Below are 69239 nucleotides of genomic sequence, written 5' to 3' on the forward strand. Positions count from 1 at the left end.
GACCGCCGTTTCTCTCTTAGAAGTGATCTGGGGCGTCCGAGTCCCCTCGCAGCCTGCAGGGACCGAGACGGAGGCGCGAGCGTGGCGGCGACCATGTTAGCGGGCGCAAGCGCCGCCATGTCTCCGTGCGGAGGAGGCGGGAGGAAGCGGCGGGGGCGGGAGGAAGCGGCGGGGGCGGGGCCGGCTCCCACGTCCCGCGCGCGCCTCAGCTTCGGCCGGCGCGGGCGCGCGCTCGCTGGCTGGCTGGCTGGACGCTCGCTCGCTCGCCGCTCTCGCGCCGCTGGTGTCGGGTCCGGCAGTCCGGCAGTCGGTCGGTCCGCCCGCCTGGTGGGGCGAGGCGGGGCAGGGAGGCCGGGGCCGGGCCGGGGTGCCCGGAGATGGTGATCTGCTGCGCGGCGGTGAACTGCTCCAACCGGCAGGGCAAGGGCGAGAAGCGGGCCGTGAGCTTCCACAGGTAACCCCGGGCCGCCCGCGCCGCCGACAGCCCGAGAAACTGATGCCCCGGCGGGCGGGGGGCCGCCCAAGGTCACGCCCCGGACCCGGCTCCTGCGGCCCCAGCCCGGACTTGCAGCCACACCTCCCGGCTGGGCTCCGGGGAGGCCGCGAACTGGGAGGAGGAGGAGGAGGTGGAGGAGCAGGAGGAAGGGCACGGGGGAGGGGGAGGGAGGGGAAAGGAGGGAGAGGAAAGCTCCCCTCCTCCCCGTGCCTACCCCCCTTCCTGTCCCCATTCGGGTCCTGGTGCTCGGCGCCGGTCTGGTTCTCACTCCTAGCCCCATCTCCTTCCTGGTCCCCAGCTTGGCCCCGTCCCCATTCCGCCGGGTCCTCACCCCCAGCCCTGACCGCAGCCTGGCCCGAGTCCCGGCCCCAGCCTCGTTCTCACCCCTCTCTCTGCCCAGCCCGAGTCCCGTCCTCGTTCCGGTCCGGGCCCCCTCCCCTCGTTCTGTCCCCAGCCCACCTTCTGCCCCTAACCCCAGTTCCGTCCCCATCCCGACTCCCTCCCTAGTCCTTGGAGGCTTTCCTCGGGCCAGTTCCAGCAGGGGCTCCCGGAGGCTTCCCGGGCACAACTTGGGCCGGGAGCCCCTCCAGGACAAAGAATTCCCCGGCTGTGGAAGCCGGCCCTTAGGCTCCCTCCTGGGTGGCGGCGAAAGGCAGATGAGAACTTCTCCGATCCCACCAAGTCATGGTGTGCTCCCCCACCCCCACCCCCGGCAGCTCAGTGCCAGGAGCCCCCTCCCGCCTTCCAGTCCTTCCAAAAACGCAACTTTGCAGGCAGATGCATTTTCCCGAGTTGGCTTCTCAGATTTCCGAGATGGGCACGCTTCTCCCCCTCCCCATTTCCCCCCTCTCAATCAGCCTGTTCCTTTGTGTTCTCTGTGCTCCTTTCCCTGGGCGCTTTTGATTCCTCAAAGATCACATCTAGGTTTCTGTGATGAGGAAAGCGCAGGGTGTTTAACTAGCACTTCCTGAATTCGCACCCCCTCCTCCCTGAGACGGTTTTAATGGAGTGGGTTAAAAGGAAACTTTAGGGTGATGTGAGAGGTAGTCAGCCAGTGCATCTCATTAGGAAGGTGAGTAAATCAACTTCTGAAGTGCCCGAAATACATAAGGACAAGCGATAAAGCCTGCAACGAAGCTGCCATTTTGACAGCAGCCTGTGGTAAGTGATGCTGCCAGTCCGGAGTTTTCCTTAGGGGATGAACCACTGAAAGTCAGAAGGTTGCGGCATCCTTTTAACGGGGATTTCATGAGGTTTAGCTCGACCTGATCGAACGTCACCATTTCTTTTCGTTTCAGATGTTCATGTTAAGGTAGCTGGTGAACAGCTTCTTTCTGGTCTTCCCCTTCATATCCTGAGCTCTCATTTGCTTGCTTTGGTCTTATACTGCAGGGAAGCTCCCTAAAGGCACGATCCGTTCTTGCCACCTAGGATTGGAGGGGTTAGCACTTCAAAAAGATCCAGCCCAACCACCTGATTTTAGGGATAAGGAAACTGAGGGACTGGAGAGATGTGGTTTTCCCCAAGGTCACACGGATAGGGAAAAGCAGAGCCATGTCTGTGAGTCCAACCCCCAAAGCATTTCCTGTGATACCAGGCCGACACACGATAACCACATGTATGTGTGTACACACGTATGTGCATGTCATGTATGTTATATTTAGCTGTTGATTTGTGTTGTGCAGCGGCGTTTCTGTTAAATGTTAAGCTCCCAAGCTGTGCTAGGCCAGGGACTCGTTAAGCCTTCCACAGTATCCAGTGGAAACTAACATAGCCGAACATGTTTCTTTCTCAAGGTCTTATGGCCTGGTAGTAGAACTCGTTACACTAGAACTTATCAGACGCTTTTCAAAGGCTGTATTTCTTGGAAAGGGTTTTAGAAAATGTATCCTCCGGTTCATCTTTGATTTTGTGGTTCCTGTTGGAATGTTTTGGGAGGGATGCGGAACTTCCCCAACAAATTTTGCAGGTCAGTCATAGCAGTTTAGGAGGTCAGGACCCTAGGAATAGAATGTGAAAAATTCATAACTGTATCAGACCCATTGAAGTACAGGACTGAAAAAGGCCTCAGAAATCCACCCTGGAACTCGGCTGGATCTTTATTTGGCACATGGGAAAATGAGCCCCCAGTGAGCATTTTACTTTGTTGACAGGGAATTATTTATTTCTTACTTTGGTATTTGATCTCCACAATATGGTTAATCCCTCCGATGATGAAAGGCGTCACACACTCTCCACCTCTAAGCATCCTGTTTGTTTTCCATCCGTCTTTCCATAAATCCTCTGTAGGGGATCTTCCCAATTCAGTTCTTTATGTGTCTGTTATATGCTTACGAGTCAAACAAAAAGTTAGGTGCTAGGAAATCCAAGACCAAAAAAAATACCTTTCTTATCTTCATAGAGTTTAAATTTAACTTGAATGTGATTCAGTCAACTAGGGGCAATTAGGTGGCTCAGTGGATTGAGAGCTGGGCCTGGAGTCTTATCTCTGAGTCATCCCTGAGTTTATATCTGGCCTCAGACATTTCTTAGCTGTATAACCCTGGAAGTCATTTAACCTTGTTTGCCTCAGTTTCCCCATCTGCAAAATGAGTTGGAGAAGGAAATATCAAGCCCCCCATGTCTTTGCCAAGAAAACCCAAATGGGGTCACAAAGAATCAACATGATCAATAACGATAAATCAGTCGACAAGCATTTATTGAGTACCTTCTGTGTACTAAACACAATTAGAGATGTTGGGCTACCGTGCCAGAGATGCTCTTATTGTTTTCCTGATTTATGGGTACTAACACAGTTAGTTGGGCTGCCTGTTGTCCTTCACTTATTCCAGGACTGGCCCAGTTCCTTTCCTAACCAAACCCAGCATTGATAGAGTTTCTGCTACTTAACATGACTCATGAAACAGATAAAATATTTCTTGTTATTCTAAAATATCATCCGAATGAACTTTCACCTTCAGTGATAAATGCTTTAGATGGGTTGAATGGCATTTTCCTATTCTGGCTGATGTCCCTCACCACCCTCGTCATGACACCTGACACATAGTAAGCACTTTTTAAATGATTAATGACTTTATGTTGGACCCTCATTTAACCAAGGTGTCACTTTTAAACCCTAGTAGCTTTTAAGCTTCTTGAGAACATTGTGGTAACTTTAGGATGTAATTCAGTGCCTTTGCCCTCTTCAGTATATTTATAGCCTGAGCATGTGGACCTTTCTTCTCTCCCTGTGGAAGGCGATCTCTCGTGCTTTTCCATCCTCAGTATTTCTGGTCCACATTTTTTCCATGATAGAATCTGCCTAATAGATTAGGGGTCTTCCTCAAGATCTTTGCAATTTCTTGGGTACCATCACCCTGTTCATTCTGTCTGTGGTGGCCCCGTCTCTCTCTAGATGGCTGCTACTCACCTGGACTGTTTCAATAATTGCTCCTTGGTCTCCCCACCTCAGGTGTCCCCACTGCAGACTATCCTCCACTCAGTGATTGTCCCCACGATCCACATAACCCTCCCTGCCCTTCCAATTCAGTAAACTTCAGTGGCTTCCGGTTAGCTCTAAGAGTAAATATAACGCCCTTATTTGTTTTTTAAGTCCCTTCCAAACTTTTCCCATCATCCCATTTCTTTTTTCCACAAAGTCTGTTCTGTGTCCAAGATGCTCCTATCTCCCAACTTGACGCATTTTCATGGGCTGCCCCCCATGCCTGAAGTGCCCTCTGTCCTTACCTCTACTTCTGGCTTCCCTGAAGTCATTCCACTAAAGTCTCACCTCTTAGGAGAACCCTTTCCTAAACTTCCTAACTACTTCCCTCTGGGATTATTACCTCCCTTGAAATAGTCACATTATTCAGATTTGCGTTGAATTTTCCCATAGGGCTGGAACCACTTACCTTATTTTTTATATTTTATATTTTATTGATTAGTTTAAATTCAGCTAGGTGTGACCACTTCACTGGATTCATTTTCACATTGCTTCCCTATTCACGGTGATCAGCCAAAGCGGCACCTCCGCTTTGTCCCGTCCACATCTTGTTTGTATCGAGTCGTTTGCGTGTTGTCTCTCTTGTTACGCTATGAACCCCCCTGGAGGATAGGGTCTGCTTTTTGCCTTTCTTAGTATCCCCCATGCTTAGCACAGTGCCTGGCTCAGAGTGAGTATTTAATAAAAAAAAAAAAAAAAAAAAACACCCATTGATTTAACTTGATGACATGAACAGCTCACCTCCTTTTCAGATCACTCATCTCTTGGATCATATTCTCAACACCACTTTTTGTGGTATGATTTAGCTCATTATCAGAAATTTGCTTTCGCCTGCTTCGTACTCATGATATTTCTTCATTACCCTTTATATTAAAGATGTTCTGATTCTTTGGAAATTCTGGTACTCCAAGATTTATGAGTCTCCAGAATGCATTTAGGTTAAAGATGTGGCATTTGGGAATTAAATCACTGAGCAAATGCCATCCAGTCTAATGTCCTTCTCTCATTCCTATCTGACCTCAATTTGTCTGTCTCGTGTCCCAGCTTTATGTATCACTGGCCAACTCAAAGAACTGTATGTATGTCGTAGCATGGACGATGGGGAGCTCTCATCATCTTAGTTGTTTTCCAGTAGAGACTATTAGGCTGATTTTAGTCATTGGGAGTCATATTTGAAGGATTCTATAAGTTTGAGGTGAAAATGTAGTTAGAACACGATTATCTGCAAAAGAGACACCCTGGAAAGGCCTCTTGATCTAACCCTTTTGCAGGCTCTCTCCCCTTTAGGATGCGACCCACAATTCAGAGGAGCCGTAGTCTCCGTTTCATGCCTCGCTTCAGGGTACAAGTCAAACAGCAGCAAACAATATTAACTGAACTGTTGAGATGCCTGATAGAATGTCTAAAGTGATACTGCCTCACGAGTCCAGAGCTGGAGCTGCAGCTTGTCATTTTGTTAGGATCAGGCAGCCTGGAGTCTGGAAGGAAATGCTATTTGTTTAACTTAGTAAGACTTTAGAGGGGGTGAAAAACCGTCCTTTCATTTGTAATCATTGAAATGTTTTGTCTCTTCGGTGAATGGAAGAAGTCGTCACTCATTTCTTTAATTGTCTTACAGGTTCCCACTTAAGGATTCGAAACGCCTGATCCAGTGGTTGAAAGCGGTTCAGAGGGAGAACTGGACTCCCACCAAGTATTCCTTCCTCTGCAGTGAGCATTTCACCAAAGATAGCTTCTCTAAGAGGCTGGAGGACCAGCACCGACTTCTCAAGCCTACAGCTGTGCCGTCCATCTTTCACTTGGCAGAGAAGAAAAAAAGTCCCCGCGGTCATGTCCGGGGTCGGAGGAAGGAGGCCGGCCAACCTCCCGGGGATGTAAGGGAGCCCCGGGAGGAAGCCGGCTGTGAAGCCCCTGAATGTTCGGCCCTGCCCGTGGACGAAGAGCCCCCCGTAGAAGAAGAGGTTGGAGAGATGGAAGCGTCGGCGCCCCAGTCTGAGCAAGGGATGGAGAGGCCCAGCCCCCTGGAGGGGTCTCCCCGGAGGCCTCCTGCTGACAGTTTGGCCCCAGAGCCCAGTGTCCCCAGAATGCCAGAACGCCCCGCTCTGGGGGGCCGTAGCGAAACAGACGCCCCAGCTGCGGCTGGGAATTCAGACAAGAGCGGCTTCTCCGTCGATGACTTCACCCCTCCGGGCTCAGGGGCGTGCAAATTCATCGGCTCTCTGCACTCGTACAGCTTCTCCTCCCGGCACTCAAGAGAGAGGCCCTCGCTCCCCAGGGAGCAGCTGGACAGGAAGAGGCTCAAGAGGGACGTGGAGCCGGGCTGCAGCCGCAGCAGCGGGGCCCCCGGCACCTGCTTGGCCGGGAGCACGCCGAGCTCCTCGCTGACCGCCACGCCTCAGAAGCCGTCCCAGAGCTCGTCGGCCCCCCCGCCGGACGTCACTCCGAAGCCCGCCACGGAAGCCGTGCTGGGACAGAAGGGCGACACGGACGCCAACCCCATGTCCATCAACGAGGTCATCATGTCGGCCTCGGGGGCGTGCAAGCTCATCGACTCGCTGCACTCGTACTGCTTCTCCTCCCGGCCGAGCAAGAGCCAGGTGTGCTGCCTGCGGGAGCAGGTGGAGAAGAAGAACGGCGAGCTGAAGCTGCTGAGGCAGAGGGTGAGCCGCTCGGACAACCAGGTGAAGAAGCTGCGGGAGAAGCTGGAGGAGGTCAAGAGATTCACTTTCCCCTACTTGAACGGCCTTTTAGCCCCGGACTGTGGTCAGTATCCCTCCGTCCCGCGGGCCTTTGCCGTCGGGCTCTGTCTTTTACGCTCTTTCTCCAAGGGCTTGCCTTTCTGAGGAGGCTTTTTCCGGTATCCCTAGATGGTAGTCCCAAGGCTTTTGCTCTGCCAGAATAAGAGTGGTTGTATCTAAAAGGCATTTCCAAACTTCATTTCTAGGTCACCATTTCAAAAATATGCTCATTACGACCCGCACAAGCCATGCAAATGAATCAAAAATTCATTTCAATAATTCATTTAAGCTAAAATTCTACCCAAAGATCTTCTACTCTGCTAATGGGGACTTGCTTGACCAAAAAAGGGGGAATTGCTGCTGATTAGTGAGCTGGGATTCTGTCGAATCAGATGCAGCATTGGCTTCCAGCAGGAGAACCTTTTGGGGGGAAAACAGATTGTCTCTGACCTTAAGATGGATTCATTTGTGGGTGCTCGACACAGAAATGTTACAGGAAGTGGGGCAAGCGTTTCCATTTTTCACGTAGCGGTCGCTCGGAGGGAGCTTTCGCCTCCTTTTAGAAGTAGTTTTGTGACATGAGGACAGTCAGCTATGAGACAGTAACTCTGTTTTGTTCTTGGGCAGAGAAGAAGGGGAGTGTTTGTATGCCGGGGAAGAGGTCCAGTTGGGTTTCAGATGCTCTTTTCATTGACTGCCCAGTAAATCATTGTGTTCTTTGTTGAATTAAACAGAATCGCGTCCCGTCACTTGTATGCTAAGGCTTCCCAATGTTTTCCATTTCTGATCCCACAAGTTATCTGTGTTCACTAGAGCAAAGCTTCTTAAAACTGTGGGATCGACCACAGATGGAGTCTCCTAACTAAATGTGGGGGTCATGAAATTATGGTTTGTTATCGGTAAATGTTTGATCTCTACGTCTCTTTTACATACCTGGGGTCACGGAAAAATTTCTTGGGTGAAAAGGGGTCATGAGTGGAAAAACTTTAAGAAACTCTGCACTAGAGAATCATGCTGGGAGCAGGTGATGGGAAGGTGATGGGTAATGTAATCATTAGTAATAAGAGCCTAAACTAAAACACGGTCAAGTTCAGCCTGGAGATAGGAAAGTCTCCCTAGCTTTGGATGTGATTGAACCCTGACAGGGATCTCGGGAGTCCAGGCCGGCCCACCCCGAGCCCATTTCAGCGTTTGTTCTTTCAGCTGTGGACTATGTTGTTTGCCCCACATGTAGACAAACTAGAACTCTTGCCCTGTGGAACCCGACATTTAGGAGTGTGGGCTTAAGAAGGAAAAAGTAAAAAGCACAGGAAATTCTGATGGACCACCTTATATGACAAAGCCATTCTTGGTGCCAAACCGCTGGGAAATGGGAGGCGGTGACCATAACTGTGAAATGGGCCGGGCTTCTGGAAGGAAAGGCATTTGAGTGGGGCTTTAAAAGACGGGAAGGACTCGGTGGGTAAAGAAGCTGAGGTGGCATTCTAGGTACTGGGCACACTGTGACCCATGACACAGAGTCAGAAAGGAGATCCTTTTTGCTGAATCACAGTGGGTAAGAATAAGCTGTGAGGCTGAAAAAACCAGGTGGCATCAGGAGGACTTTGCCAGGAGGAGAGTGAACTTTACCCAGAGGGCAGGAAGGGCACCAAGGACTTTGGGGCACTGCTGTGACATGGTCAGGCTCTCCACAGGAGCCTAGATATTCCGGCAGCAGGATGATGTGGGATGGAGGAGGTGCAGAGGGAAAGCAGGATGGGGAGCCCAGTGGATTGGGAAGCTGGCTGGCCTGAGCTGGCACGAGGATGATGGCTGCGATGGCGCAGATGGGTGAGATCCATCAGATCCTGGAGCTGGGAGGGACCCAGGAGAGCTCTTCAAGAAGGACAAAGGAGGGAGCTGAGAATACCCATAGGGAGTAAGTGTCAGGTGGGATTTTAACCGATTCCTCTGACTCCTGAGCTAGAGACTACTATCTCCCTTAACCCTTGGGTTGGAAAGGTCAGAGGTGATGGAGACTGAAAGGGGCCTTTGGATTTCATACTAAGGAAATCACTGGGGAGTTGGGAAGAAGCCTGGCAAGTTATTGTTTGGGAGAGTGGTTAGGGAGGAAGAAGAGGCCTCAGTCTGGACAATTACTGAGGAATTTAGATGGGGGGGGGGGGGAAGGCACAGAGTGGTGTAAACATCTGGATAGGGCAGAAGAGATTACGGGCTTTTTGTCTTAGTTTGGCTCATTTGTGGGTGGACGAGGCTGGATCAATGGAGAGGAATGGGGAAAAGTGCGATTGCTGGAACAGGTTCTAGAGACACTGGGATGCTGCCGCTTTGGAGCGAGGGCCTGATGCGGCGAGTTTTAAGAGGGGAGCAGAGTTACATTTTGGGGGCGAAGAATGGTGTAGATACAGTATATGTACAGTTCAGCAAAAGACTTGACCTGTCCTTTCATGTTTCCCATGTGGACAACGGGGCTCGATGTGCCCTGGCTCCCAGCACGGTTAGTTAGGTTCAGTGACCGGACCCCAGAAGCAGTCGTCATCAGTAGATCGGTGTCAGCTTGGCAGGAAGTTCCTGTTACAACAGTGTGTCCCAGAATGGGCCAGAGAATTTGGTCTGCAAGTTCAGAATCAGGTGTTACTTCTAATGTGGTAAATGTCTATAACCGATAAATGAAAATTCTTCGGACAGATCCTCGTAATTTTTAATACCGAAGTTTGAGAACCATTGTATTAGAGCACCCCAGCTGTTACTGGTTCCCTTCTGGCTAACGTTTTCATTATTTATTTATTCATTCATTCATCTATTTAGTTAGTTATTTTTCTAGTGAGACAGGCAGGGTGACTTGCCCAGAGTCACATGGCCAGTGAGTGTCAAGTGTCTGAAGCTGGATTTTAACTCTGATCCTCCCCACTCCAGAGTCTGTGCTCTACCACACTGCTCCACCCAGCTGTCTCTCCGGCTTATGTTTTTATTCATGATCTGGATGAAAGTATCCTTGTCAAGTTTGCAGCTAAAATGAAACCTGAAGGAATAGATGGGATATTGGATGGCAGTGTCCAAAAACATCTTGATGGGCTAAACCTGATTGGATGAAATCTGGTGGTTTAAAAAATTAACCTCACAAGCACAGACTGGGGGAAGGGAGGCTAGACAGGAAGAGCTTTGAGAACAATCTGGAGTGGGACCCGGCAGCCCAGAAAACTGCTATATCATTAAGCAAGGCATAGGGTCTAGAAGGAGGCAAATAAGATTGGATTGGACTTGGCTCTGTTCAGATTGGGCCACATTGAGGGGATCATCTTCAGTTCCTGATGTTGCATATTGGGAACCATCTAGATAAGCAGCTGTGTCCCATGAAGGACCCGGAGATCCGCTTAGGGAAGACATGGTGGGGAGGGGCCAGCCGATGGAAAGGGGGATGTATTCATTCTGCTCAGCAAATTGAAGGCAATCTTCAACTTCTTCCAGTACCAGTGGAGGGCCAGAGCTCTCTGGGCCCCCTCCTTCTCAGGCACCGTACACCTAGAGGATTTGTAAGGGATCCCAGGTAGTTGGGAGTCGTTGGGGCAGTCCCACCAATCATTTAAGCTAGAAGTGGTAGAGAAGGGGCCAATCTGGGTCCCACCGGGGGCTCCCATACCAACGAGATCTCAGGTTTGGTTAAAAAGTGCCTTTTTATGCCCCCTCTTGCATTGTTCTATGATTACCTGTGATTTGATTCTTAGGAGATGGTGTATTACACGTCCCCTTATGAGATTGTGCCATTACACGTGCCACAACTATTGAGAGAATATTGGTTTTAAAGTTGGATTTCTGTAGCTGTGAGCAGTTTTGAGTAGTTGCAAACACTGCAATTTCCCAAATGCTGTATATTTCTGGACCCAGCTCATTGTCAAAATTGACTATCTGTCAATTTAGCTATCTCCTCCCTCTATTTCTCCCCCCTTCTTCCCTTCATCCATTGATATGTATACATGTATGTATTTTATATATCTATATATGTATATGTATGTATGGTATATTTAGACATGCATGTTTGTGTATATGTCTTAACTTGGCCAAAATACAGGTCATATCCAAGAGCTTGACATGTCTTGATGGACACACTCCTCAAGCTGCCAGTATCTGGAGACTCTCCATTTTACTTACCTTGGTTTTCTAGCTTCTGGATTGATTGCTTTGGGTCTATGTGGGAGAATGTTCCAAGAACAGATGCTGAAAAACCAATCAGATCAGATTTGCAGTCCTAAAATACTAATGTAGAAAGATGGCTCCCCAATTTACCCAATTTTCGAGTAAAAATGCATGTACTTTTTGATTTCTTAAACTGCGACAAGGATGAGATTTTTGCAAAGTTACCACCATTCAAAATAAATGTGTATTCTTGATCATTAATAAAAAAGAAATTGTTAGTCATTGTCATCAACAAACATGAAGCTCCTACAATAGTTGAGATATTCTGCGAACAAAAATGGCATAAGTCATAGTTTTTCTTCTCCCGAGCTTTATAGATCAGATTTAAGAAAGTTCATCTTTATGTTTTCGCCTTGAAGGGCCTTGCTTTGTCTGGAATGTTTAGAGACTGCGGTTGAAAAAATTGAGGGAAAACAACTTTAGAACCATGTAATAGTTGGTTTTCATGGAATTTGCTGTTGCTTTTATAAGTTTGGTAATTATAGCTAAGAAATTATATGTGAAGAAAGCTGTCTTTTTCATGTATGCTTGACTGAGAAATAAAGGAAACTGCCCCAAGATATGTTTCTGAGGCAAAACAGCCAGTCTTTTATAAGCACAATTTCCTGAGAGATAAAAATGGATTAATCAATGCAGTTCTATTCAGTATTGCTTTAAAAAAAAAAAAAAAGCCCACCAACCATTTAACTTCCAACTGACTTTATCTACATATTCTTAAATAGTTCTGCTCTGCTTAGATGGTGTTTTTTTTTTTTTTTTTTTTAACAAATTTAAAGCAGATACTTAGTTAAGCCAAGATTGAAAGTATACAACCTCTTCATATACTTACAGAATCTACTAATATTTAGTTCAATTATTTAACCGAATACTAGCTTTCCCTTGGTCAATTCTGTTTTTTCTTTTTCTATTTTGAAATTTTTTAATGTTTACAGTTTTAAAATTATGAACTTAATAAACACAACAAAGCTTGAATAGTCTATTTGTCCCCAGAGAGAAAAGGTTGAGGACTGATTGGGCAAAGTTGCAAAAAAGATAAAAGATATGAAAGCACTTCCTGACAAACAGCACCACGCTCAAGTGGAATATGGTAGCCAGGGAAGCAGTCCATCTTCCTTCTCTCCCCACCCTGGGAGACAACGTCTTGGGGTGTGTGAAAGTGGGAATTTCTTTTCACAATAATTTGTGGGAGATGGCTACAGAGGGCCTTTCCAGCTCAGAAAATATGGGGTTTTTAAAATGGTAACCTACCAAACTTTGGGTCTCACCATGTTTTTTTTTTTAACAGTCTTTATGTTCATTAATGGCACTCATCACAAACTAATAAATTAATTTGCCTTAATTCAGTCATTTGCTAATCATCTGACACATAGGTTGTTTACATATTTTTAGTATCTATTGATTTGGCAAATGAATATTTTTATACAACTTTGAGTGCTTATGTAGGACCAGAGCCTTTAAGTTGATCTGGTAATTCAATAATTTCAGTCAAAAGGTTATGAATGAATGAATTTGTATAAAAAGAAGAATTTTCTTGTTTTGTTGTAAATAAATTGTCAAATTGACCCCTTTCTACAGTCCCACCAATAATGTATCAGAATACCTACTGACTGCCCTAAAGTGCCACCAACTTTACTATTTGATTCTTTTTTTTTTTTAATTACTTTTGGCATCCCAGTAAGCATAAAATGGTTTCTTGAGCACATCTTAATTTGTATTTCTCTATTAAGGAATTAGAATGTCTTTTCATATGGTTATTACAGTTTGGATTTTCTCCCTTGAAAGTGGATCTTTCTTCTTTTTTGTTTGACCATTGTTTCATTGGGGAGTACATGTTTCTTCTAATCCTACAGGAACCACTTCTTTGCTCTGCAAAATCCTTTTTTCTTTTTGTAATTTGACCCATAGATTTTCTCTAATAATTTCTTATGTTTGCTTGACTGACAAAAATATTTCTCTTCTCCATATCTCGACAAATTTTTTATTCCTTTTAGTTCTTTCAGTTGCTTATTAGAGCTTTGAGCCTATTTACTTTTAGCTTTACAATTATTAGGTTTGACTTTGGGCTAACAACTGCAACAAAACCCACGTCCTCCATCAGCTAGCATCGGACTATCCATGTGAGGAACCACCAGTTATAGTAAATGATGAAGTTTTGGATGCTTTGGATAATAATATGCCACTTACCTTGGCAGTCTACTTGGCAGGGATATCCACATTGATAATGAGACTGACACACATGTTGCCAGAGCTGGCTCAGTGTTTGGGAGGCTCGGAAGGAAAGTGTGGAGAGGAGAGGGAGTAGACTGACCACCAGCCTGAAGGTCTGCAGAATCCTTGTGCTGACTTTGTGGTTGTACCCCCATGAAACTTAGACAGGCCACCAGCACCGTGCCGGGAAACAGAATGGCTGCCATTTGGATTGTCTTGGGAAGATTCTGACGATCATCCCTGCAGCATAAGGTACCAGGCCCTGAGATCCTTTCTCAAACTAAACTGCCAAACGTTCTAGCTCTGCTGCAGAGGGTACAACTCTGTTGGGCTGGCCGCGTTGTTAGAATATAAAATATACGCTTGCCAAAATAATTATTTGTGGAGAACTCATACAGGACAAGCACTCACAACATAGTCAGAAAAAGCAATTAAGACTTTTAGAATCCCTTGTATGACATGGAAGACACTGGCACAGGACCACTCAGCGTGGCGTCCCTCATCAGAGAAGGGCCTGGATTCTATGAGTAAAGCAAAATTGAATTAGACCAAAGGAAATGTGAAATAAGCAAAATTAGAGAAGCTGCCCCAAATGTTCGTATGGATTATTTGTGTCCGACCTGTGGCAGAGCATTCTGAGCTTGTACTGGTCTGGTCAGCCATAGTCAGACACACTAGAACTCGATTCTAACAGATGTCATTTTGGTGTTCTTTGAAAACGAAACCAACAGAGCTTTGAACCTATTTATTTTTAACTTAATAATTGTTAGGTTTGACTTTTTGTCTTTTGTTCTATTTGTTCTATATATGGCCTATATTTGAACAGCTACTTCTTATTCTTTGTATTTCTGTTTTGATTTCAAACTTTAAAAACTACTCGAATCCAAATTCTTTTCCATGAGCAGCATTAGGTGTTTCTTAGATTTTGCTCTAAGATTCCCAATTCTCATCATCCTCTCTTCCATCTCATCCTGCCTCTGTCACTGTCTAGTTCTCTCAGACATCTTTCTGAAATACTTAGTAACATTGCCAATACTTTATTCTCTGGGTTCTTTCATTGATGGCCATTGATTTCTATTTTTTTGATAATTGTTTTAAGTACTTTTTTGGGGGAAGAGGACAATTTAATAATTTTATTAATAAGGCCAAAAGATTATTTAAGGAATGGTCATTTGGTTATCTCTTATAAATCAAGAGCAAACACTTCATCAGGAGTTTCTTGGGACTTATGAGGGGTGACAATATGAATGGAAAAATCGATGATGCTTGACAAAAATCAAAGGGGCAATCCCCTTTGATAACATTGACAAGGGGGCAATCCCCTTTGAGAAGTAGAACTTATAGATAAGACGCAAAGATGTCTCCCTTCCTCTAGAAATATCTGATGCAGTCCTGTGGCTCTAGTCTGTTGTTCTCCAGTAGAAGTTTCCTACAAAATTGTTCTCCAAACAAACTTCCCATTTTAAGTACTTTAAAATTTCCCAGAAGTACTGATGTTTTTATCATTTTGAAAAGTTTGCTTGCTTTTCAAGTGTAATCCCCTCCTTTGAAATAGACTGTGGCATTTTGCTGGGTAGCTCATTCTGAAATGATATATACCACACACTTTCTCCCTTCACCCTCTGTCTTCTTTGATAAAGCTTACTGCAGTCCTAGTTAATGTTTCCTAGTAAATAATTCTTGTCCTTATTCTCAACAAATTGAAGTATTTTTTCCTTAGACATTATATTAAATGTTATATTTATATCATATAACATATATAAACATAATGTCATTTATATTATATGTTTTATATATATATTTAGGAATTCTGATTCTTGATTTTTCCTTTCATTCATTGGCACTTTGTTTTTTGCTTCTTCTGGGAAGTGTTGTTGTTGTTATTGTTTTTTTAATGGTTTTCTGGAATATTGAGTTCACATTTTTAAAAAGTAAGTTTTCTGAGATGTCTGAGATGTTCTGAGATGTTCCCAGACATCTGGACTCCCTTCCAACTACAACCTGTGAGTTTGCTTATTTTGAGTTCTTGAGATAATTCAGAGTTTTGGGCATCTCTTTTTCTTCTAATTGATTAATACTGGCTAAAAGTCCATTTACCCCTGGATCAAATCTTGTTGATTGAGTCTGTTGATCCATGTTCCCTATTCTAGTCTTCATCTTGGTCACTTTTTTCAATATTTGCTCTCTATGTTTTAATTCTAGTTTAATTCTTCCATGATTTCTTACTTTCTTCAAATTCTTGTTTTGCCTTGTGATTTTCTTGTCACTGCTAATCTTTTGCCTAATTTCTATGAATGTGTCTTTTTTATTTAAGCAAACATTGCTTTGCTTCTTGTTTCTGACTTCCAAGTATGAATTTCCCTAAATATTGTTATGAATTCTATCTCCTTCTCCTATCTTTTCTCCTCTCCCCTTTTCTCCTCCTCCTCTTTTTCCTTCTCTTTCTCCTCCGCCTCCTTTTTCTTTTCTCCTCCTCCTTTTTTTTCTTCTCTTTCTTCTCTTTCCTTCATTCCTCTCCCCATCTCTCTCTTCTCCTCTCCTCCTTCTTCTCCCCTTCTTCCTTCTACTCTCTCTCTCTCCTCCCTTTGTTCCTCTCTCCTTTCTCTCTTTTCCTCATCATCTTTCTCTCTTCCTCCTCTCTCTTCCTCTCCCTCTCTTTCCTTTCTCTTTTTCCCTCCCTCTCCCATCCACTCCCATGGATTTAATGATAATCTCTATGTCAGTGACTCCTAAATTCTTCTCTTCAGACTTCATCTCATGTGAACTCCAATCTTACTAGGATTAGAATTGGAATTCTGGTCCAAGTTAGGGGTCAGGGTATGATAGCTGTTTTCAGCTGGTGTCTTAACTTGAATTTTAAGTGTAAAAGGACAAAAATATCATACATTATCTTCTTCCCTAAATTCATTTCTCCTCCAGATTCCTTCTGTCCATTAAGGATGCCACTATCCTTACGGTCACCTAAGCTCACCATCCTGCCAGTCATTCTTGGTTGCTTCTCACTCTGATCAGCTCTCAGGCCCTGTTAGTTTTGCTGCCATACTGTCTCCCATCCATCTTCTCTTCACTCACAAGACCATTTTCCTAGTTCAGGACCTGCTCCCCGCTTTTGAGCTGTCACTGTGGCCTCCTAATTGCTTTCTAATATCTTTCCTCTCCAATCCATTCTCCACATAACTGCTAAAGTGATAATTTCCAGTAATTAATCAGAACTAACCGATACCTCAGAGGCTCAGGTCTGGACGTGTCACTCTTGCTAAAGGCTCCCTTTTTCCCATGGGATAAAAGACAGATTCTTCAGACTGACCTCCAACTCTCCATAATCTGACTCCTACATGCCTTTGAAGACTAATTTCATATTACTGCCCTTCACACCTTCTGCGTGCCAGCCCACTTGACCTATTTGCTGTGCCCTTAATTCAACAGTCCATTTCCCACCACTCTGCCTTTGAAAAGAAGTGAGGTGGTGACTGTGCACAGGCCTCCCTGATTATAATACAATTTACCTAAAAGTCACAGTGTCACCTCCCTGATGTTAGGGCCCTTTTTGAGAATGAAAGACAAACTACAATCTTTGAAAAGGCTGTGCCTTTGGTGAATCCTCTGTTTTTTCATCTCTGCCTCTTAGAATCCCAAGCTTTTTTCTTTTCTTTTCTTTTGATTAAAGCTTTTTATTTCCAAAACATGCATGGGTAATTTTTCGACATTGACCCTTGCATGGCCTCATGTTCCAAATTTTCCTCTCTTTCCCCCACCCCCTCCTTTAGAGGGCAGGTAGTCCAATACATGTTAAGTATGTTAAAATATATGTTAAATCCAATATATGTATACATATTTATTATCATGCTGCACAAGAAAAATCAGATCAGAAGGGAAAGAAAATAAGAAAACAAAATGCAAATGAACAACAATAAAAGGAGTGAGAATATTATATTGTGAACCACTTCACTGTTGAATGAGCCATGTCTCAGAATTGCTCATCATGTATTTTGGTTGTTGCTGTGTACAGTGATCTCTTGATTCTGCTCATTTCACTCAGCATCAGTTCCTGTAGGTCTCCCCAGGACTCTCTGAAATATCCTGCTGGTCATTCTTACAGAACAATAATATTCTATAACATTCACATCCCATAACTTATTCAGCCATTCCCCAGCTAACAAGAATTCCAGGCTTTTTTCAAGGCTCAGCCAAGAGTTTCCCTAAATTCAAAATCATCCTTGATCTCCCTCTACCCCTTGCTCTCCCTTTTCAAATTACCTTGTATTTGTTTATCTGGGTATGTATTTTATCCCTTCCGTAGGCTACATGCTTTTTGAGAACAGGGGCTTTGGGTCTTTCTAATGCCAGCACCTAACTCACACCATCCACATGACGGGCACTAAATAACCTGGGTCAGATTGGATTGGTTTTCATTGTTGGTATTTTGGGTACTTTTGGCGATTCATTTGCTCTTATTATATCAGCAATCCACTTTACTTCATTGGTTTTCTGGTTTTAATGGTTGGGCTTTTTGTTTGCTTTCTTATTAGGCATTTAGACTATTTTTTCTTCTGTTTCCTCTAGATCTCACATAAGTTTGGGAAGGGGACTTTAAACAAAAACAAAAACAAAAAATCCCCAAGTAGAAAAATGGCTGCCTTGGTTCTAAATCACCGTACACTCCTTTCCTATGTAATATTCAGCTGCTGGATGCTTTTATCAGTATCCATTTTATACTTGTCACCTATCTTTCATGAATTTGGTGGGTTGACTGAAATATATGTCTCATATATATATATATGAGAAATACATGTGCCAAGGCTGATGAAAGCTTGATATCCACCTGCTGAGAGTTTGGTCTGTGATGATGATGCTTTTGCTATAATGAATGATCTGTGGTTTGGAAGTTTCCAGTGGTCATACTGGGAATACTCCTGGAGAGGAAACTATACTTTAGATTTTTATAGGCATCTTTTGCTTTCATTTCAGCGTCATTTCCCAATACGCTCCTATCCCATCTGGCAAGTCATCCCTTATAATAAAGAACAGAAAAGAAAGGGGAAAAAAGAAGTTCAACAAAACTCACCAAAGCCTCAGTAGGCTTTGATGAATATCTGCAATAGAGAGGAGGGGGATTATTATTTTTGTTTGTTTATTTTTAATTCTTTTTAAAAATGTTATTAAGGCTTTTTATTTACAAAACATATGCATGGGTAATTTTTCAACATTTGACCTTTGTGAAACTTTCTGTTCCAAATATTTCCCTCCCTCCCACCCCCTCTCCTAGATGGCAGGTAGTCCAATACATGTTAAATATGTTGAAATATATGTTAAATCCAACATGTATACATATTCCAGCTATCTTGCTGTACAAGAAAAATCAGATCAAGAAGGGAAAAAGAAACCTAGAAAGAAAACAAGCAAGCAAACACAACAGAGAAAGTGAGAATGCTATGTGTGATCCACACTCGGTTCCCACAGTCCTCTGGGTGTAGATGGCTCTCTTCATCACTGAACAAGTGGAACTGGTTTGAATCCTCTCATTGTTGACGAGAGCCACGTCCATCAGAATTGATTATCATCTAATCTTGTTGCCATATATAATCTCCTGGTTCTGCTCATTTCACTCAGTATCAGTTCATGTCAGTCTCCCCAAGCCTCTCTGAAATCCTCCTGCTGATTCTTCTTACAGAATAATATCCCCTAATATTAATATACCACAATTTATTCAGCCATTCTCCAGCTGATGGGCAGCCACTTAGTTTCCAGTTTCTTGCCACTATAAAAAAGGCTGCCACAAACATTTTTGCATATGTGGGTCCCTTTCCAAGGAGGGATTATTTTTAAAACTGCATTTAAAAGTGAATGTAATTAGAAAATTTTAAAAATGTTCTAAGACAAAAAGGAAACAATGTTTATAAAATGTTACCAGCATCCTGAAAGATTATGTTATGTTACTATATCTGATGCTGTTCCAAGGCTACTAGATAATTTTTAAATGCAAGCTTAAAAACTCAGAAATATAATTCTACATGTAATAAAGAGAATCTATTTCATCTTTACAGTTGGTTCCAAACTTGCCAGAATTTGAAAGCAGGAATCAGGGAGGCAATGTACTGTGGATGTTAATACAATGTTCATCGCTAAAAAGTAACTAAAGCATTATCGGGAATTGTGGGAAGTAGGCATTTAGGAGTCCTGGCATGGGAGGAGATACAAGTAGGGAGGGAAGAACAAATCTTGCTAATGCTTAGGCAAGTTGGAGGAAGAGGACAGATCTGAAAAAAAAAAAAAGAGGGGAAAAAAGATAGTATGTCTTGGACCTTCAGAAGACCCGAAGGCCAAAAAACAAAGGATATATGATCAAGGCAGAGTTAGTAAGGTCTCCCTCCCCCCTTTCAAAAGTATCCTCTTTTCTCCCCCCTCTCCCCCCGCCTCCCATTGGTGATTCCCTAAGAAGATCGTTTTAGAAGGCAAAGGACTGATTTAAGGCAAGCTTGCATACCCAGGTGCACACGTATACACCCTCACCCACATATTGTAAACATGAGTCCTATTGTCTAGTCCCCCATTTACTCTGGATAGAGATAGATTTTTGTTCCATGGACCTTCTTCAATGAGCTGCATGATTTTTGCTTCGAAAAATCATTTTTGAATGATTTTTGAAAGGGCTTTTTAAAAAAATATTTTTTCTTTTCTAACTTTATCATAAAAACAACTTCATTACCAAAAACTTGGCTAATTATGACATTATGTATCATTTTTCTTGCAAGTCCTCTAATGGATGAGGATGCTGGTTGAGTTAAATTTTGAATTTGGCCTTTGTTTCTAGAATCACACTTGTTGAGGAAGAAGTGAGCACATCTTGATCTTTATTGCATCATGTTTATGCATTTGAACATATCTTAACTCTACTTTTTCTTAACTGTTTCACAATATTTATTCTGCAATATCGTGCCCTAATTTGTAATTCCAGAGTCGTTGGTTTGCTCTAGAGTAAACACTGGGCAGCTTTTAGTTTTCCCTGTGTTGTCAAAGGCTGTGCATCTAAGTTCTAGCAGGGCCTAGCAACTTGGAAAGGTTTCAGTTATGGTCTCCAAAATGAGTTTAGCTAAGGACTTAATCTAAAGGAGTGGCCCCTGGGTGGTGTGTGTGTGTGTGTGTGTGTGTGTGTGTGCGCGCGTGCGTGCGTGTGCTGGTCTTAGAAGCTCAAGGGAAGAGTTACTCTTTACATGGGAAACTCATAAGATTCAGGTAGACCAAGAGAAGAGGAGAAGCCATTCCAAAGGAAGAATGATGAGCAGATTGGGCTGATTGGAGCAGGCTAACCGTGGCAGATGAAGCTCGAAAGGTCCATTGAGGCAGATCATTCGTAGAGGCCTAGGGATGCCTGGGGGGTGGATCTGGTCTGGTCAGCAATGGGCAGACCTTGAGGGTGCTCGAGAACCAGAGTGAAATTGGCCTTTCTAGAAAGATGATCCTGGTCGTTGAGGGCAGGATGGAATGGACAGGGGTGGCGATCCCTAAGCGAAGGAGGTCCTGCCTGGTAGCCTGTTGTGGCTTCTGTTGCTGGTGGAGCAGCCTGAGCCCACTACGCCGCCTTCCCACGATCCCTCACTCATATTTTTGCCAGACCTCCTTCAGCCAGCAAAAGTCCCAGTGATGTGTCTGGCCCTCCTCCCCTCATACCGTCATTGGGGACAATGACATGGGGTCCAGTGTACTATGGCCGTGGATGCTGGTCTAGCAGTTTCCTGGTAGCTCTTTCTGCTTTGCTCTCTCCTCCTTTCATACTGCATTCCAAGCACGGGGAACAGCCGGTAAAAGTGTCTGAAGCTGGGGTGGGGGGTAAGGAGCTTGAAGGCCAGTGGCTCCCAGAATCCATGGGGATGCCAGAAGGGGCCGGCTTGGGAAGGATGTTAGTCCTGAGCATGATATATGGAGCTGCTGAGGAGAGGCAGAGGTGACGTGGTCAGACTTGCACTGAGAAAGATACTTTTACGGAGGCAGGGAGTCTGGCCAGCAGCCTCCTGGAAGAGGGGTTTGTGGCGCATGAGAAGAGAGAGGGGCTAAGAATGATACCTCGATTGTGAACCTCAACAGTTCTAGTATAATTAGGCAGAAGGGAGAATGTGTGTGGGGAGGTAATGAGTCCAGTTATTGACATGTTGAATTTATGAAATTATGAGACTGTAGGAGATGTTCAAAGTTGGAAATGTGAGACTGGAGGGAGTTTAGGGCTGGGCAAGCAGACCTGGGCATCATCTATGTTGGAATGATAATGGAATCCATGGGAATAGATGATGGCATAAGAAATCTAACACAGAAGGAGAAAACGTCGGGGTAGAGCTATGGGACGCCCATGTTCGCTGAATAAAGCCCCAGCAGAGGAAATTGAGGTAAGTCAGTCAGGAAGTGAGCCAAGAAAGTGTAGTGTCATGTAATCTCAATGAAGTTTCAAGGAGACGATTATTCTCGTGCTGGCTAGCATTAAAGGATGCAAAGAGGGATAACTGGCAACTTGGGAGAGAGCAGTTTCCACTGAATGGTGAGATCAGAAGCCAGACTGCAGACAGGTCTGAAGAAAGCCAGAGAGGAAGTACAGGGCAGCTAGTGTAAATGGCCTTCTCCGGGGATTTAGCCACAAAAGGAAAGAAAGCTAGGAGATCGTAGCCTAGGAGGGTGGATGGAGCAAGTGAGGGTTTTTGAAGAGGAGGAAGGTGGGAATGTATTTGTAGGCAGTAGGGAAACTACTGGAAGACTAGAGATGATAGAGGGGGAAATCCTTTGGGGAATGTCATCATTCAGGATCAGTTGTGTGTGTAGAAAGATTTTTCTTGATCATGAAAAGGTCATGAGGGAAGGAGGGGAGTGTGGAAAGCAGCTGAGTAAAGTTAAATGAGGGTTGTGGCGGGGGTAGGGAGGGAGGTAATAGGGAACTTTTTTTTTTCTTTAAAAAAATATTTTTCCCCCAACATTTTTATTTTTCCAACATGTAAAGATAGTTTTTAGCATTCATTTTTGTAAGGTTTTGCGTGCCAATTTTTTTTTTCGCTCCCTCCCTTACTTCTCCAGGACGGTAAGCTGATATAAGTTAAACATTACAGTCTTTTTAAACATATTTTCATATTTGTCATGTTGTGCAAGAAAAATAGACCAAAACCCGGGGGCGGGGGGGAAATCCATGAAAAATCAAACAACCAAACAAAAAAAGGTCAAAATACTATGCTTCAATCCACATTCAGCCTCCACATTTCTCTGAGAGAATTTTCTAGTTGTCTTCAATTTTTCAGTGAAATAGGAGACAACTTTCTCAGCTAAAAAATAGGGAAAGGAGAAGCACCTTTTCTGAACATTTTCATCCCTCCTTAAACCCCGTCTTTTATCCCTTCCCCCTCATGGGATTGGGATAAGGGAGGTATAAAAAGATTGCCTTACTGCAGAGAAGACTCATTAGATTAGATACCATAAATTGGTTTTCTTTTTTATTTTAATAGTTTTTTAAATTTTTTTCTAAATTCATGCAATTTTTCAATATTCACCTTTGCAAATCCTTGTGATACCATAAATTTGTAGTGGATCCAGTTAACATGGCTTCATGATTCATTTATTTCAACTTGATTCATCAGCATGTGAGTAGAAGTGAGTGCATACAAGGTGGGAGAAACCCAAGTTCAAACCAGGTTCAACAGGCAAGACCAGTGACAGGATAAGGTGGCAAGGAACTCGAGAGGAGAGACAGTAGAGTCCTGAAATGGCTCACCAAGGGGTCAAGATGGTGGAAAGCTTGGAGAAGAACTGAGGGTGGGAGGACTGGGAAGATCTGTGAGCAGATAAGGGAACTTCAGAATTTATGAACGTGAAAATGGGACACTTACGGATGATGGCGAGATCCAAGGGTGAGTTCATCTCTGTGGGTAGTCGAGGTGGGCGGAGAAGAGTCATGGGAAGTGAGCAAGTCAAAGAACTGGTAGATTAGGTTATTTCAAGAGAGCATCATTTTGGATATTGAAGACCCCTGATGTGAAGGCAGGATGGGAGAGGAGAGGTAAACAGATTGAAAAACAAAAGGAAGCCAGAGGAGTTTCCTGGAGGCTAGTTGACGATAGCTACCAGAAATTTGATTGGGGGATAGATAGGAACTGAGTGAATCCACAACGAGGTGGGGTCACTGAAGTGAAAGAGTCTAGAAATACCTTGGGAGGCTTTGTCATGGAGTATTGTGTATTATATGTGTCATAGTCCATTCCTAGATTCCAGAAGTGCTGCAACTACTTATCTAATCTTGTATCTCGCAAGTGGAGTCCCTCGCATTGGGTTCTGTAGTCAGTTGTAGAGCTTGTGTGGATTGAATTATTAAATTCTGGAATGAAGGAATAAGAATATAAATTAAGGAGAGGAAGGCAGACTTGGCTTATCTTGCGACCCACTGGCTATCTAGACAGGGAATGAGAAATGATTGCGAGGTTTGTAGCCTAAGAGTCTGAGAGCATCATGGGCAGAAGAGTTGGAAGTGCTCCATCCTTAAGGGGAGGAACTGGTTTTTGGGGTGCTGATGGAAATCTGGGCTTCAGTATTAAAGATGTGGAGTTTGACCCAGTGGGGTGACATTGAAGTAGAAACATCCAACAAACAACGGGCTACAGGTCTGAAGCTCAGGGGAGAGCTGGAAATGTCGATTTGAGAGTTATTCACAGAGAGGCCGTTGTAGGAAGCCATGAGATTTGCTACGATTTCCCAGGGACAAGTACATGGGGGGGGAGCTAGGACCAAAGGGTTAACATTGAGCCTCAGCTCTTTTAAAGATTAGAAGGATGAGAAAACAATGCAATAATACGGAGAGGAAAAGTCAGAAGAAGGAGAATCAGAATTACATAGTATTAAGGAAACCAAGGGGGAGGCTTTTTTTTGGGGGGGGCAGGACTCCTTTTTTAAAAAATATATGGATTGTTTGGTTTTTTAATAGCACTGATGAGGTGCCCTCTCCTGTTCCACCCCCCCCCCCAGCCCTGAACCTTCCCTTGTACTATAGAAGAACGATTAAGCAAATGCACCGATCTGCCCTCGTACCTTTGCCTCCCAACTCTGCCAACAAGAAAGGGGGACAGCTCATGTTCTGTTCATCACCCAAATTGGTCAATATTCTGAATCCAAATTGAGCGTCAGTATTCTCACAAGGTAGCGCACTCTGCGTTCACATAACTAATGTAGCCATCGTGCTGCTCTGCATCAGCTCCCAGAAGTCTTTTCATATTGTTCTGAATTCTTAGATTTCTCGTATTTTATGGCCCAGGATGACAGAGTCATCGATTTAGGACCAGAAGGGTTCAGCCTCTGTTGCACAGAGGTAGCCGAGGCCTTATGACTGGCCCAGATGTACACGGCCAGGGAGGGGCAGGGCCTGGTTCTGAACAGAGTTTCCAGCCTTTTCTGCCATTCTTCTTATTTCCTGCCCTTGCATTAAAGCCACCTACTGTGATTGGAGCAATTTTTGCCTTTAAATAAAGGCAAGAGATGTTGGCCCCTGATCCTACTGTGTGCAAGGCCCTGGACGTACAAAGATAAAAATGGAAACCCCCCCCCCCAAAGATCTTCCATTCTGTTAGGGAAAGCGGCAGATAGTTGTCAAGTACCTCCTTCCTGCTGGAAACAGGAAAGTCCAAGAAAGTCAGAGCAGGGGCTGTCTTCAGGGAGCTTATGGTCCGACTGCAATGTGGAGGTAGCTACGGCAATGTGAGCGTCCAGGGGACGCGCCGAGTAACTGGAGGGGAAGAAAGTCCTTGGCCCCGGAAGGGCTCTGAGCCCTGCTCTCTGTAGAGATGGCACATGAGGCTCTCGGGATGTCCAGAGGCCGAGGGAGCCTGAGGAGAGAAGAAATGTCACTTAGGGGAGTGGGAGCATCCCGGGAGGATAAGAGCAGGCCAGAAGCGGCTTCTGAAGGCTGTGAGGTGCCAGGCTGAGAACACGGCAGGGGCTTTATCTGGGAGTGATACCCTGCCCACACATAGTCCCGAAGGGAGCAGAGGTGGCAGGAAGGCTCTGAGATGGGCAAACACATGGACAATGGCATTTTTGGTGGTCGGTAAGAATTAGGAAGAGAGTGGGCAAAGAAGGGAAAGGCTGGACAAAGGGTGTCGTGTGCACGGGATGGGAAGTGGGCCTTAAGTCACACTGAAGTGAGACCTTCAGACCAAGGGGAGCGGATGAAGGATGAGGGTGGGATGAGGGGGAGGAAAGCACCGAGGCCTGCAGTGTGTCTGTCTAAGTCTCACCGAGGCCCTCAGTGTGTCTGTCCCTCCATACCTTGCTCAGCTAGCGATGCCCCTTGTAATGCCTCCTGGGGGGTTTAGACCAAAGAACAAGATGGTCAAGTGCCAAGGGGTGCCCGGGTCACTCTTTGCTGCCATAAAATCAATAAAAAGCAGAGGAAACTCAGAGCGTTGTGAGGCAGTGTTGGGCGTGGGTGCTTTTTAAATCTGAAATTGCTGCTCATTTAGTGGCTAAAAGTTGGGGTATCATTAACAACCTGGAAATACTCTTTTTTTTTAGACTGAACTCTTTTATTTGTACATTGCCCACATTTCCCCACACCCTCCTCCCCTTCTCCCTTCCCCAGGGACCATCCCACAGAAAGAAGCAGAAGCATTTCTGTCGCATTTTAGTTTCCAAAGTACTTTACAGATTAACTCATTTAACAGTCACATAACTATATAAGTCATTTTTAAAAGGACAAATGAAAAAGAGAAAAATCAGTCAAACGAATCACAGCATCGAAAAACTGTAAATCTCTGCAGTGCTCCCTCCCCAACCTCTGTCTTCTCACCTCTCCTTTGGGGCCAGAGAGCTGGAAAGGGACTTTGAGAAGGAAGGAGAGAAGAGGCCTGCTTGTGGGGACCCCCCAGAGTGCCGAGGGCTACTGTGGCCCCCGCTTCAGGGCGCTTTGCCAGGGTGCCCTCGGGAGGGCCCTTCCTCACGCTGCGGCACCCTGGTCGTAAACACCTTCCTTATTGTGTCTCTCTGGGAGGGAGCTTTTAAGTAAGGCACTTCAGTACCCAGCATGCATTTTGCAGACTTAGGAATCACTTCCTGTACAACTCCTTGACAACCAGGTACAAGCTTGTCCCAGGAAGAAGCTTGGGAACAACCTTGGAGCAGCTTGGCTGGGGGGGAGATGACGAGCAGCACAGAGAGCACAGGGCCAGGTGAGCACGGGGACAGGTGAAGATGCTCATTTCCTCCAATAGACAGGGGGAGAAAGGGTGAAAATGCTTTACAGCATTTCTGTGAAGCGAACTTCAAACAGCCTAAGCACCCGGCACGTCCAGCTATTCACACTGATAGGGGACACGGGTGTACAGGCAGGATACCCACAGGAGCCTGCCAGCACCCCCGGTCCTTCTCCCACGAGTGTGTTTGTGCCTCTGTGTCTAAGTGTGCGTGTATGTGTGTGTGTGTGTGGGGGGGGCTGTCTGCGTGTGTGGGGGTGGCAGCTCTGGGGGGGATGTACACATGCGCTGCCGTTTGTCAGGTCCCAATTCTTGGTGCTGTTTTAGGCCTTTCATTTTTTCATTTAACTTAAAATATCTTTTTTCCTCATTTATTTTTACTGGCATTGTAATCTTTGTCATTTGAATCATCCACCAGATGTTAGACATTTAATTGTTCCCAATGCCTAAGAAAGAAAATAACACTTTCTCATTTTCTCTTCCCTTCTTCATGAACATATAAACCTCCTCATATTTAATAGAAATCTTTTTTTCCCTTGATAATAATATTCTTGTTAGCATGTTTTTATGGTATTTTAGGGTCAAAGATGCAATCACTTCTGTTAATGTTGAGATATACCACCAAATTAACTTCCACAAATATTCTACTGATTTGCAATTCCACCAGCAATGTAGGCACTGACTTATTTTTTTCCCCTCAATACTGAATTTTGTCTTTGGTTTTTTTTTGTTTGTTTGTTTGTTTTTTTGCCAATTTTTGAAAGGGGACTTTTAAGTTGCTTTGATTTGTATTTCTGAATTTATTACTGAGGCTAACATTTTTCTAACAGTAAGACTCATCATGTGTCTTCTTTTGTAAATTATTACCAGCCTTTGACCATTTGCCATTCATTTGGGCATCATAGCATTTTTTTTCTATTCAATGCTATTATGGAATATTTGTGTCAATTTCTTTAAAATTTTAGATGCTAAGCTTATCTTTATATATATGTTAATATATAATATATATATTTATCACAAATACTTTTGCCAATTGGATTTTTATCTTGATTATATTGGGATTTTTTTTAATTTAAATTTTATTTTATTTAATAATAACTTTGTATTGACAGAATCCATGCCAGGGTAATTTTTTACAACATTATCCCTTGCACTCGCTTATGTTTCGTTTTTTCCCCTCCCTCCCTCCACCCCCCCGCAAGATGGCAAGCAGTCCTATATATGTTAAATATGTTGCAGTATATCCTAGATACATATATTGGGATTTTTATGATGAACTTTATTTCTGCATAATCAAAAGTATCTATTTTTTGCTTAGTAATTTCTTCTACTAGTTAAAAACGGATCCGTTTTTCACAACTGAAATAAATTTATAACTTTAAAAAAATTATTTTTTTCTGGTTATACATGTACGTTCATTAAAAAAAATTTCCTTATGAATCATGGTGGGAGAAAAAAGGAAAAAACCATGAGAGAAAAAAAAACAGAAGAAAAAGGGAAAAAAGTTAACATAGCATATGTTGATTTATATTCATATTATTCCTTTTTTTCTAATTATTTTAATAATATTTTCCCCTTAGTTTAACTTGGTGATTAAGCTGGAGTTTTTCATACCTGGATATAGTATGTTATAAAAACGTAAAATGTTTTGCCATATTAATAATTTGTTTTCCCTTATGAGACCATGAATAATTTTCCCATTTTTATTGCTAATAGGTTAACTCAGCCCTGGATCTCGGAGGGTTTTTATGTGTTTGTTTTTAATAACAATGTACCAAATCTGCACCAGAAGGCCAAGGATTTGGCACATTGGAGTTCATAGAGTTTCCTTTACAGGATTTTACTTTTCCATTTTCCCTCCAACCTCAGAATCTTCCTTATATAATTTCATTTTCAAATTTACCCATTGAAAGGTATTCTGGCCTGTTGTATATATTTCATTATGATTTTATTGGGTTTTATTTTTTTAAAGTAAGTTAGTTTAGGAGTTCTGACATTTTCCCCATCTTTCTTCAATCTAATTGTGGATTTTGAAGACTCAGTCCTCAGCATAGACTGGTAGGAGAGGAGCCACATTTCCTCCTTGTTCGTGTCTTCTTGGAGCTCTTTATCTGCTTGGCCCAGGGAACTGCCTGAGCAAAGGTGCAGAACTGGGGAAAGGCAGGGCCCGGAGTGTCCAGGAGGTGGTCCGAGGGAGTGAATGCATGGAAGGGACTCCAGATTGGGATTCCCCTCGATTCCCTGGAGGAGTTAGGGAAGATGTTCGGACAAAGGCATGACAGGGCCAGAGCTTTGTATCCAAAGGGTCGTTAGGTCAGCCCTGGAAAGGTCGGTGTGGGGTGAGCCAGGGGTCAGTGGGTAAGGAGGAGGAGGTCCAGGGAGAAGGGCTTGCCTTGGGAGGCGAGGTCAAGGCCAGGGCAGGGGGAGAGTAGAGCTTCCCAGTGTGGGGTCTGGCCGAGAGCAATGCGAGGGCCCCCAAGATGGAGGTGGGGCCTGGGGCTTTGTGACTGGGTTGGCTCTAAGGGGAGGGTCGCACAAGCGCTCGATCTGCCCTTCAGGGCCCAGGGCCACTGATGGCTGGGGAGAGACACAGCCGGGCAAGGCTTATTTCTGCTGTGGAGAATACGGGCCCAAGCTGGCCATCAGGCCCGGCCCTCCTGGCAACACGGAGGCTTTGGGACGCATCCCGCTGCCCCGGTGAGTCCCTAACCCAGCCGTGCTCTAGCCTTCCTGGGGCTGAAGGAGCCCCATGAGGCCTGGCTGGCCTGCAGGCCCTGGTGTTGAGGGGGGCCCGTGGAGCCGAGGCTCCCAGCCCTCCTTCAAGGAGAATGGTTTAGGCCTGGGTGGGAGCGGGCGAGCGGCCAGGCTGGCCGCCAGACAAAGGCATGGACAGCTTCATTGTCCACCTGACGCATGAGGCAAAGCTGGCAGGGTCCGCCGACAAAATCAAAGGCACCAGAAGGGGACATGGGGCAGGGCCACGCCGGGCTGAAGGCAAAGTCGTGGACGGCTTTCACAAGAACAAAATGGGGGCGGTCTGGCTCGGCCTTCGGAGAGACTAGGGGCCGCGGGAGCTGCACGTTCCGTGGGAACCAGTGGTGTCCTTGGGCCGCAGAAGCGAAGCAGAGAACCCACTAGTGGCGGGAACCGGGCCTATCCAGGCTGGCCTCCGAGCCGGCCTCTGGGGCCTCTCGTTCGTGCTGCCCAAGCTCCCAGCCCTTCCGGGTCCAGCTCTCTGACACCATCGCCCCCTGACCTTTGCCCCCTCCTTATTCCTCTTTGGCTGGTGGTCCTGGCTGGTGGGTCTCTCTCCTGCTCTGTGCCCTGACATTTTGCCGAGTTGGCCCTTTTTTATCTTGTTTTTTTGCTGAATTGGGACTTCTGAAATCACTTAAAGGCATTCCCTGCATCTTCTGGGATTTTCTCCTCTTCCTTCGGGGGCAGATTCAGCGTCCAGTTTGTAGGTTTTCCCTGTTTTTTCCCTGTTTCTTTTGTATTGAAGGATTTAAAACATGGTATTTTTCCTTGGCTCGTTATGTCAGATGAGCATTTCCTCCTTGTTTCTAGAGAAGTAATTTGTCTTTTTCTTTAATATCTTAAAAGGCAGATGACCTTGGAGTTAAAATTCCTTCTCTTTTCCCCAGAGGAGGCCTGTCTGGTATTGTCCTTTTGGTACGTGTCCGTGTGTGTGTGTGTGTGTGTGTGTGTGTGTGTGTGTGTGTGTGTGTGTGTCTAACAGAGAGAAAGAGCAGAGGGAGAGACGGAGACAGACAGACAGAGGCAAGAGACAGGGAGGGAGAAGACAGAGCTGATCGTCTCCTGTGGCTGGGGGCCAACGGGCTGTGGCTTCTAGGACTCTCCGGGTCCCCTCCTGCTCACACAGCTTCTTCCTGCGCCATTGACCCGAGGCTGCCCAGTTCATGGACGGAGGGCTGGGATGGAGTCGGGACCGGCCTACACCAGGTCCGTGGCCTGCGGCCATCAGCGCCCCCCGGCCTCAGTCTCGCTGTCTGTCTGGTCTGCTGTATCCCAGGCTCCTCATGAAGCTCAGACCTGCAGCTGTACTTCCAGCTGCCAGGCGTTGGGCACTGCACCGACATCCTGTGATCATTGTTAGAGAGGTGGCCCTGGTTTGGGCTCCTTTCCTCCCCAGAGTGGGAATGTGGGGGCCGGCTGGGGAAGAGGCCCCAGCCCCCCACTCCTGTACCCTTTTGCCCTCTGCCCAGTGGCAGCAGAGACTCCTCCCTTTGTCTATCCCTGCTCCCTGGGCGATGCCAGTGTGACTGCTCCCGGTGCCTCTGTCCGTCTCTGCCCCGTCCTGGGCCTTCTCCCTGAGGGACGCCCTCCACGTTTCTGCCGCCGCGGCCGCCCCTCCTCTTCCTGGCGTCCGCTGCCAAGAAGCACGTGGGCTGGCGCAGGTAGCCTTTCCCTTTCCCCTGGGTGCATAAGCTGGAGACTCCCAGAGTGGGACGGCCGTGGGAGCGTCTTGTGAGTTCTGTTCTGTTTGCAGAGGTCCTTCCTTTCTCTCCCCTCTCTCCTTTCTCTCCCTTGGCCGTCTCATGGTGGCTCCCCCATCTTCCAGATGAAAGCTGCTGCCAGGAGCTCAGATTTCGGTCTAACGACCTGCTTACCTCCAGCAGTGGGGAGAGATTCCGTGGAGGGCCCTCCCGGAACAAGTGCTTCTCCTGACCGAGGAGCCGCCCGCTCCCTTCCAGAGGCCCACGGTGATCGGCCGCCAGCTTTCGGTCGGCTTTGCTTATTCTTTAAAAGAACCACATTAACGTGTCTTATTTTTCCTTTTTCCCCATCCCTAAATGACAGTTGTGATGGAGAACGGCAGGCTCTGGGGGGCGGGGCGCTGTGAGGGGCAAAAGGGGGTGTGGAAGTCAGAGGTCTCCCCGAGGCCTTCTGGTTAGGGGCTGTCATCCCTTCAAGGCAGTGAAAGGCGACGGGTGGTTGGTGAATCTGAGACTTGGGTCCTCCTCTTCTGTCTTCATTATCACTGTGCATTTATTCAGCACTGACGGCATACCCGCCAGGCATTGGACAAAGCCCTGGGGATCCTGGCCCATAAGGCTCAGAGACTTTGTGTGGCAGGAAGGAAAGGCCCAGAGCCGGAAAGTTACAGCCAGATGCCAAGCTCACTAACTAAGCTAGGGCTAAGTCAAAAAGCTCGCTGGGCTAAGGACGGAAGCACTCGCCAACCACCACGAGACTCGTTTGAAGGAATAACGTGGGAATTGGGGTCCAAAAACTGAAAAGTGGGTCTGAAAGCTGGGACTTCAAAATTCCTTAAAACCAGCGGTTTTCTTCTTCAATAATAAGACTTACGTTAAAGATTTCTTCCGTGATAAGAAGAGTTTCAGGCCAAAATAATTAAACATATAGTCCTCCTTTTTCAGTAAATTAATGGTCTTCTCCAAAAGAACTCTTCTCTTTCCAAAAATGTAGTTTTCAATCTTTTGAGAGTTTTAGGGTTTTCTCATACTTTTTTTTTTCAATTCTTAAAAATTAAAGATATATATTTTTTATTATAAAAAGATAGGAAAAAGGCAGCTAGGAGTGCTGGGCCTAAGACAGGCAGCCCGAGACACTGACGGAGCTGTGGGACTCTAGGCAAATCAATTCACGTGTTTGCCTCAGTTTCCAAATCTGTAAGGTGTAGATAGTAATATAACTCAAGGCTCTCCTGAGAATCCAATGAGATAATAATTGTGACGTGATTAATCTGGTATATAAAATCAATGCTTCTTCCCTTCCATGTGTGTATACACACATGTACACCTATATCTACAGATGTATATAGATGCATATATAATCATGCGTAGATATTCTGTGTAATACATACGTGTGTTGATGTACATACGTATACATGTAAAATGTTTTTCACAAACTCAAAAAGTTCGACTTCCTCTTACTTTCTTTGTCCTAGCGATGTGGGCGATGTCCCTGGAGCAGATGGATGACTGGGGCCAAAGGAGCGCAGGGGAGGGGCCTGAAATAGCAGCAGTAACTCCCCACGAGGTTTGGTTTGCATTTATTTGGGGCCTTGATCGAGTCTGCCGAGAACCGGGATCCGGTCTTGCCCGTTTCGCCATTCGAGCTGCTGCCGTAGTTGTGGAGCTGTCCCTAATCGCGGGTTTCACAAAGATTTAGGTTTCTCGTTTCTCATTTCTTGGCCGTACATTCTACTCTTTAATGTTCGTGAGCTTCCCTTGCCTAAGCTTTCCTGATATTCCATCTAAAGTTTCCATTGTTTCATTTAATCCCTGTTTGCTCTCTGTGAGCCTGGGGCCCTGATAGGCCCAAGCGGTTCTGTCCGGGGTTCACAGGTAGACCCGCCGAGCCGATTTGCTGTTTTTCTCACGCTCAGTTGACAGTGTTCAATCATGGAGAATTAATCTTCTGATGGGGAGGACTTTGGGCCCAGAGATCCCCTTTCCAGTGAACTCGGCCCTTTTCCTATTGATCTCGGAAAGAGATGGCGTTGGGAGTCCAGAAAACCCCGAATCGTTTGAGATTTATATCTGAGGTCGTGGTGACGGCCCAGCCCAAGGTGAGGTACGAAGTGTCTCACGACAGCCCTGGGAGGTGAACGTACTTTAGGGCTTCTTGCCCCATTCAGTGGGCTCAGAGACTGTCAGGGACCGACCGGAGGTCACGTGGCTAGCGGATGATGGTCAGGACTCGAATCCAGGACTCAGGTGGCCCCGCTTGTTCTGTGGAGGACGTGACTTGAGCTGGAAGGGATGTCGGGGCCGTGAGAATTCCCTCTGCCACGTGCCTGAGTGGTCGGCCCTCCTGGCTCGGAGACGTCCCCGGGGGAGAATCACCCTTCCCATGTCTGATCAGACATGTCCCTTGTGCTGGCAGCCCCCTCCCAAGCAGAGGAGTTGGGTTCTTCCCAGCTGAATGTTCTGGGCTGGCTTCCGTGGGCCCCTGGTTGCCCTTCTCCGGACCCCCTGGAGAGGCAGAAGGATTACAGGTTGTTGTTGGAGCGGGAAGGCCATAGAGGCTCCCATGTCCACTCCCTCCCTTGGGCCTGTCTGTGAGGCAATCCCAGGGGAGGGGGAGGGCCGAGCTCCACCGGAGTCAGAGCAGGTCCTGGGGTGCTCTGGGGCACTGGGAGGCTTAGGAGGGCAGTCGGGACCCCCAAGACCAGTCAGCTAACCCCCCGATTCTGCAGATGGGAAAAAAGACCCAGAGAGGTTCAGAAGTTCCCCCATAGTCACACGGGCAAAAGAGAGCAAAGGTTAAGACAGGGAGCCCTGGCGAGTCCGGGGCCGGACCGACCCAGAGAAGCGCCGGACCCAGGAGGCCTGCCTGCCGGTCACTGCTCTCTCTCCCAAAGGCCCGTCTGTCTGCGGAGGCTCCAGACCAGAGGGAGGAAGGGGGCGTCCGCTCGTGGCCCGGGGCCCGCACCCCCAGGGAGCGGGGAATATGGCCGAGGGATCCCGCGTGGCCTCCAGAGCCGCCAGCGCCCCCCTAACGCGGTGGGTGCAGGAGGCGGGGCCTGCTGGGCTCGGGCTGTGTGATTGGGGAAGGGGAAGCAGCCGGCCCGGGGAGCGCCGCCAGCCGATTGTGAAGCTCTTCTCGCTGCTCTGGAGGGAGGCCCCGACTCACCCGTAGGAAGTCTGAGACAGGATTGGAGTTCAGGGCTTGAGGTCCGGCATCCTCTCCCTCGTCCAGCCGTCCCGAGGGGTTTTCACTGACCCTGTTTGTGACCCCATCTGGGGTCTTCTTGGCAGAGCCCCTGGGGGCTGCCGTTTCCTTCTCAGCTCATTTGACAGATGAGGAAACTGGCCAGGGTCACACGGCCTGTCTGAGGCTGGATCTGAACTTGGGCAGGAGTCCTGGCTCCCGGCCTGGCTCTCTGTGCCCTGGGGACCCGTCTGGGGGGGTCCATCTGGGGCTCGTCTGGGGGGGCCGTCTGGGGCTCGTCTGGGGGGGCCGTCTGGGGCTCGTCTGGGGGGGCCCGTCTGGGGCTCGTCTGGGGGGGCCCGTCTGGGGCTCGTCTGGGGGGGCCCAACTGGGGGGTCCGTCTGGGGGGGCCCGTCTGGGGCCTGGGGCACATCGGAGCTCTGGGAAGAACCCTCCTGCTCTGGAGGCCAGATTCAGGGAGGGGACATGGATGCGCCCCCCGAGGCTGTTGGAGCCAGAGGGATCAGCTGCGGAGGCCGGGGTCCCCCCAGGGAGCTCAGGGCCCCGCAGGGGGCCCTCCTGGCTAGCCCCCATGCCGGTTTCTGAGCAGTGACCGTCGGGAAGAGCCCCCAGAGGGCCAGCGTGTGGCGGGACCTCCTCCTGCTGCGGGTCTGCTGCCGCCTCCTCCCGACCCCAGGGGCTGGCCCTCCGGACAGGGCAGCTCCCGGGCAGCGGCTGCAGGCAGAGGCTCGGGCAGCAAGGAGGCCGGAGCCGGGACACGTCACTGGGAAAGGCTTAACAAGGTTGTGTCTGGGGGAGGGCCCGGGCGGCCGCGGGCAAGGGAAGGGCTCCTCGCAGCGGGGCGTTTTTCAGGCTTTCTCGCGGTGGGGGCTGGGGGGAACTTTCAGCTGGAGGTGAGACAGCTGCCCTGGAGCTGGGGTTTGTGTTTGGGGGGGCTGCTCTCCCCATCACGGAGAATGGGGGAGGGGGGCCCGCCTGGGAAGGTGCCCCAGAACCCCGGGCCTTCTTCAGCAAGCCCAGGCTCCGAGGAAGTGCCCGGCGGGGGGCACCAGTCCTGGAGCTGGGACCCCGGGCGAGGGAACGGCCCCTGACCTTGGGGGGCCCTCGGGCCTGGCTCTGCGCCCCGGAATGCTGGCACAGAGGCTCCCTTAATAATGAGGAGGACGGTCCGAGGGCCTCCTGGCGAGGGGGTAGGGAGGGAAGGACGGCGGGGGTCAGGGGAAGCCAAGGAGAGCTGGTGGGAGGGACTCCCAAGGGCCCAGCTGGGAGGCCCAGGCTGGCTGTGGCGTCGGGCGGCCACCAGGGGGCAGGCGCGGCCCGGGCAGCGCAGCTTGCAGGCCTGGGACTCAGCCCGTGGTAGCTGGGGGGGGGGGGGGGGGGGGGGAGGGGGCCCCCACCCCCAAGGGGCCCCCCGAGGGGGTCTGTTTCTTCACATTAACATCTTGGCAACTTCACAATTTATGTCAGAGAGCGGAAGGTTTGGGAGAGAGCCAGGGGGAGCCTGGGGAAGGAAGCCCGGTCTTCCCCAAGTGCCAAAGGCTGCTGCTCCCTGCCCTCGCGGCCCCGATCCCCTGCTTTCCCCGGTGCCCCCGGAGCTGCCCCCGGACCTGGTCCTGCCCGCTTCCTACTCACGGCTGGTGAATCAGCGGCCGCTGCCCTCCCCAAGGAGCCTGCCCCCTCCTCGGGCCCTGCGTTCGCTTCCCTCTGCTGGCTTCTCAGAGCAGCGAAGAGCCTGCAAAGTCTCCCTGGGCAGAGGGGGAAGAAACCCGTTCCCGTCTCCTGCCCTCAGCCCCGCTCTGGGGCCTTGCCACGCGCCCGCTTCCCCGGCCTGTGATCTCCCCGGCCCTGCGCAGCCGGGGACCGAGAACGGGGGCCCTGGTCACTGCCGGGACCGGCCTGGTCACTGGCGCCGCCTGCCTCGGTTTCCTCACCTGTAAAATGGAGCTGATAGTGCGACCCCTCAGACTGTGAAGCTAAAATGAGGAAAGACTCCAAGGGCTTTGCAAACTTCAGGCGCTGTGTAAACACCGGCAGTTCTCAGCGCCGGCCCGAGCCGATGATCCCAGTTTGTTCGGCCGCCTTGCTCCTGGGCGGCTCCTTAACCTACGAGCTGAGGGCCCTGGTCTGGAGAGAGAGGGCCCGGGACCTCAGTGGTCTCCTCGTCTTCTCGGGGCGGGGGGCGGGGAGCCGGCGTGGTCCCGGCTGATTCTCGGCCGCTTTATGGGAGACTGTTCTGGGCCCCCCCTTCTGCCTCCACGGGTGTCCCCAGCTACAGGGAAAAGATCCCTCCGAATCTTGGCTGGGGGAGGGGTAGACGGCGCTCGTATGTCCGGCGGCTGCCCACGGGTCCGAGCCCACTCTGACTTTCCAGCCTGAGCTTCGGGAGGTTCGCAGCGCTCCAAAGTGACGGCGGGGCCTCCTTGGGTTCCCCCACCCCCGCTCAGGCCGCCTCTGGGAAGATCTGGCGGGAGTCGGCATCGGGAGCGAGGGCTGTCGGCGGGAGGGGGGGTTACGCCAGCTGGGTCTGCTGGGCCTCCCCCGGCAGGAAGCGGCCGTGACGGATGACCTGCTGTGTCCCCGCCCTGTCAGCTCCTCACTGGCCCCAGGAGCCGTCCCGGCGTCCCCCAGAACACTGAGCGGTGCTTGTGGGCCCGCGTTCTGACCCTGCCCTCCTTGTCGTTCTCAGAGACCCCCAAGATGAACCCCGTCATCGAGCCTCTCTCCTGGATGCTGGGCACCTGGCTCTCGGACCCCCCGGGAGACGGCATCTACCCGACCCTGGAGCCCTTCCATTACCTGGAGGAGGTGCACATCACCCACGTGGGCCAGCCCATGCTGAACTTCTCGTAAGTGGGGAATCCGGCGCGCTTTCCCTATGGCCGGCACGGCCGCCGGGCGGGACCCTCGGGGGGGGGGGCTGGTGAACGGGAAGTCGGACGGGACGGCGGCGTTTGGGGGGGTCCCCGCCGGGGGCCTGGGCACGCCTGCCTTGGGGGCGCCCACGCAGAAGTCAGACTTTTAACAAGCCTGGGTCTCTGGGGGGCGCTGGGGCTGCTCCAGCCAGTCCTGCCCGGCCCCGCGTCGGCGAGTGTTCCCGATTAGCGTTTCCACTTCAGAAATGGGCACAAATCAGGGCTGATTGATCCTTTGGCTGATTGTCTGGACTTAAGAAAGCGGGAGAAGGAATGTTAAAACTTACCCTTTTGTGCCTCTGTTCTTCGTCCCGGCGGCCGTGGTTCGGGGCCCCTGCATCTGGGCCCCCGGTGCTCCCCGAACAAGCCGATTGGCCCAATGGGGGCTCACGGGACCCAAGACCTCCCGGGGCTTCTCCGAAGACCTCACAAGTGCTCGGGGATCATTGAGCACAAAAAGAAGCAGAATTCAGGCTTCTTTTATATAGTCAGAAGCTTCCCCAGTGTGTCCCGTGCTGCTCCTAGAGGCTGTCTCATACAGCAAACGATATTTTTTATAAAAGGAAAAAAGGAGTCATTGAAAAGCACAGATTCAGCACATTGAAAAGTCTGGAATAGCCGCCAGGGTACTCTGGGCCTGGCCCTCCCGCATCAGCGGGATGTTCTGGGCCTGACACAGCAGTGAGGAGCTGGAGGCAGGGGAGGGCGCTGCAGGAGGCCGCGGGGACCCTTGGGGTTTTAGAGCCCGGGCCCCTCTGTCTGCCGGGGGGAGCTTGGTGGCTCCCTACAGACCGAGCCGGGAAGTCCTGCTCGGGCCCCTTGGATAAGTTCGTCACAAGAATATCCAGGCCCAGAAAGGCCCTGTCCAGGCTGGAGCTGAAGGTCTGTGACCCTCCCCCAGGGCAGCGCCATGTCTGATGTGGAAAGACCCCTCTGAGGTCTTGGGCCCCCCCGGGGTCTTTAAATGGAAGCATGAATGTAGGATCCCGTGGTTCCGTGACTTTCCCACATTGGTCTTAGTGGTAACGGTGGGGAGGAGGCCCGGCCAGAGACCCCTGTGGGGGATGGAAAGCAGGACCCGCTGTGGCCCCTGCTGCTGCTGGTCAGCCATCGGGCGGTGATGTCGGGGAGCACTGCGTCTGTGTGACGGCTCCGCCTGTGGGGGGCGACCCCCCTGTGCCCCCAGAAGCCACCCCAATGGCCTTGGGGCCTGGAGGGAGAAGAGTTTCCAACCCCGGGGTCTCGCTCTGGGCCCAAGGCCTTCCTCCGGGCGGGGCCGCCCCTCTGCCCCTGGGGGCTTCTTGCCATCGGGCCTCCGCGAGGGTCTCCCGGGCGACTGATCCCTGCTTTCCCGGCCTAGGTTCAACGCCTTCCATCCGGACACGAAGAAGCCAATGCACAGAGAATGTGGGTTCATTCGCCTCAAGCCTGATTCCAACAAGGTGGCCTTTGTCAGCGCCCAGAACACAGGTAGGGGCCTCCGCCCGGGCCGGGGTCCCGGGGCTCCCGCTCCCGCCTGCGCTGGGCCCTTGCCCCAGCACCCCAGGGGCAGGGGCCGCAGGTCCAGAAAGGTCAGAAAGCCGCAGGTTCAGAATTGGGGCCTCCAGGAAGCTGCTTTCGGGAATGGCTCCCACTCCCCCAGCGTTTGGGGGCCTGCAGAGACGGCGGCTTCAGCCAGCCGTGGTCTCTGGGATCGTCTGGCTTTCTGCTGGGATTTAGGGTGACTGTGTCTACAGGCTGCAGCTGGGGGGCGCTGGGGGGCCCCGCCTCTGTCACCATCTCCGAGTTCTGCTCATGGCAAAAAGCTTCTTTCGGGGGCAGCTGCCATCCTTTATCCGGTCACCCCGAACGCTCGGGCCGGCCACGTCATGGACAAGGCCCCACCCGGACCCCCTGGACCCTGTTCTTGGGGAATCCCGTGACCCGGAGTTTCAGACTCGGGGGGGAGGGAACAAGCCCCAACTGGGGGCCTGGGGCAGATGGCTGGACAGTCCAGAACCTTCTCGAACTCCTGCCTGGCAGGATGCTCATGGGGAAACTGGGGGACTTCAGAGCCAGCGAGGAGGAGCTGGTGGGAGACCCCGGCGCTCCAGGCTCCCGGCTAAAGCCGGACCCTCCGCTCTTTCAGGTATCGTCGAGGTGGAAGAAGGGGAAGTGAACGGGCAGGAGCTGTGCATCGCGTCTCACTCGATCGCTCGGATCTCCTTTGCTGCGGAGCCCCGCGTGGAGCAGGTGAGAGCCCCCCTCCCGGGACCGGCCCGTGCCCTCCTCCCCTGCCCCAGGCCGGGGTCCCACATCCCTCCTCTTCTGCTTCTCCCACCAGCTCCGTCCCCAGAGGCGCCACGTGGCCGACGGGGACCCAGAAATGAGACTCCTGATCTGTCCGGCTCAGGCCTGGGCCGATCCCGGCCCTCGGCGGGCGACCTTTGCCTCCTGCTGCTTTTCTCTTCGGGGCTGTTCTCCTTGAAACCCTGTGTGGGCGGAGCTAACGGGGCATCCCCGGGCAGAGGGGCCGTGTCTGACTGAGCCCCTCCTCACTCAGTGCCTTGGTCAGCCCCAGCAGCCGAGGGGGAAGCTCCTGGCCGGGGACAGTCACCGGGCTCTGGCTCGGGGCCTTCCAGAAGCTGGCGGGGCCGCTCGTCCTTCAGGGCACAGTTTGCCTTGGTGACAGTGAGCCAGGGGACGGCTTTGAGAAGCTCCTTTTATTTTTAAGGGAGTTCCTCCAGAGTGAGTGGGGGGAAAGTTAGGGATTCTGGGTGGGGGCTCTCGAGGCACCCCCGTCAGTCACTCCTGCTCTCGCTTCGTCGGCGTTCCCCGGCGTCTCCCTCCCTCCTCTCTCAGGGAGCCGCCCTTGGGGGCAGCAGCTCAGCCCGCCCGGGCCCCTCTTCTCCGGCCGCTGGGGCGGGACGCTCTCGGAGGTTCCCGTTTCTGCCTCCCAGGATTTCTGAGATGACAGGAAGGGTCGGGGCCCTGCCTCCCCTTCCCAGCAGCCGAGTCCCGGCTCTGGTGGCTCCTTCCCAGCAACTCAGACGAGCTGAGCATTTCTGGGGGATCTGGTGGGGCCGGCCCCATGGCCGAGCCCACCCGAGGGCATTCTTCTCCCCCAGGCCCTGCGGGGATGAGCCGATGGGGAAGTGCAGGAAAGTCCCCTGCAGAAGCTACAGGAGCTGGGGGACTGTAGGCCGGGGACCAGCAGAGATAGAGCTCCCTGGGCCATCCTGGGTAGACTGCGAGGGCCTCAAGGGCAGAGACCGTCTTGTGCTTGCCTCTTGGCCAGTGCATTCCCCATCAGTCCCCTCCCTCCCCCTCATTGGTTCCCTGTGGCCCCCCCACCCACTGTTGGTCCCTTCTGCCCTCCACCCCCGTCGGTCCCTCTGACCCCCTACTTGCTATTGGTCTCTTCCCTCCCCCAGTTGGTCCCCTCTGGCCCCCCACCTGCTGGAGCTCAGCCCGTCCCGACTTGTCTGGGCTCCTACGTAGCTCCTGCCTGGTCCCAGCTGGTCTGGAGAGATTCCCCCCCTCTCCCCCCCATCTTCCTTCATGGAGACTTCTTGGGAGCATTTGCTTCAAAGAACTTGTGAATCCGAAGCGATTTAGAGGCTTTTCGGTGGGCTTTTGTCCCCTCCCTTCCCCAGGCCCGGGCTGGCCACCAAAAGACCGAGGCCCACAGTGCATAGAGTTCTCGGGGACCCCCCCCCCCACATAATAGTTTTCTCATATTGGAGAATTTCTTTATCTGGAGATGTGAAAGACCCCCAGCCAGGGACTGATCTCTGTCAGGGTGCGGGGGACGCTGCAGTGGGCAGGGGAAGTCTGGTGAGGTCTCGGGCCCGAGGGTCCAGGCTGCCTTGTGGAGGAGAAAGAGGTGGGCCCGAGGCCGAAGCAGTCAGCAGTGGGTGACCCCGGTTCTGGGTCCCAGCAGCACGCCCCAGCCCCGGGCACAAGCACACTCATAACTGTCCAGTAGCGTTGCGGGGGGGTGGTGGTGCATTTTCCTCCAACACTGAGGGGGGGGGGGGGGGGGCTGCCCTTCGACAGAGAAACCCACCCAGATTCCATGGGGCCTCTATTTGTGGTCCCCTAGCTGGGCCCCTTAGGCCCACCCCATTGTAGGGGTGGAGGGAATAAGCATTTCTCCATTGGGCGCCTTCTCCCTTTACAAGTATCGGCTCATCTTTCTCACCTGCACAGGAGAGCCCGCGTCCGGGGCATCCCCGCCTTTCCCCACCCAGCACTCTGCTCCCTCTCTGGGCTTCTCCCCGACCCCCTCTGGGGCCCATTTCTTTCCCCCTTTTCATAAAGGTCGGAGGAGGACCCACAAGGGAGCTCCGTGACACAGTCTGTGTCATTCCGTGTGGACTTGCAGCCTCCTGCTGTGGCCGCCTGCTGTCGGCAGTGCAGAAAGTCAAAGCGGGCTCTCTTCTCCCCTTCCTCTCCCCCTTCACCGGGGCCCTTGGCTCTGTTCAAGGCGGGGTCACATATTCCGGAGGGTTTGTGAATGATGCATTGGAGAGAAATGTAGCCCGGTCATTGAAGCTGGGGGAGCGTCCGTCTGTGAGCCGAGGGGTCAGGGCCCTGAGAACGGAACCGAGGCTCTTCTCTCCTTCCCCTTTCCCGCCATGTGCAAAACCCATCCTGGCTCTGCCGACAACTAGGGGGTGACGTCTGGCCAAAAAACCCTCAACTTGCCTGGTCTCTGTTAAATTTTTTTTTTTTTTTAATTTATCTCATCTTTTTTTTTCTCTTGCTTTGAGGGTTTGGCCTTTTTTTTTTTTTTTTGCCTCCGGAGGCAAGTTACAAGACATTGTTCCATTGCGGTGTCCGGCTGGCTCTTGGTAGTGATGGGGATGTCAGGGAGCCCTCAAGGCCTCTGGGTGGAGAGGAGGTTGGGGCTGGAATCGGGGGCTCCTGCCCTGTGGGTGCTGGTTGGGGAGAGGCTTGTGATCGTCAAGGGACGGGTGCTCCTACTGCAGATGATTTGTTCCAAGGCTGCTTAAAAAGAGGTTTTTAAAGAAAAGAAGGGGGAAAAGGAAAAAAAGCAGAATTTGGAAAGTGACTGTCCCAGTATAGAGGTATCCCCCCGTCCCTCTGTGCCCTGAGAAGAGCTGGCTAGGACCGGGTTGTGTTTTCAGTAACAATAAAGACAAAGAATTGAGCTTCCTGTTAGAGGATAGTTGGTCCATCCCTCAGTCAACTATTAGATCATAGGAATTAAAGCTGGGGGGGGGGGGCTCAAATATCCTGACTCCACCTGCCAGAGGGCCCAGCCAAGGTCACACAGCCATAGGAAGGAACGGCTTTGGAGCAGGTCAGAAAGTCTGCCTGGCCCGTGGGTATCGCCCCGCGCCTGGGCACTGAAGGACCCCCTGTGACACCTGCAGGCCACGACCCTGTGGGAACCAGTGCTCAGCAGGGGTTCCTGGGACGGGCCTGTGCTTGATGGCTTTCCTGGGTGGGCCCGGGACCTGCCAGAACCCAGCTCCACCACGAGGTGCCTGGGTCACCCTGGGGAGTCTGTCCAGCCCGCCCGCTTCCCTCCAGTCCTTGGTGCAGAACCATCAGGCTCCATGTACACAGTGCCCCGAGGAAAGAACACACACTTTGTGCTCACAAGAGTGGGAAACCTGTGAGTGTATAAAGGGAGGCCCAGAAATGGACCCGAGCGCCCGCTCTGTAACTGAGAAGCCACATGAAGGGAACGTCCCAAGCCCTGACCCCGTTTGGGAAACTTTTACATTCCCTGCAGTTTTCTGTGTTCCACAGAGTGATCAGTGGCATTTTAAATATGAGCCCTCCCCCCAAAAAAGGCTGAGATTGTAGGGAGCGCTGGGGCTCCCACTGACTCTCCCACAGTCGGGCCATAGGTGACCGAGCAACAGAAACCAGCTGTGCCGGGACAGAGTGAACAAAGTCTGCTCTGAATCAAGTTCAAGGCCAGTGCTGGATGTTTGGAGTCTGTGCCAGCTGACCTCATGCCTCTCTGGACCTCCCCAGGGTCTGCCCCTCCCTCCCCCCACTGGGTCGAGAGAGCTGTGCAGCCCCTCTTAAGGTTTAGAAGTTTGTCTTTGTAGAAGGAAGGACGAAAATGACAAGACCAGTGGGTTTGGGGGCTGTGATTGGAGAGAGGACCCTGGCCCGAACCTCTCGGAATTAGAGACCATGTGGGGAGAGTTGATAGAACCCCGGAAGGCTCAGGAGCCCTGCCCGATGGAAAGTGGGGGGGGGGGCGCAGAGACAGACATCAGGCGGGCTTCCGGATCTGTGAATAAATCCTGGTGGATTTTCCCAAGAAAGGAGAAGCTTTTCTCTCTTGGGTCGTGGCCGGGAATTGGCGGCTCCAGATGGAGCATGGCAGCTGGGTTTGGGGTGAAAAGGTTCCCCAGGAGCCCATTAAACATGTGCGGCGATGGGGGGGGGGGCGGTGAGAACGGGAGAGGCTGTGAAGCTTCGTCCTTCCTAGCCCGGCTGGTGCCCGGGAGAAGGGGCGGCCCCCGCAGAGGACGGCCGGGTGGGGCTGGCGACCTAGGGCGAGGGACGGCGCCCGCAGAGCCGCCAGGTGGGGCTGGTGCCGCGGAAGAGAGGGCGGCCAGGTGGGGCTGGTGCCGGTAGGACTAGTCCCCGCCCCCGAGTGATGAGACTTTTCTTTCCTCTTCAGATCATGCGGACGTTCCGCCTGAACGCCGAAGGCCGGCTGGAGCAGACGGTCTCCATGGCAACCACCACCCAGCCAATGACTCAGCATCTTCACATCACCTACAAGAAAGTGACCCCGTAAGGGGGCGGGGTAGCCAGGGTGACTGAATGTGGGCGGGGCGGCTCGGGAAAGCGAGGCGGGACCACGCCCACTCCGGGGGGGTAGGGCGGGCGCGTCCCGGGGCCCCCAGATGTGCCCCAGCTAGCCCCAACGTGGCAAAGAAACCAAATAAAACCCCTTTATTTTTACGGCTGCGGTTTTGAACGTCCTCACGTGTCCTTTGTATGTTTGTGGGGTCCAGGGGGCGCGGCCTTCTCCCGAGGAAATCGGGAAGGGGACTTCATTTTCTGACCTTGTCAGACGCAGCCTGAGAGCCGAGCTCGGGCTCCTGCGGGCCGGGGGCGCGGGGGCGGGGGCGGCGCCTGGCGGGTGGGCGCCAGGTAAAGCGACGCCGTTGCGAAGAGACAGGAAGAGCCCGAGTTGTAACGCGGCTGCTCGCAGGCGGGGAGGATTTCAGCTCTTGAACCCGCAGTGTCCGGCCCGCGGGCGGACTTAATAAAAGCTTCTTGGTTGGTTGCTAAGACGGACTTCTTTCTTTGGTCTAGAGGGAAAACACTGCGGAAGGTGCGGGAATGGCGGGAGTTAGAAGCGGCTCGTTCCTACAACGTTCTTCCTGCCGTGCTTGAAATGCGACAAATTCTGGGGGGTCCGAGAACCTTAGACTAGAAGCGCTTTGTACCTGCCCCTCCCCCAGAGCTCCCAACTCCACTTTCCTTTCTCAGTGTTTTTCCTGGGGACAAGCAGTTTAAAAAATTTCTTGGTGTTTTTTCTGTCACCTAAATTTTCCTTTATCTCCCCCCTCCCCTTGAAAGCCGTCCCTTAGAACAAGAGGAAAACCTGCTTAAAAGAAGAAATACATCGCAGCCAAAGTGAGGGCCCTCCTTTGCAGTGTTTCCCACCTATGGGCCCACCCCTCGTACTCCGGAGGAAGCGGGGGGAGGGGAAGCTCTCCCCAATCTCTTCTCTGGCACCGGACTCCGGCGCGCGTTTGTTAAGTGCCCGCGTGTGCGGGCGGTGCCGGCCCAGACGGAGCGCCCGGCCCGGGGCTTAGCCCAGACCCGGACGGCGCCGGCGCTTCGGTAAACGCTTCCTGACGGACCGCCGGGGCCGGGGAGTCCAGGACCAAAAGGAGGAGGCCTCGCCTCGAAGCCTCGCGCGGCGCCGACCGCGGACTTCTCCTTTGCCTCCTCGCCGGTCCGGCCAACAGCAGCGTGTGTGGTCGCTCTTCCCCGCGGGACTCGGAGCCAAAAAGCTGCCCGGCGCGCGGCCAGAGACACTCACGCGTCGGTGAAAGTCAGAGGAAGAGTCCGGGGAAGCCGCGTAACAGCGAAAAGGGTCCGGGCGTGGGGGGAGAGGGATGGGGATCTTCCTGGGCCCTGGGCCGCTCCAGGCTTCCCTGCGTACGTCACATGGGCGGGGGTGGGGGCCAGCCTGGAGCCCGCCCACGCCGCTCCCGAGTACCCCAGATTAGTGTGGTTCGCGGCTGATTTTGATGGCTTGATGTTTGTTTTTATTTATATATATATATGGCAGAATTTTAAAAATATTTTCAAAATATATAGCTGATTTTCAGCATTCACAACAACCTTGTGTCTCGAATTTTTCCTCCCTCCCTTTCTCCCACCCCTCCTCTAGATGGCAGTTCTTCCAATATAGGTTAATCATGTGCAATTCTGTACACATTTCCACAATTATCTTGCTGCACAAGAAAAATCAGATCAAAAAGAAAAAAATGAGGAAGAGAACAAACAGCAAACAAAAAAAGTGAAAAAGTGAAATCCGCCCGCATTCCCCAGAGTCCTCCCTGGATCAGGTGGCTCTCTCCTTCACCAGCCTATTGCAACTGGCCTGAATCACCCGGTTGTTAAAAAGAGCCGCGTCCGTCAGAACAGAGTGGTTGCCGGTACCGCGGCCCCCTGGTTCTGTCCCTCAGCGTCGCTTCCTGTCAGTCTCCCCAGCCCGCCCCGAAATCCTCCCGCCGTCGCTTCTGACAGAACAACAATATTCCCCAACATTCGTGTCCTAGTCAGCTGCAGCCCTTCTCCGGCTGCCGTTTCCCAGGGATTCTCTAAGCCGGTCTGTGGCCCCGGGGATCCCTCTGGGATTCCTCCCTGAACTTTGATGTCCTTGGACTAAAGGGCCTCTACTTTGTCCAGCTTTAGGCCCATCTCTGCAGGTCTGGGGAAGGGGGATCTGAAGCAGAATCGTTGGCAGCGCAGCCCAAAGGCTGAGGTTCAATGGCTCAAAGCCGAACTGAGACCGGGAAACCCCCTATTTATAAATCCAGAAATAGGATAACTCGGCACAAAGGGATTCGATCGCTTCTGAAAACAAAGATGAACCAAACTATGACGTGTCTGCCGGGAGAAGGACGGGGGGGGCTTGCAAAGCACCCCCCGAGATTCAGAATGGGGGACACAGCTGCCGGGTGTGCCAGGAAAGAAAGGTGAGATCAGCGCCAAGCGGCCTCGGAGCGGCCTCTGAGCCGGGCGGGCAGAGAGCCCAGAGGGCAGTGGGGCTCCGCAGAACACGCACATACTGGGGATGGAATCTGAATATTTTTTAAGTGATCCGGGGCGCAGGTGTGGTAGGCGTTTGCCCCAAAACTAATAACCTTCTCATCATTATTTCTTATATTTACATAGAACTTTTTTGAGGCCCAATGATGCATAATAAAGTAAAAAAAAAAGGGGGGGGGATTATTGGGAAGCGGGATGATCTAGTGGGAAAAGATACGTGTGACATCCAGGAGAGGAATCCAGACTCTGCTTAGCTGTGGAAAATTGGCGAGTCCCTCTGAACCTCGGTGTCCTCCTTCGTTAAATGGGGATAATAATACCTTGTCTTTTTTTTGTAAAGACCCAAAGAGACAATGTGGGTAAAGCACTTCGAGCCTGGCCTAAGCCTAAGTGAGTGTCAGGAAGAAAACTGGGACCCACGACACTAGATTTTCAGTGAGAAACAAAAATGGCCTCATCGACCTTACTGTCAAGGGATCAAAATGGCTGCCATATTGCTTTTGTGTTACCTCCGGTTTCTGTGGGGGAGGCAGCAGAGAAGGGAGGACCGGGGGAGGAAGGACAATGAAATGTCGAAGGGGACTTGGGGGAGGGGGGTTTCTGTGAAGGGGACTGGAGAGTGATTTGAGTCGGAGGCCGTGCAGGGAGCTGGTCTCCAGGTGCGGAGCCTGCTTGAATGAGAGAGAGCTGCAAGGTGAGGAGCAGGAGGACGGGCGCGGATTTAGGAGAAGGTAGTGGGCAAGGGGAGGATCTAGGAGCCGTTTGGGCCGCTCCCTCCCCCGTCCCTGTGCCAGCCTCTGGGGACCGCCACCCGCTTCACCCCCAGCAAAAAATGGCAAGGGGAGAACCGACATTTTGCCCGGCTTCCCCTTACACCTCAGTGTCGGGGGACTTCGTGGGGGCCGCCCAGGGCACATCCAGAACCTCCTCTCGGCTGGCTCGGCCCCCCAGAAGTGACTCCTCGGGACGCTGAGCGAAACCCACCCTGGACTCAGTCTCCCTCCCAGAGGCCCACTGAGAGGTCAGCTCAGAGCCTCCGCCTGAATGAGGAGCCCTGGGGTGGGCCCGAAACGTCAGCCCGTCCTGGCGGGAGTTGGAGCTGCCCCAGAGGCACTTACAGACCCAGGGGAGTTCTGGTTCTGCCCTGCAGCGCCCCCCCCCACCCCCGAGGGGGGGGGTCAGATTGAGGGGAGGCAATAGCTGCAGCCCATCCTCCACCCGATGGAGTGTCCAGAGGGACTGGGATTCTCCAGAGGACAAGAGGCAGTAAGAGCCGGGAAGGGGGCGGGTGAGGCTGCCAGAGGCATCTGGAGCAGAAGGAACGGCCCCGCTGCCCGGAATGTGCATTTTTTTGTTTTGTTTTTATCGGTGGATGAAATGAAAAAGAATAAAAAGCGGCCGGGAGATGGGCCTTTTAGAAAGTCCTGCTCAGCGTCACTCTCCCCCTCGAAGACGGGACGTGGCCAGGGAAGAGCTTCCGGGAAGGAGCCGGGCTTTTCGGCTGCTTCCTCCCTGTCCTGATTTGCTCCCCAACTTTGAGCTGTTTCCAGGCTTAGTCCCGGGGCGCTCTGGTGGTTCCCTGCTGTGAATTTCTGTTTCTGGCTCTGGCTCGGGCTCAGGCTCTTCTCACCAAACAGTAGCCGCTCTGAGAGGCCGGCCCGGCCCTGGCCTTGGAGAACGGACTTCTCTGGGCCCAGCTGTCACAGGGAAACTCCCGCCTGCTTTTCATTTGGAATCCCCAGGCCCGCATGATGTTCAGTCTGGTGGGGCTCAAGGGAGCCTTCCCCACTCAGGGCTGGCTCCTGACCCAAGGACGTGGACAGCGGGGCCGCCTCTGAGGGAAGGCTGCGGAGAGACCCACAGAACCGGTACCGGCCCCGGGGCCCCCACGGAGGGAAGGCTGATAGAGAGACCCACAGAGCCGGTACCGGACCCGGGGCCCCCTCTGAGGGAAGGCTGCGGAGAGACCCACAGAGCCAGTACCGGACCCGGGGCCCCCACGGAGGGAAGGCTGCGGAGAGACCCGCAGAGCCGGTACCGGACCAGGGCCCCCACAAACGGAAGGCTGTGGAGAGACCCACAGAGCCGGTACCAGAGCGGGTCCAGGGCCACCTCCTAGATGGGACACGGGGGGGGGGGGATGTCCCAGAACCCTGCAGGTCTGAAGGCTACAATGATCCTGGGTTTGTGGGCGAGGGCCTCTTGGAGGGGATTCCCCACTGCCCCAATCCCAGCCGTTCCAGAAGGGGTGAGCTCTCCAGGCCTTTAAGGGCCCAGAGTCAGTGCTAACCCTCCACCTATAGAGTTCTGGCCTCCATCCCCATCCTCTGTCCCCATCCTCTGTCCCCGGCCTCTGTCCCTGGCCTCCATCCCATCCTCCATCCCCAGCCTCCATCCTGGCCTCCATCCCCAGCCTCTGTTCCCCGTCCCGGCCTCCGTCCCCGGCCTCCGTCCCCGGCCTCCGTCCCCGGCCTCCGTCCCCGGCCTCCGTCCCCGGCCTCCGTCCCCGGCCTCTGTCCCGGCCTCCATCTCCGGCCTCTGTCCCCGGCCTCCATCCCCGGCCTCCGTCCCCAGCCTCTGTTCCCCGTCCCAGCCTCCGTCCCCAGCCTCCGTCCCCCGTCCCGGCCTCCGTCCCCCGTCCCAGCCTCCATCCCGGCCTCCGTCCCCAGCCTCCTGAGCTCTTGAGGATGGACCTCGTGGTGACTTAGGGGCGGCCCCAAGCGTCCTTTGGCTGCTATTCTGGAAAATGCCAGGCTCACGCTCCCCTCTTATCTAAACAGGACACCGAGCTGCTCAGCGCTTCACACTGGAATCCAATGGAGTGAAAGAAAGAGGCCTTAACAGGGAGCAAGCAAGTGAAGGCTGGGAAAGTGCGGCCATTTTCCAGGAGACACCCTCCCAGGAGCCGGAGGAGGCCTGATTTTACAGAAGAGCAGCCTGGAGCTCAGGGAGGACCCGTGGGCGGCCAAGGTCACGCAGGGGGACACCGCGGGGGACCCCCGGCCCCAGAGCCGGCCCCTTCCCTGGCGCCCCTCAGTGCAAAGCCGGTCCCGAGGGAGAGGAGGGGGTGGTCCCTTCCCCTCCCCTCCACAGCCCCCGGCAGGCTCTGCCCTCCCCGCGGCCTCCCCCCCTTGGATGGGTCCCCATGACGCAGGCGGGGCAGGAGCCAGGTCCAGCCTTCCCTTCCCCCCCTGCAGCCATTCCTTGCGCAGAGGCGCCTGGGCAAGTCGAGGCGGGACTGAGCTGCTCGGGGTAATTGGGCTCCGCAGTTGTTTATGGGCCTGAAGTCATCCCCCGGCCTTGCCAAGAGGCCTCCCCACAGCTGGCACAGGTCGGGGCTGGCAGCCGGCGCCCAGGCCGGGGTGCCCACAAGGGTCAGGGCGGGGAGGCGGCCAGAGAGGGGACCGGGGCCGAGACCCCGACGCTCACGCACTTTATTTTGACAGTTTCTCTTGGTCCCCGCCCCCACCAGCGCGTTTGACTCCGGCTAAAAGGCTCCTTCTTTCCCCCAAGGTTCCGTTTCCCAACTCCGACCGCCGGGAGCTGCCTTGGCCCTTTATCTGTTCCGATCTCTGACACAGTGTCTGGCACCCAGCGGGGCTTCTGGAGCGGGCGCTGACTGACTGACTGACAATGACGCAGGCCTGCGGCTTGGAATCCTTGGCTTCCAGCTCAGGGCCGCCCCCCAGGGGCCTTTCTTGAGCCCCTGCCCCGTTGCTTTTTACTCCCCCGTGGATCCTGTTCTCTCTCCCAACAGATTGTAAGCTCCGAGGGGCAGGGCTTTTAAAGGCGGGGGAGTCCCGAGCGCAGAGCCTCCTGCCCGTCTTTCATGTCAAAGGTCAGGTCTTGGACACGGCTCTGCGCTCGGGACCCCCAAGGGGCTTAATAAATGCCTGACAACGATCAGCAGGAGGGTTTCCGAGAGGCCCCGGGAGACTGACCCGATGCTGAGAGAGTGAGCGGAACCAGCGCAGCAAGGAGGATCCTGGGACGGCCAGTCCCAAGGGCCGCGGCTCTCAGCAGTGAGCCGGTCCAGGCCAGCTCCGTGGTCTCATGATGGGGAGAGCCGCCCGCCCCGGGGAGGACTATGGGAACTGAGCGGGGACCCCAGCACGGCGTCCTCGCTCTCTGGGGTGGTTCGTTTCTGTCTCACTTTCCCCCTTTTTGATCTGATTCTTCTTGTGCAGCCGGATAACTGGGAGATTGTAGGGAAAAATTGCTCACGTTAACCTGCCGGATCCCTCGCCGTCCCGGGGAGGGGGAGATGGGGAAGAAGGGAGGAAAATGTGGAACACGAGGTTTTGCAAGGGCCAGTGTCCAGAACTGTCCTCGCACAAAAAGCGGTAAAGCAACAAAGGCCCGACTGGCCCCTGGGCCTCCTCCCCCCTGGCAGCCTCTGTTTCCCCGTTTCTGCCTCTGTTTCCCCCTGTTTCTGCCTCTGTTTCCCCCATTTCTGCCTCTATTTCTGCCTCTGTTTCCCTGATTCCCTCTGTTTCCGCCTCTGTTTTCCCCAAACCCAGCACAGCGCCTGACTTGTCAGAAGCACTGAATGAACGCTTGCTAAGAGTGACCCAAAGCGCGAGTTCCCTTTGCAGAACAGCGTCACTTGGGCCGGCTAGCAGCCCAGCCTTCGGAGCCCCGTCCAATTTGGGGAGGATTAGGAGAATGAATCAGCGCGTGGGGCAGGGTGGGGCAGGGCTGATGGGGGAAGGCTTATGGGGACAGATTGAGCTCCTGAGTGCTGAGCCCCAGCGGGGCTACAGCCAGTCAGGTGCCAGCATCTAGCCTGGCACTAAGAAGATGAGCCGTAATTGGGTGGGGGCGGCGCTTCCACCTGAACAAGAAAGGGAAACTTGGGTTTTGTGAAAAATTAGTTACTACTGAAGTTCCCTTAGATCTGCAGAGCCCTTCAAAACCTCCACACACCACCCCCCCCCCTTTCCAGCCTTACTGGGTGGGGAAGGAGGAGGGAAATCCAGGGGCACTTCCTAATTCTCCAGATCTAAGCTTGGTTATGATTTTATACAACTCGTTGCATTTGTTTTCTTTCCATTTAGGTCCTGGTAGTCATCTTGCCCTTCATTCATCTTGCTCCTCATTCCCACCATTTTGCCTTCATTTCCACCATCTTGCTCCTCGTTTCCACCATCTTGCTCCTCGTTTCCACCATTTTGCTCCTTGTTTCCACCATCTTGCTCCTTGTTTCCACCATTTTGCTCCTCATTATTTCCACCATCTCTCCTTAAAAAAATTTTTTTTAATGTTTATTTATTTCATTATTATTTTTTTAAAATAACTTTTTATTGACAGACCCCATGCCAGGGTAATTTTTTACAGCATTATCCCTTGCACTCACTTCTGTTCTGATTTTTCCCCTCCCTCCCTCCCTCCACCCCCTCCCCCAGATGGCAAGCAGTTCTTTACATGTTAAATAGGTGACAGTATAGCCTAGATACAATCTATGTGTGCAGAACCGAACAGTTCTCTTGTTGCACAGGGAGAATTGGATTCAGAAGGTAGAAATAACCCGGGAAGAAAAACAGAAATGCAAATAGTTTATATTCATTTCCCAGTGTTCTTTCTTTGGGTGTAGCTGCTTCTGTCCATCATTGATCAATTGAAACTGTTAGATCTTCTCTTTGTCGAAGAGATCCACTTCCATCAGAATACATCCTCAAACAGTATCGTTGTTGAGGTATATAATGATCTCCTGGTTCTGCTCATTTCACTCAGCATCAGTGCATATAAGTCTCGCCAGTCCTCTCTGTATTCATCCTGCTGGTCATTTCTTACAGAACAATAATACAGAACATAACGTTCATATACCACAATTTACTCAACCATTCTCCAATGGATGGACATCCTTTCATTTTCCAGCTTCTAGCCACTACAAACAGGGCGGCCACAAACATTTTGGCACATACAGGTCCCTTTCCCTTCTTTAGTATCTCTTTGCGGTATAAGCCCAGTAGAAACACTGCTGGATCAAAGGGTATGCAGAGTTTGATAACTTTTTGAGCATAGTTCGAAATCGCTCTCCAGAATGGCTGGATGTGTTCACAATTCCACCAACAATGCATCAGTGTCCCTGTTTTCCCACATCCCCTCCAACATTCCGCATTATCTTTCCCTGTCATTCTAGCCAGTCTGACAGGTGTGTAGTCCACCATCTCTTTTAGGGCATTCTGTGTTGGTTCACGTGAACCTTCCCGGGTTTTCCGAATTCTTCTCATTTAGCTTTGTGTTCAGCTTTGTATTGTCTCAGTTACCTCCCTAAGCCCAACTCGGGCTCGTGCTTGAAGGGCAGATCCCCAGAGTGAGACGGCTCCATCTCCTCTCCAGGTTCTAGGTTCAGCCTAGGTGCTCTAGACCAACTGAATGCTTTCCCAGTGAGTGTTTAATATGCTTTTCCAGGCTATTGCATCTACCCAAAACAATCTGCTTCTGTCTCTCCCTGTTTGCTGTGTGTTTATATATATGTGTGTGTGTGTGTGTGTTTATTATATATATGTGTATATTATATAAATATATGAAACCTGTTTATTTGTCCTCCAATATACAGAGTGTCTATTTCAGGGATAGAACAGGGACATAGGACTTTTGACAGTTTCATTCCCTCATCTCTTCACTCCTCCTCCTCACTCCATCACACACACACACACATACAGAGCATCCTTAAATAAAGAAATCTTTTTCAACATGGAAGGCCAGAGGGTAGGTTTTAAGGGGGGAAACTCCTTAGTAGAAGGCTTTCCAGTCTAAGACACTGAACTGGCAAATCCCTCTCCCCCCTCCCCACTTCCCAGCGGAATTATCTTCCACAGTTCTTTCAATCTTCTCCCCTCCCTCCTAATTGGAGGCTTGCCCACAAGTCTCATTTCCAAGCCAGCTTCCAAGAAGCTTTAGGGACTCTGGAAGCCTGCCCTGCTCCTGCCAGACCTCTTCCTTCCTAAATTCACCGGGGAAGAGTGAGCACTTTCTGCCTGAGAATGTTCAAAGGTGAGTCACGTGGGCCTCCGGCCGACATCCCGGAGGCTGAAGTTCTCCTGGGCAGACGCTGCCTCACAACAAGACCCAAGAGCAACTCATGGGGCTATATATTGGGTGGAGAAGGAAGGGATGACTTCTCTTTGGATTCAATCGTTCATTCAATAAACATTTATTAACTCCTAGAAAAATGAAAAGAACCCCTGCCCTCAAAAGAGCTCACATTCTACTCAGAGACACAAGTTACTCAAGTAAATGCAAGATACAAGGTACTTGGGAGGGATTAGGGAGTTCTAGGAACTGTGGGGATCAGAGAGTCGATCAGCAAGCATTTATTAAGCACTCGCTATGGGCCAGGCGCTATACTAGGTGCCGGGGTATAAAGAAGCTTCCATTTCACGAAGAGAAGTCCACATGTACACACATAAATAAATACAAAACCAAGAATGAGAAGAGTAGCAGTGGAGCAGGGAGGGCTGGGAAGGAACCCGAAAGGGAACAGTGAGGAAGGAGTGCCTCCCGTACATGGTAAACAGCTTGTGCAGAGGCAGAGGTGGGAGATTAGCGGAATGACTAAGTGGTCCAGTTTGGCTGGAGTTTAGAGTGCATGATGGGAATTCATGTGACTATGACAAAGAGGAGAAATGTTCCTCCCTCCCTTCCTTGGAGGGGTGGGAGACCATGGGTGCAGAACGTTGCATACTTTAAGTTAACGCCAATTTATTTTTCTTAACTGACGTTCTTTAGGCAGAGGGAAGATTGACTTGCGGGACAGCTGTGCGTTATTGTGATGAAAAACAGAAGCCAGGCTGAGGAATTTTCTCGGGGCACTAGGGAGCCATTGAGGGTTCAGTGAGGGAGTGCCGCGGCGGCCCTGGGGTTTTCAGAAGCCTTTTGTGTCTGCTGTTTGGAGGGGGGACTGAAAAGACGAGAAAGCGGAGCAAAGAGGCTGAGTACAGTGATCCGGTGGGGGAGACAAGGGTCGCTTTAAAGGGAGAAGGCTGGCCATTGACATCGCGGGAAGGAGCGCGCAGGAAGGAGACACGGCCAGAAGGCAGGGACGGAGGACACAGTCCCTGTCTAGCTTAGAGAAAGATGGCTGAGCGCGGAGCAGCGCGGGAGAAGCCGGTCCAGCCGCTTCCCAGAATGTCGGAGCCCGCAGCGCTCGGCACTCGTCCCTGCCGGGGAGGGAAAGGAGATCCTTCAAAAGCTTGTTCCCACGCGGAGAGAGGCGCCCGATCCCCAAGGGAAAGACATTTTAGAACCAGGCACAAGTATTCCCTGCGGGAGGGAGAGAAGCCCTTTCCTCTGCCCCTCCCCATCGCCAGATCCAGAATACGCCAGGACAGCCCGGCTCTGGCCGGGGGAGGGGAGCCCTGGCCCCAGGCCAGGGGCCCCAGGCCTTCATCTCTCGGGAAGCAGGACGAAGAAGATGGCCTTCAGGAAGTGCCCGAAGCTGCAGAGGGCGGCCACGAGCCAGTGAGATCGGAGGCTGGGGTCAGTGTTCACCACGCACTTCATGATGTCTGCCTGCGAGACAAAGAAAGCTTGTTTGGGGTCCCCGCAGCCCTGGGCGCCTGGGGGTGGCTAGAAGTGGGAGGGAGAGCAGGGATGGTCTGCCCGGGGGGGATGCTGGGAAACGGCGGCTTCCACCTGCTGGACCAGATCCCTTTACAGACCTAGTGGATTTGTTGTAAAACCACCTCAAAAGGCACCCGAGCCTTGGGAGATCGTGCTCTCCCCGTCACTAGCGGACCCCTCAGGGAGGCTCTAGAGGGGACTCCTGCTGGCGGAGAAGGGATAGAGAAGAAAATACTCCATGTGCGGGAGACAGGGTGACTGTCCCTCCCTCTGGGGCTGTGGCGGAGGCTGGTGGTCCCGGTTAGAGCCGTCCCTCCCTCGGGCTGTGAGGGAGGCTGGTGGTCTCCGTTGGGAGGCCAACAAGAGCAGGACCAGCGGGTCTGGGGGACTCCTTCCACCTCCGAAATCCTGGTGTTCCTCAGGCTCCTGACCCCGGAGCTAGAAGAACTCCAGTCCCTCCTTCCTCCCGCATCTAAAACGAGGGTGCTGAGGTCCACGGAGGTCACCTGCCTGTCCCACAAGTGAGGCTCCGAGCCTCTGACGCCCGATCCCCGCCTCTCGGCCTCTACCTAAGCCTCCAGCAGCGGAGACCCTCCCCCAGACCCCTCCTCCCTCCGTGGCTGGGCTCCGCCGTTCCGGCGCCTCCACAGCCCGGCAGTGGGTGCCCGCGGCTGGCTCCGCGCGCCCGGCTTGGCTCCTGCGCCCCACTGTGAGGCGGCCGGCCGGCAGCTCCTTCCCGGAGGAGACTCTCTGCGCCCGCTGGCTCCTGGGTGGGGGTCCCTTCCTCAGCGGCCGGGAGGCAGTGAAGGCTGCGCCACGCCCCCCTCACCACTACCCCCTCCCCCCCCTTCCATCTTCTCTTTCTGGCGTTTGGGTTAGAGACGCAGCAGCAAGAGCTCCCTCGGGCATCCCACTGACCCTGCATTTGAAACCCGACAAAACGAGCTGTTTGGGGGACAAGGGCGACCTCGAAGAGGTGACTGTGGCTCCCGGGGCACAGCCGGCCAGGGGCGCGCATGGGCACCGGGACAGGGCTTTCTGGGTAGGGGGGGAGAGAATGGCCAGGGCCTGGGGGGGGGGTGACAGGAGGGACTTGGGCTTTCTGGAGGCCCCGGATCTTGTCCCCTGCAGGCTGCAGGTGTCCCTGGTCCGAGGGATGGAGACAGCGGCATTTCTGGTGACCCCGTGAGGAAGGCAGGAAAGCAGCATTTACCTGGGGCCTGTCATGTGCCCGGCAGGGTCTCTCTCCTCTGACAGCTGTGGAAACTGAGGCAGCAGAGGCGCCCAGGACGGCACCAGGAGGCAGTGTCAGAAGCTGACTCAAACCGCGCCTCCCTACCTGTGCCCCTCCTCTGGCAGCTCGTGAATGATGCTCAGGGCCAGCTGGTCAGGGAGGCAGAGCCACAAAAGGACCTCTCAGGGGAATGGGGTCCAGGGACCCTCTCCCCGCCTTTTTTTTTAAACAAAGAGAGTAGGGTGAGCTCTCCAAAGGAGCACCCCAGGATCCCGGCTGTTCAAAAGCTCCCGGAAAAGCTCTTGCCCTTCTGCTTCGGACTGGCTAGCGCTTCCAAGGGGAGGGATCCCCAAAGCCCAGGGCTGCTCACTGGAGAATCGCGGCTCCTGGGTCATCCCTCATCACTTATGCTGTTAGGAAGGGAGCAACTTACTGGCTCACCCCCAAAGGGTCATGGGATGCTCAGGAAGCAGGTCCCAGGCCCACAGAAGGGTTCTGCCCCTGGCCAAGGGACCAGAGGAACTCCCCCGGCTCCCATCATCCCTCCCCAAATTAAAATCAGAGCACAAAATCCAGCTTTCTTGCCAATTTCCTCAAGAAAAAGGAAACCTCATTATGCTATTTCCAGATTTTTTTCTCCTTTTTTTCCTAATATTAAGGAGGAGGATCTGCAGAAGCTGGGCTGCCTTCAACTCCCCTGCCCTTTCTGTCCCTGAGATGGAGAAAAATCTGTCTCTGTCTCTTTCTTTCTGACTCTGTCTTTCTCTTTTTAATGTTTTTTCCCTTTGTTTTGTTTTTGTTTTTGCTGAGGCAATCGGGGTTACATGACTTGCTTGGGGTCACGCAGCTTTTTTGAGTTTTTAAAACCTTTTCTTCAGGAGGTGCCCTTTGACTGAGGACCGTTATGTTACATGGACATAATTGAATATGACGGTACCATAAGAATTGAGGAACACGAAGAGTTCCCAGAATCCCAGAGTAGCTACAGAACAAAATAAGCAGAATCAGGAAAATATGAGACACCTCAACTAAAATCACCGAAATGGAAAGAATAACAAAAACTGAACAATTGAAACTGAATGATGGAAACTTTGAGTAATAGCCCCAGCGGGCCTGGCTCGGTGCTAAGTGATCTCATGCCATCCTCGTGGTCCTGATGCGAGAGGAGGCAGCTCGTTCCTTCCTTCCAGAGGTGGAGGACTATGGGAGGTGGAAGACTATGGAAAGTGGAGGACTATGGGAGGTGGAGGACTATGGGAAGTGGAGGACTATGGGAGGTGGAGGACTATGGGAAGTGGAGGACTATGGGAGGTGGAGGACTATGGGAGGTGGAGGACTATGGAGGTGGAGGACTATGGGAGGTGGAAGACTATGGGAAGTGGAGGACTATGGGAGGTGGAGGACTATGGAAAGTGGAGGACTATGGGAGGTAGAGGACTATGGGAAGTGGAGGACTATGGGAGGTGGAGGACTATGGGAGGTGGAGGACTATGGAAGTGGAGGACTATGGGAGGTGGAAGACTATGGGAAGTGGAGGACTATGGAGGTGGAGGACTATGGGAAGTGGAGGACTATGGGAGGTGGAGGACTATGGGAGGTGGAAGACTATGGGAAGTGGAGGACTATGGGAGGTGGAGGACTATGGGAGGTGGAGGACTATGGGAGGTGGAGGACTATGGGAGGTGGAGGACTATGGGAGGTGGAGGGCTATGGGAGGTGGAGGATTATGGGAGGTGGAGGACTATGGGAGGTGGAAGACTATGGGAAGTGGAGGACTATGGGAGGTGGAGGACTATGGGAAGTGGAGGACTATGGGAGGTGGAGGACTATGGGAGGTGGAAGACTATGGGAAGTGGAGGACTATGGGAGGTGGAGGACTATGGGAAGTGGAGGACTATGAGTGTGAAACCCTGCATACACCCAGATGTGACTGGACTGCTCTAATTCCCTTTTTTATTCTTGGTACAGAGATGGCTTTCTGGGGACACAAGGGGCCATATTTGGAAATGGAGGCAAAGTAAAAAATATCTGAATCAAGACAGATCCAGAGCAGGAGGAGGATCTGAACCAACCCCCCTTTCTCCAGGTCATTACCAAATGCTCACTATTTGTGCCTGAGCCGTGGCTTGTGCCATCTGATGGGCCACGCTCACCGGCTCTGACCCAGTGACACCGTCTGGGTGCCCTCCAGCGGCTCCGGCCCCCAGTAAGGGGCGCTTGCCCTCCCGGAGGCACCGGGCAGCAGGCTGAGGCTTTTCCCTGCCTCCTGTGGGCAAACTGCCAGGGTAAGCAATATCCCTGGGAGCCACGGGCAGGGCCCTTTGTCTGCCATCCTTCAGCCCTGGGAGGGGCTGCCCAGAGGAAACCCTACCATGAATGGGCAGGGAATTCTCGCTGAGCAGAGGGAAATCCTGGGTAATGACTGGGGTGGGGCCCGGGAGGTGGGGAGCCTGCTCAGCCGCCAAGCCCTTAATCTCTACCCACGCAGCCAGGGGTCAGGGAAGCGGCCTTCCTCGGGGATGCTTCCAGGCCGGCTCGGCTCCTTCTAGCTGTGTGGGAGCCAGGGAACCGGGAAAGCCTGAGCTCGGCTGCTTGGGACCTCCTTGCGGGCTCTTAAAGCTCTTCTTCTAGTCTGAATTTAACAGAGGTCCCTGATAAAGTGGGCATTTCTGCGCCCACAGCGAAAGAGAGCGCCGTGGAACGGTGGGCCTCCGCAGGCCAGCTCGCTCCCCTCAGTACGGGCCAGGCCCTCTGCCCGTCCGGCCTTCCGTCTTTGAACTTGAACCTGAGACCCCCCTTCCTGGTGACCCCCCAAGACTCTATGAATGATGCTCCTTATAACCAATCCAGGTGGCCAGGAGTGTGAGAGCTTCCTCCTCTCTCCTAATACAACCCAACCAAGGGGCCCCTGGGATCGGCGCCCACAATCTGGCCGAGAGTCCAGGACAACTCTCCCATGGCTGATTAGCCCGTGGGCATGGGTGTGGAGGCAGTGCGAGCAGAGAGCTGGTCTCATGGGGGAGACTGGGGTCCCCAGCCTGGCCAGTGCCGGGGGAGGTGGGGTCCGCCATGCTGGTCTCGAGCCTCCCCTCAGGTCCAATCCCATCACACGGCCGCCCCTACGCAATTAACCAGAGCTCCCTCTGGCCTCCAAGATCAAACTGGCATCCAAAGCCCCTCCTTAGAAGGGACCAGTCTTCTTCCACTTACTTCCTCCCACACGCTCCGGACACTATGAACAATAGTCATTCCCGGTGTTTCCTGCGCTGTCCCTGCCATGGGGAACCCGGGCCCTCCTCGGCTCCCCCTCCCCGAATCCGCAGTAACATCTCCCCTTCTGGGAGAAGGGGCCTTTAGTCCCCCCTCGGCTCCCCCTCCCCGAGTCCGCAGTAACATCTCCCCTTCTGGGAGAAGGGGCCTTTAGTTCCCCTTCGGTTCCCCCTCCCCGAGTCCGCAGTAACATCTCCCCTTCTGGGAAAAGGGGCCTTTAGTCCCCCCTCGGCTCCCCTTCCCTGAGTCCGCAGTAACATCTCCCCTTCTGGGAGAAGGGGCCTTTAAGCCCCCCTCGGCTCCCCCTCCCCGAGTCCGCAGTAACATCTCCCCTTCTAGGAGAAACCCTTCCCGGGCCTGAGCCGTCCTCCGCTGTGGCCCCTTTCGCCTCTCTCTGGGCTGTCTGGATTTGTTGGTTTCTTGTCTCTGCCCGTGGGCCGGGGCCCCTGGAGAACAGACCTGCCCTCTCTCCTCGGCACAGTCCCGGGCACTGAGCAGACGGACTCTCCCTAACTAGAACTGGAGCACGGGTTTGGAATCAGAAGGGACACCAGGGACCAGCCAGCCCCACACTTGTTTGTACGCGGGTGGAAACCGAGTCTCAGAGGGGGAGGGACGGCCCTGGCTATTCCACCAGCCCTGACCTCATTCCCTGTCATGGTCCTGGGCTGCCAGGATTAGACCCTGAGCCCTCGGGCGGGGGGACAGGAAATTTCCATTTCCCAGCTCAGCGGCCGCACCTCCTGCCGGAGCAGAGGCTCTGGAGAGAAGGAAATCTGCAGGCCTCTGAGATAACGGTGTGGGAGAGGGACCCGCTGGGCCCAGCTGGGGGGAAGTCCGGGCCCAGGGAGCCGCTGGCCGGCCTGAGAAAGGAAGCGCTCGCTTGGCGGAGAAGCTGGACGCTGAGATTACAGCAGCCAGGGGCCGAGCACAATGAGCGGGGCCTGCCCAGCACCTGCGGCTCCCACCGAGCACCCGCGGCTTCCTGCGCCCTCCCCGCCCCCTCCCACCGGGCCCGGCTCGCTTCCATTGCCTTCCTCTCCACAGGGCTTGTTTTTCTAAAAATAAGCCGGACCAAAGCGAGGCCCCTTACCCAGCCTCCGCGCCGCTTGAGCCACGTCACCAGGGTCTTCCGCACAAACTCTCCCAGACAGTCCACGATGGTGTGCACCATGGCCGGCTGCGCCTGCCGCACGCAGTCCACGGCCAGCCCCGCTGCCACGGCGTACAGGGAGACCACCTTGCCCCACGTTATCCCTGGAAAAGAAGAAAAGCCCGGGCTTCCTTAGTTCCCTTCCTCCTTCCCCCTTCCTCCTGCCTCTGGGGAATGTGGGGATTCTCCAGGGATCCGCGGAGTTCAAGGGATAACGGGATTCCAGGATAACTTCTTAGTACAGGAAAGAGCTTCAAAGACCCCGATGTTCTACCCCTTATTTTAGGGGTCAAGGGTCTGGCTGTGATACAGCGGGTGGGACGACTCATCTCCAACATTTTCATAGCGATAACTCCCATGTCAGAGGGTCTCATGGTCTACACAGGGCTCCCTCCCAAACTTCGTCTGAGGCATTCATTCATTCATTCATTCATTCATGAAGCATTTATTAAGCGCCTACTGTGTGCTAGGTTCTGTGAAGAGGAAAATGACAGGATTATGAGATTCCTACATCACAGAGAAGGAAATGCAAAATCATGGAAATGAAATCATTTGTCCAACGTGTCACAGGGAGTATCAGAACCAAGGACTCGGCTCCCAGAGTGGCGTTCTCTCCATACTCGGGACAGAGCCAGGGCCCTTAGCTGGGGGGGCCCAAGGAGCCGGTGACAATCAGGAAAGGGGGTCTGTGAACTTTGGTGGGAAAAATGACATCTTTATTTTCCCTGACCTTACTTTCCTCTGTAATCCTGTAGATTTGACTTTTTGCCTCTGAAGACATTCTGGGGATTGGTTCAGTCTTTCCCAGATTGCCACAGGCAGAGGTGGGGGATCCGAGGCACAATTAAGTGAGCAGGGCCTTCATTCCCGTTGTTTCCTTCCTCCCTGTCCTGAGCCTCGGGCCAGCTCCCGGGCAGGACTCCAAAGGGCAGTCTGCTGCTGACCTCGGGCAAACATTAACCGAGGGCCCCAAACGCCGACCGGGATCCTCTTCCTCTTTCTTCCCCTGGGCAGGGGCCGCTTGGGCGGTTTCAGCCTCAGATCTCCCTCAGCTTTTATCGGTTTATGACATTCCCCAGAACTTACTCTCTTGGAGGAAACTTCCTTTCCCAGCGCAGACGTTACTGAGACTCAGCGCGATGGGGAGGGGGGCGGGGAGTGGGGGGGAGACAAGGGGGGAGACAGGGGAGGGCATCCAAGGCGCTTGATCCCAAGGGCTCATTTCTACTTCCCCGGTGCCTGGAGCCGACCCTGCTCTTCCTCCCAAACCCACACACTCTCTGCCTCCTTCCTGGAACAGGCCGGGGCTGATGTGGAGGGAGAGTTGGAGGCCGGAGTGTGCTCGCTAAGAACAATCAGCGAGTTCATCTGGCTCCCAGCGCGGCTTCCTGGGGTCCCGCGGTGCCCTCCTGGCTCCAGCCTCTTCAGGCTCCTGGCCGTGACCCTAAGCACGAGGGCTCTCCCGGGAGAGTCCGGCCCGGGCTCGGGACCCCTGGCCTGAGTGGGCACGGGTGGGAAAGACTCGGGAGACAAGTGGAAACTCCTCCCCAGGCTTTCCCCAAAGGAAGGGGCCCACGGGACGCCCTGTCGCTGCCCGGGGGGGGGGGGAGCCTCCGTCCTCCATGGCACGGATCCGTGGGGAGGCCCTGCCCAAACGTGCCCCTTGGCAACGTCTCAGAAGTTCTGGGCCTCCCGGGATGACGCTCGAACCCGGCTCCCACGTCCTCCTCCTTCCGCTCCTGCCCTCGACTTTCCTTTGACAAGAGCTCTCAGCCACTGGCTGGCCCTGACTGCTCGGTCCGTCTCCCCCAGCCGAGAGCAAAGCCCCCAGTGGCTGCTGGGAGGTGAGCCTGGAAGCACGTGGCGAGAACTCGAGCTCCTTGCACTGGAAGCGTGGCGGGGCGGGGGCCAGGGAGCCTGGGCTTTGGAGCTGCCTCTGCCTGCCCAGCCTGGAGGAGTCCCTTGCCCTTGCCGCTCTATCATGAGTCAGAAGGAATGGGGGGCTCTGAGGGCCCCCCAGCCAGTACATCCTGGAGATTCCCTGAGCCTCAGAGGCGGAGGAGACCTTGGGGGTGTGTAAGGCAGGGAGTACCCAGGGCCCAGAGAGCATCCAGGGAGCCCCCAGGGCTCAGGGAGCACTCAGGGAGCATTCAGGGAGCACTCAGGGCCCAGGGAGCATCCAGGGAGCCCCCAGGGCTCAGGGAGCACTCAGAGCCCAGGGAGTACAGAGGGAGCACCCAGGGCTCAGGGAGCACTCAGGGAGCACTCAGGGCCCAGGGAGTACAGAGGGAGCACCCAGGGCTCAGGGAGCACCCAGGGCCTAGAGAGCATCCAGGGAGCCCCCAGGGCTCAGGGAGCATTCAGGGAGCACTCAGGGCCCAGGGAGCACTCAGGGCCCAGGGAGCCCCCAGGGCTCAGGGAGCACTCAGAGCCCAGGGAGTACAGAGGGAGCACCCAGGGCTCAGGGAGCATCCAGGGAGCCCCCAGGGCTCAGGGAGCACTCAGGGAGCATTCAGGGAGTACCCAGGGCCCAGAGAGCATCCAGGGAGCCCCCAGGGCTCAGGGAGCACTCAGGGAGCATTCAGGGAGCACTCAGGGCCCAGGGAGCACACAGGGAGCCCCCAGGGCTCAGGGAGCACTCAGAGCCCAGGGAGTACAGAGGGAGCACCCAGGGCTCAGGGAGCATCCAGGGAGCCCCCAGGGCTCAGGGACCACTCAGGGAGCATTCAGGGAGTACCCAGGGCCCAGAGAGCATCCAGGGAGCCCCCAGGGCTCAGGGAGTACTCAGAGCCCAGGGAGTACTCAAAGAGCTCAGGGCTCAGGGAGCATCAAAGGCTAGAGAGCACCCAGGGCCCAGGGAGCCCCCAGGGCTCAGGGAGCACTCAGAGCCCAGGGAGTACTCAAAGAGCTCAGGGCTCAGGGAGCACTCAGGGAGCATTCAGGGAGCACTCAGGGCTCAGGGAGCCACCGTATAAGAGATTAACTTCCCTTGGAAAGTAAACATTCTCCTCATCAATGGCGAGGGTGTGACAGTTGTGGAGACAGAGAACTTCGGTTTACCTGACACATCACCCGGGGCCGGCCCCCCTTGGGAAGGGGGTCTTGGAGAGATCGAAGGGGCGGATCCCGGGAGGCGAGGGCCAGACCTGTCCTGCCCCTCTGGCGGAGCACCGAGGCTCCCCCAGGAGGACTTGGGCCTTCTATGTTCTTCCAGGAGTGGGGGACAGTTCCCCCTGCCTCGGGGGGTCCGGGCTAGAACGTGGGGGGTCCGGGTTAGACTGTGGGGAGTCCCGGGTGCCTCCGAGCCGAGGAGTAATTGTGAAGAACGTTACAACAGTAACAAGTGTCGATTCGTGATGAGGAACAGACCATCCATTGGTCACTCTGAGGATTCACAAGGAGCATAAGTCTCAGAGCCTGAGGACTCGGGCCTCCGAGCCGGGCCGAAGGGAGCCGTCCGTCAGCAACACTAAGGCCTTCCCACGGTCCTTCGCAGCAGCCTCGGAGCGCTTGAGACGTGCCAGGGCTCGGCCGCTTCGGCCCCTCCGAGATGGGGAGCTCCGGCCTCTGCAGACAAAGCCCAGCTCCCCGGGGGACGGGAGAGGGCCGAAGGAGCCCGGCCAAAGAGCTGGAAGGGACCCAGAGGCCCAGACTTCCCAGCAGCTTCGGGAAAACGCCGGAACCCACTCTGTCTGCCCGCCTGCTTGCGGTCTATTTATCAGGGCCGGGTCTCCCCCCTGGCCCGCCGGAAGTTCAGGCCCAGCTCACTGGCCGACCCTTCGCTGACCGGCCCGGGAGCTCTGACCCCGTTGTTCCAGTTCCGGTTCGCTCTGCGGCCACCAGCTGCCCCCGCTCCCGGGGTCTCGCCCCGTTCACACAGACCTTGGAGCAGACCCTGCTGGGCTCAGCCCCTGCTCCAGACTCCCGGGCCTGCCCTGGCTGAGCTTGCAGGCCGGGGCCCCCTCCTCGGCCCCTTTGCAAACCTAAAAGTTTTAGAAATATCCTCCCTCTGACACCGAAGCCTCCCCGCGGGCGAACCTCCACAGACGGCCAGCCCTGAGTCCCGGAAGCTTCCCGGCCATTTTCTGCTTCGCCTCGGGGGGCCGGATGAGGGACCGGGGCGTTAGCCGGGGACCGTTCGGGCCCAGGGAAGGGAAGGCTCCCAGAGGGACCAAAGCTGGTTCTGCCAAAGGGAACCTGAGTCTGCAAAGGCCATGGGCTCCCCGTCCTCAGAGGTCTCCCAGGCAAAGCCTGGGGGGGTGTTAGAGCGAGGAGAAGCGGCTCCCGGAGGGAGAGGGGACAAAAGCTCCAGCTTTGCCAAGTGGCCGGAAGGGACCACAGAGTCCTGCAGCATCTCCCAGCCCCCACTCCCTCTGGGCCTGGATGTTCCCGATCTGCTCTCCAGATGGAAAGAAACAGAACAGAGCGGTCGCCCACGCTCAGCGCCGAGCACCAGGACCACGGGCTCCCAGGGAGGGCTCCTGGCGAGAGGGGCACGGTGGGCGGGTCTCCTCTGACTCCTCAAAGATCCTGGGGGGAGCAGGGACCCCCAGGGAGCTCTCCATCTCGGGGCGCTGAGCTTCCCAAAGGGCCGCTCGGCAGGAAGGAACTTCCCAGAGTATTCCCAGATCCTGCGCGGTGGGAAGCCGATGAGGGCAGGGCGGCCATGGACAATGGGAGCCCTTTAAGCGGAACACCAGATGGGGAGCTGTCCAATCTGGACTCTGGGAGGAGACGCTCCATTTCCCCCCGGACAGGAATCATTCAAGCTGCTTAATATCTTTTTCAAAATTTTACTTGGAGCCTTGGCACTGGACGGAACCTCGGGGGCTGGGTCACTAACCTTGGCAGCCTCCCAAGCAGGAGGGCAGCCAATCCCCCTCCCCCTGACCCTCCTCTGGAGGGGGGGCCGAGCCCCTGCCCACACTTCCCATCTTCTCCGAGTTCACTCACTCCCTGGAGGCCACAGCTTTTCTTAGACCGAGCGCTGAAGGAGAAGAGTCCTCCCGGCTTAATTTGGATTATTCTCAGGCTCTTCCTGGACATGGCTCCAGTCACTCTCATTTACCTGTTATTTTCAGAATAAATTGCTGCCTGAAATCACTGGAAAGTCTCTTGTGGTTCCAGCTGGCTCCTCTCTGCCAGATTCAGTATCTGTTTGGGGATCTCCCCCCCTCCCTCGCTGGCTAGATGGAGCTGGCCAGGCCGAACATAATGGGCCGATTTTCACTGACCTCACCCAGCAGGCCCGGCCGGAGCTGGCCAGCAGCAGCCTGCAGGGAGCCTTAGCTTTGTTTTGCCCTCAGGGCCCGAGAGATGAGATGGGGAGATTTCCTTTCTTTTCTTTTCTCTTCTCTTTTCTTCCTTTTTTTTTTTTTTCTTTTGCCTTTTTGCCTTTTTTTTTATCTTCAGGTGCAGCACCCATTTTTCATATGGAGAAACTGAGTCTGAGCAAGAATCCAGTGGGATCGGGTCAAATCCTCCTCTGGCCCCTTAAAGCTTTTATTCGAGTCATGCAGCCTGGGCCTCCTCCCACGGCCGCCCCTCCTCTCTGTGTCCCCCTCCCCAGAATGGACGCTCCCTGACTAGTAACCAGCCAAGGTCCTGTGTGAGCAGGAGTTAGCCAAGGCAGCCCACGAGGGTCTGTCCACACCTGCCACAGGCTCCAGCTGAAGCCGGTTTAGAAACCTGTTCCTTCAGGTGCTGGAGAAAGTTCCCTCAGCAAAGGGCAGACAGCATCTCCAGTCGCTGGCACTTAGTCAGCGCAGGGCCTGGCACACAGTAGGTGCTCTATAAATGCTTATCTCCTCCCTTCTCCAGAATCATGGCCCTCTTTGCCTGTGTGACCAACAGCACAAACAGCAGCTGGTCTGGGTTAGTGCTCCTCTGGGGTCAGAGAGCCCAGCAAACATATCTGAGTGCTCCGTCCAGGAATCGATCCTTTGACCTTGACCATGAGGCTCTGAACATTCTGGTGCAATAACGAGTCCAGTAAATACCCAGGCGGAGGTTTCGTTCTCCCCGCCCCCGCTTAAACAGCACAAGAAAGCCGGTCAGAAGCTTGCCGGGTGCCTCAGTGCTTCTCCAGTGTCTCCCAAGCTCCATCGGAGACCGACACTGGGTCCTCTCTCCTTCCTCCGGGGGGAAGCAAAGGGGGCCCGTAGACGGGGCTGGAAGAGGTGTGAAGGACAAAATAATGGCATTTTGCAGCCAAGAGACAGAAGCCCGTGCCCGCTTTGAGCCAGTGATAGCCCTTTCTGGTCTGTATCTGAAGAAGACTATCGGAGGAAGGAAGAAGAAGTGGCTCCTTGTAGATCATTACAGGCAAGAGCACAATTATACCATGATCAATTCCGATGGACATGGCTCTTTTCAACAATGAGATGATTCTCCAGTTCCAATGATCTTGTGATGGAGAGATCCACCTGCCCCCAGAGACTGTGGGAACCGAGTGTGGACCACAACATCTTGTTCTCACTCTTTTTGTTGTTATTTGGTTGCTTTTTTTTCTTTTTTTTTTTTTTTTCTTTTGCCTTTTTGCCTTTTTTTTTATCTTCAGGTGCAGCACCCATTTTTCATATGGAGAAACTGAGTCTGAGCAAGAATCCAGTGGGATCGGGTCAAATCCTCCTCTGGCCCCTTAAAGCTTTTATTCGAGTCATGCAGCCTGGGCCTCCTCCCACGGCCGCCCCTCCTCTCTGTGTCCCCCTCCCCAGAATGGACGCTCCCTGACTAGTAGCCAGCCAAGGTCCTGTGTGAGCAGGAGTTAGCCAAGGCAGCCCACGAGGGTCTGTCCACACCTGCCACGGGCTCCAGCTGAAGCCGGTTTAGAAACCTGTTCCTTCAGGTGCTGGAGAAAGTTCCCTCAGCAAAGGGCAGACAGCATCTCCAGTCGCTGGCACTTAGTCAGCGCAGGCCTGGCACACAGTAGGTGCTCTATAAATGCTTATCTCCTCCCTTCTCCAGAATCGTGGCCCTCTTTGCCTGTGTGACCAACAGCACAAACAGCAGCTGGTCTGGGTTAGTGCTCCTCTGGGGTCAGGGAGCCCAGCAAACATATCTGAGTGCTCCGTCCAGGAATCGATCCTTTGACCTTGACCATGAGGCTCTGAACATTCTGGTGCAATAACGCGTCCAGTAAATACCCAGGCGGAGGTTTCGTTCTCCCCGCCCCCGCTTAAACAGCACAAGAAAGCCGGTCAGAAGCTTGCCGGGTGCCTCAGTGCTTCTCCAGTGTCTCCCAAGCTCCATCGGAGACCGACACAGGGTCCTCTCTCCTTCCTCCGGGGGGAAGCAAAGGGGGCCCGTAGACGGGGCTGGAAGAGGTGTGAAGGACAAAATAATGGCATTTTGCAGCCAAGAGACAGAAGCCCGTGCCCGCTTTGAGCCAGTGATAGCCCTTTCTGGTCTGTATCTGAAGAAGACTATCAGAGGAAGGAAGAAGAAGTGGCTCCTTGTAGATCATTACAGGCAAGAGCACAATTATACCATGATCAATTCCGATGGACATGGCTCTTTTCAACAATGAGATGATTCTCCAGTTCCAATGATCTTGTGATGGAGAGATCCACCTGCCCCCAGAGACTGTGGGAACCGAGTGTGGACCACAACATCTTGTTCTCACTCTTTTTGTTGTTATTTGGTTGCTTTTTTTTCTTTTTTTTTTCTTGTGCAGCCTGATAATTGTAGAAATATGTACAGAAGGATTGCACATATTTAACATATATTCAATTACTTGCCGTATAGGGGAGAGGGTGGGCGGAAGGGAAGGAAAAATTTGGAACCCAAGGTTTTGCAAGCTTGAATGTTGAAAATTATGCCTATGTTTTGAAAATAAAAAGCTTTAATAAAAAAGAAGGGAAAATTAGAAAATATACTTTGCTTTCCTTTAAAAAATGGCTCCTTATAGGTCACGTCCATCGTCAGATGAATATTTTTTATTTTCGCTTAATTAGTTTTCTTTGTTTTGAGGAAAGGTTGTGTTCAGGGAATGCAGGGTGGGGCAGAATGAATAACGCCCAGAAAATAGTGATATAAAAACCCAAGGCGTGATTAAAACCTGTTCCTTTTAAAAATCAAGAAAAATAAATCCCTCCCCGTACAAAAAGATTACTAGTAGTACTATTCTTCACAGCAAGAAACTGGAAACACAGCAATAATAATTACAATTCTTTATATAATGCTTCTGAGCGTGCAAAGCAGGCAACACCCACGAGAGGCAGAAGATAGAACGCTGAAAAAAAGACCCGAGTTCAAATTCTGCTTCAGATTTGCTTAGTTATGTGGCCCTGGGCAAGTCACTTAATTTGTCTCAATCTCAGTTTCCTTATCTATAAAATGGGTGTCATAATAGCTACCTACCTCCCAGGATTGCCCGAGGGCAAAAGGAGATATTTTTAAAGCACCATGTAAATAATAGCTTAGCTGACTAACAACCCCCATGAAAAAGGCATCTATAATAGGTGTTATTGCCTCTATTTGACAGATAGCAGATTGAAGTTGATAAGAGTCACTTTTCCAGCCCAAGGAAGCTTAGGAAGAGAGACAGAGAGGTCTGTGGATATTGGGGTGGTGCTGCCATGAGAAGCTTTCCAACAGGCAGGGATGCAAAGGGGGCTGAGAAGCACCAAGGCAGAAAGGGACCCTTAAAGAGTGCCATGAGCAAGAAGGGATGCCGTCATGTCAACCAGGATCCAGGATCCACAGAGTCAGGGTAGAGAGAAAGAGCTGCAGGCTCAGAATCCTGCCGAGGACTGAGCCCAGAACAAACCCAATATAAAGTCAAAAGATAAAAAAAAAAAATAGAAGAAAATGTCAAACATCATACAAGAAAAATGACCTAGAA

General features: G+C 52.5%; 2 protein-coding genes and 1 long non-coding RNA gene across 24 annotated transcripts in view; 2 read left to right on the top strand and 1 right to left on the bottom strand.

The window, feature by feature from the left end:
• The first annotated feature begins 254 nt into the window (after window positions 1-254).
• THAP4 (THAP domain containing 4) lies at window positions 255-43858 on the top strand. 3 transcript variants are annotated; one of them, XM_051991680.1, is made up of 6 exons: window positions 255-454; window positions 5596-6740; window positions 36671-36830; window positions 38257-38366; window positions 39025-39128; window positions 43552-43858. In XM_051991680.1, the coding sequence occupies exons 1-6, from the start codon at window positions 378-380 to the stop codon at window positions 43669-43671; spliced, it is 1716 nt and encodes a 571-aa protein (XP_051847640.1). In that variant the 5' UTR covers window positions 255-377; the 3' UTR covers window positions 43672-43858. The 3 variants fall into 3 exon arrangements, with proteins under 3 accessions (XP_051847640.1, XP_051847642.1, XP_051847641.1); XM_051991682.1 differs by lacking the exons at window positions 255-454; window positions 5596-6740 and adding an exon at window positions 26200-26298; XM_051991681.1 differs by lacking the exons at window positions 255-454; window positions 5596-6740 and adding an exon at window positions 28881-29019.
• A 9454-nt stretch (window positions 43859-53312) lies between these two features.
• Window positions 53313-69239, bottom strand: part of BOK (BCL2 family apoptosis regulator BOK) — a 25491-nt gene continuing 9564 nt past the window's right edge. Inside the window, exons 4-5 of the mRNA XM_051991683.1 lie at window positions 60335-60498; window positions 53313-54686 (exon numbers count right to left, since the gene is read on the bottom strand). Of these exons, the coding sequence (XP_051847643.1) occupies window positions 54561-54686; window positions 60335-60498 (290 nt within the window). The 3' untranslated portion in view covers window positions 53313-54560. The remainder of the gene's footprint in view (window positions 54687-60334; window positions 60499-69239) is intronic.
• On the top strand, window positions 54693-59478 carry LOC127558349 (uncharacterized). Of its 20 annotated transcripts, none has more exons than XR_007952770.1 (5): window positions 54693-57180; window positions 57215-57265; window positions 57316-57366; window positions 57518-57670; window positions 57705-59478. It is a non-coding gene; the product is annotated as an uncharacterized LOC127558349 (long non-coding RNA). The 20 variants fall into 20 exon arrangements; XR_007952775.1 differs by having other exon boundaries at window positions 57249-57282; XR_007952784.1 differs by adding an exon at window positions 57401-57451 and having other exon boundaries at window positions 57177-57265; window positions 57552-57670.

The sequence above is a fragment of the Antechinus flavipes genome, chromosome 3 (genome assembly GCF_016432865.1).
Source record: "Antechinus flavipes isolate AdamAnt ecotype Samford, QLD, Australia chromosome 3, AdamAnt_v2, whole genome shotgun sequence".
Classification (NCBI taxonomy): Eukaryota; Metazoa; Chordata; class Mammalia; order Dasyuromorphia; family Dasyuridae; genus Antechinus; species Antechinus flavipes.

Bases quoted from the DNA above. Each gene is read 5' to 3' on its own strand.
- THAP4 (XM_051991680.1), top strand. From the start codon at position 378: ATGGTGATCTGCTGCGCGGCGGTGAACTGCTCCAACCGGCAGGGCAAG. The intron at 455-5,595 runs GTAACCCCGGGC...ATTGTCTTACAG, and splicing joins CGGGCCGTGAGCTTCCACAG to GTTCCCACTTAAGGATTCGA. The intron at 36,831-38,256 runs GTAAGTGGGGAA...TTCCCGGCCTAG, and splicing joins CAGCCCATGCTGAACTTCTC to GTTCAACGCCTTCCATCCGG.